This window comes from Cherax quadricarinatus, chromosome 84 (genome assembly GCF_038502225.1).
Source record: "Cherax quadricarinatus isolate ZL_2023a chromosome 84, ASM3850222v1, whole genome shotgun sequence".
In the NCBI taxonomy this organism is placed as follows: domain Eukaryota; kingdom Metazoa; phylum Arthropoda; class Malacostraca; order Decapoda; family Parastacidae; genus Cherax; species Cherax quadricarinatus.
In genome coordinates, this window is record NC_091375.1 from 12,199,242 (window position 1) to 12,263,210 (window position 63,969).

Here is a 63,969-nt window from a genome sequence, read left to right on the forward strand (position 1 = left end):
CTGTTGTTACATCTTGTAAGTGCAACTGTTGTTACATCTTGTAAGTGCAGCTGTTGTTACATCTTGTAAGTGTAGCTGTTGTTACATCTTGTAAGTGCAGCTGTTGTTACATCTTGTAAGTGCAGCTGTTGTTACATCTTGTAAGTGCAGCTGTTGTTACATCTTGTAAGTGCAGCTGTTGTTACATCTTGTAAGTGCAGCTGTTGTTACATCTTGTAAGTGCAGCTGTTGTTACATCTTGTAAGTGCAGCTGTTGTTACATCTTGTTAGTGCAGCTGTTGTTACATCTTGTAAGTGCAGCTGTTGTTACATCTTGTAAGTGCAGCTGTTGTTACATCTTATAAGTGCAGCTGTTGTTACATCTTGTAAGTGCAGCTGTTGTTATTTTTTGGTATTACCAATGGTGATAGAATTTGTTGAGCACGTAGATGACATACACAAATTCCTTAAATAAAATATATGGAACTTCAAGTGTTTTCAACTAATCAGTCGTTCTCATAGTGCAGAAATGGATAAAAGTGGATTAATATATATCTTTAATTACAGTTGCTGTGATATACAAATATATGTATATTGGTCAGTAATAACTAAGATGGAGACAAAAAAGTGTGTTTATGTAGGTTATTACTGAACATTGGCAAGTGTTTATTACACTTTAGTAATTCATAAGACTATTATTAAAAAAAAAGGTACGTTAACCCCCTTCCTTTCCCCGTCTCTCTTCGCAAAAAACGAGAAACAATTGTTCACTGAAGTCAACGCTGCCTTGACAGCAGGGAATGAGATGTACATCATTTTGTCTTGTTGTTATAGCCAGGTGGTGGTGGGTCACTGAGCCAACACCATAAAACATTAAACCAATACGGATGGAAGTATTCAATGGCGAATTAATCAGATCATGACATATTGGTCCACTGTGTTTGCACTGGACGAGGCTTGTGATTTATTCCTGGCGCATGCATACATACACGCACACGCACACATACCAAAAACCTTACATACGACTCTTAAGGAAGACACATAGACCTTTTTTTACATGGGCCTGAGAACTACAACGAGGTATATAAGGGATCCCACGTCCACTCCAGCCTTAGTGTACTTCAGGTTCAGGATACGTCGATCTTGTGTACGAGACGCTGGTGATCACTGTGAACTAACCTGTGGATTTATAAGAAATTAGACAAACGGAATTTTTTGTATATATTACACTAAACATCGGGCATCGTTAATAAATAGTGAAAACAAGCAGCTCTCTTCTGATAACTTATTCCATCGTCTAGACTTAATAGCGAGTGACGAACTCCTGTTACCATAGTCTTTCCTTCACTCTCAGTAAAGCCACAGTGGAACTCTGAGCCGTGGAAAAAATCGCTTTCTACTCTTAGTTCATGCGCCGTATAAGGAAAATCCATAGCTTGACATCAACATCGCTTCTCTGCTCATAATATTCCGCTGTCGTTTCCACTGTTGGGATATTAGGCAGGACAGAGTCCCAACACGGGTCCTGAATTTTCGACGACCCATTTGGAAAGTGTCAGAAAACGGGACACTTGTTCCCTGACGCGGGTCTTAGTCATATGATAACCCCAACACTGGAGATTTTGGTTGTCTAACCGAGACCTTTTGCTGGCTTGCCTGTCCACCCCTTTAAAAATTAATAATAATGCTTAGGTGTGGCTTCAGCTGCTCAGATTGTTTTGTATAACCGACCAATGAGCAAAATATATTAATGACCCAAATGTCGGAAGATAACTTGTTCGGGCTTTTAACTCAGAAAACACCAACAGTAGTAATATAACATAACATTGCCGGAGATACATCATCACAGATCACCCGACTGTTCGTGGCAGAACACGAATCATAGCTGTGTTACCAGCACACAACAGCTACGGCATATAAATATATATCTATTATCAGTTCCTGGATAATGTGAGAAGTCACGAAAGCGCTTGGAAGTTCACTGTTTTTTCACAGTGGTTATTCTGCATTTACATAATTGCTGCATTAACATGTATTATTGCAACAATTACCATAGTATACATTTAGTATGAATTTGCTAATGCGGAATAGCAACAGACTCACGGGACAGATACTCTGAAATGTGTGTATTTCTCTGTATACTGAAAAGATACACTGAAATATGTGTATCTCTCAGTATATATGCTGAAAGATACTCTGAAACGTGTGTGTTTCTGAGTATATATGCTGAAAGATACTTTAAAATGTATCTCTGCGTATATATGCTGAAAGATACTTTGAAATGTGTGTATCTCTCAGCATATATGTTGAAAGATACTCTGAAATGTGTGTATTTCTGAGTATATATGCTGAAAGATACTCGAAAATGTGTGTATCTCTGAGTATATATGCTGAAAGATACTCTGAAATGTGTGTATCTCTAAGTATATATGCTAAAAGATACTTTAAAATGTATCTCTGAGTATATATGCTGAAAGATATTTTGAAATGTGTGTATTTCTGAGTATAAATGCTAAAAGATACTTTAAAATGTATATCTGAGTATATATACCGAAAGATACTTTGAAATGTGTGTATCTCTCTGTATATATGCTGAAAGATACTCTGAAATGTGTGTGTTTCTGAGTATATATGCTGAAAGATACTCTGAAATGTGTGTATTTCTTAGTATATATGCTGAAAGATACTCGGAAATGTGTGTATATCTGAGCATATATGCTGAAAGATACTCTGAAATGTGTGTATCTCTAAGTATGTATGCTAAAAGATACTTTAAAATGTATCTCTGAGTATATATGCTGAAAGATACTTTGAAATGTGTGTATCTCTCAGTATATATGCTGAAAGATACTCTGAAATGTGTGTGTTTCTGAGTATATATGCTGAAAGATACTCTGAAATGTGTGTATTTCTTAGTATATATGCTGAAAGATACTTTGAAATGTGTGCATCTCTCAGTATATATACACTGAAAGATACTCTAAAATGTGTGTATCTCTCAGTATATATATATATATATATATATATATATATATATATATATATATATATATATATATATATATATATATATATATATATATATATATATATATATATATATATATATATATATATATATATATATATATATATATATATATATATATATATATATATATATGCTGAAAAGAAACACTGAAATATGTGTATCTCTCAGTGTATAAATGCTGAACGTGGACTCCATTCACAATTTTAGGATTTAAAGTATCGTTGATTGGTGGTGAAAAAGCTACCTTCAGCCTTAAGGTGTAACGTTTAATAACGTTCTCCAGAAATTGACGAACTGAAGTCAGCGTGACTTTGTGAACTGACAAACTGAAGTCAGCGTGACTTTGTAAACTGACGAACGGAAGTCAGCGTGACTTCGTAAATAGTCCAAGTCGGAGCGAAAGTCGTCTTAAGCTCCTTTCTCATATGTACGGGTTATTTGTCTACTGACAACTCAATTTAGCATGTTGTATCTTAATCTCACTTTCGATTAAAAGAATCCTTTTAGCTAAACACAGATCAGCCAGGCAATTAGTATATAATGGATGCTGCTGCAAATTATTTATCAGAACGAGCTATAAAAGCGATGACGCCATTTGATATGAAGACCTCAAGACGACTCCGATCTGACATAGGCAGTAACACCAAATAGGGAACCCATGAAGATGTTATTGTTGGCATGTGTTCTGTGCTAACATCTTGAGCCATTCTAGAGTGCAAATGATGCGTTCTCGTTTTATGCTAATAACACATAGGTGACTTTTGTTTACGTGACAAGACATATGAAAAGCCCTTTGGCAGATATATACAGAAACAAATCAAGAAGTATCGTGATAGTTTGTCTTCAAAAACGTTAACACATTTACATTTGGGAGAAGAAATGCTGAAGATGCAGTCACAGCATAATTAACCATTTTAGCATCACCTTTATGATGTTTACATCCTCTTAGTATCATATATCAAGCATGTGTCGGTATATTTTCAGTTACCTAAAAATGTTTTCTTGAGTTCTTTCGCAGTCTGATTGTTCTTTCAGTACGGTTATGTTATGAGCGAAGTTCTTGGTGCGTTCAATGCAAATTGACTGATACTCTGTATTCTGAAATATTTTAAGTAATTGAATTAAAAAATACAATGAACATAATGCTTAATGCATTATGTATGTGTATATGTGGCACATTCTTAAAAATGAATGAATCTTTTATCTTTTACAGACATTCTAAACCACCATCATGTGTGACGAAGACGCAAATGCCCTGGTTGTGGACAATGGCTCCGGCATGGTCAAGGCCGGCTTTGCCGGTGACGACGCTCCTCGCGCCGTCTTTCCTTCCATCGTCGGCCGTCCTCGTCACCAGGGTGTGATGGTCGGTATGGGTCAGAAGGACGCCTACGTCGGAGATGAGGCCCAGAGCAAGAGAGGTATCCTGACTCTCAAGTACCCCATCGAGCACGGCATCATCACCAACTGGGACGACATGGAGAAGATCTGGCATCACTCCTTCTACAACGAACTGCGTGTTGCCCCTGAGGAGTCCCCTATCCTTCTCACTGAGGCTCCCCTCAACCCCAAGGCCAACCGTGAAAAGATGACGCAGATCATGTTTGAGACCTTCAACACCCCCGCTATGTACGTGGCCATCCAAGCCGTGCTGTCCCTTTACGCCTCTGGTCGTACCACAGGTATCGTGCTGGACTCTGGTGATGGCGTTACTCACACCGTGCCTATCTATGAAGGTTACTGTCTTCCCCACGCTATCCTTCGTATTGACTTGGCTGGCCGTGACTTGACTGCCTACTTGATGAAGATCATGACTGAGCGTGGTTATTCCTTCACCACCACGGCTGAGCGAGAAATCGTACGCGATATCAAGGAGAAACTTTGCTATGTCGCCCTTGACTTTGAGAGTGAGATGAATGTTTCTGCTGCTTCCACCTCACTTGAGAAGTCCTACGAACTTCCTGATGGTCAGGTCATCACTATTGGTAACGAACGTTTCCGTTGCCCAGAGTCTCTGTTCCAGCCTTCCTTCCTGGGTATGGAATCTGTTGGTATCCACGAGACCGTCTACAACTCCATCATGAGGTGCGACATTGATATCAGGAAAGACCTCTTCGCCAACAATGTAATGTCCGGTGGTACCACCATGTACCCTGGTATTGCTGACCGCATGCAGAAGGAAATCACTGCTCTGGCTCCCTCCACCATCAAAATCAAGATCATTGCTCCTCCCGAGCGTAAGTACTCCGTCTGGATCGGTGGTTCCATCCTGGCCTCACTGTCCACCTTCCAGTGTATGTGGATCACCAAGGAAGAGTACGATGAGTCCGGTCCCGGCATCGTCCACCGCAAGTGCTTCTAAATTCCACCAGTCATATTGTATTCCCGAATTTGCTAATTTGATTTTGTTTACTTATTTTACATATTTGTGTATGAACCGTCATCAATATTAACGAAATATTGTAGCCTCATTTTGACATCAATAAATCATTATTTAATTTAAAGCACGACTATCACCCACATCTAGTTGAGTTTACGAGAGGATTTAATGTCTGGAAGAATAAAAAATATTCCTACTGATGTCAAGTCATGTGATGCAACGCTGACTGGAACTTGTAATTAAATGAATAAGCCTTTTCACTGACTTACCTTTCCACGTTGTAAATAGAATTATGAGCAAAATCAATAACTAAGTTCAGAGAGTATTAACGGTAGAATTGCCGAGAGAATGTTAGGTAAATTTTCACAGATGCAACTAGTGTCACACACTAGTTGCATCTGCGACTATTTAATTAACAAGTTCAGAGAGACAGTCATCACGGGGCTGTTGCTGTCACTGATATACTTTTGCTCTTTATTTTTTCAAAACTAAAAAAAAAAAGATGAGCTTGGCGTGATGCCTGAGAAGACCTTTTTATTCAAGGAACTGGAGCCATTCTCCGATTCCTTGAATCTAAGCTAATCACTTCCCGTTCAACATGTGCTCTATGAACCCTAGGAGTCTGACACTTCCAAATAATAATAATAATAATAATAATAATAATAATAATAATAATAATAATAATAATAATAATAATAATAATAATAATAATAATAATAAAGCAAAATCACGAAGGTAGAATGGGTACCTTATTAATGCAATAATACTGTTCTTGGAGACAAGGTTGTAATTTGCTATTCCGTTTGACCCTTATTTTGCATCTCGGCCAAATAAATGACAGACAGATCCAGTTCATTAATCATAAGATCTTATTTTTTAACCAATGAACTCCGAAAACCCGTGAAAAATAACATTAATCACACTGCGATACAGTTCTAAGATCACCTAATTATACTTGAGAAAATAACGCTTCTCGTCTGGGAACTTGAAACTCAAAGAACGAAGGTAATGACAAAAATTATGGCTCAGTCAAATAGTGATTTTGACGACTGAATTTCATTTAGAGCTGGAGACTGGACTTGTCAGCTAGCATGTTGGCAGGTGTTGCTGCTGGAGTGATGCCTTGTCAGCTAGCACGTTGGCAAGTGTTGCTGCTGGAGTATTGCCGCGTCAGCTAGCATGTTCGCAAGTGTTGCTGCTGGACTGTTGCCTTGTCAGCTAGCATGTTGGCAAGTGTTGCTGCTGGACTGTTGCCTTGTCAGCTAGCATGTTGGCAAGTGTTGCTGCTGGAGTGTTGCCTTGTCAGCTAGCACATTGACAAGTGTTGCTGCTGAAATGTTGTCTTGTCAGGTAGCATATTGGCAAGTGTTGCTACTGAAATGTTGCCTTGTCAGCTAGCACATTGGCAAGTGTTGCTGCTGAAATGTTGTCTTGTCAGGTAGCATACTGGCAAGTGTTGCTACTGAAATGTTGTCTTGTCAGCTAGCATATTGGCAAGTATTGCTGCTGAAGTGTTGCCTAAATGTTCCTCCATTCTTATGTTCTCATACTAATAATAGTCTTTTAAAAATGGTATACAATACCGACAAAGTGATGCTTAAGACATGTGCAAAAGTTGGGTATCTGTATTAATGAATCGTTTCACCTACACAGTGGACTTCTTCAGTCAAATACAGAGGCAGCAGGTGTAGTAGTGAAAGGAAGATGATGCAATCAGTCCATCAAGCTTGGAGAAATAGTATTTAAAATGGTCAGTCCCTCAGCCTGGAGAAGAGTTCATGGAGACCACAGGTCATTTCACTACAACTGCTGCCTCTGTATTTGACTGTAGAGGTCTACTGTGTAGGCGAAACGTTTCATCAGTAAAGATACCCAGCTGTTGCACAAGTGTATAAGTAATATAACCAGAGGTTGGGTAAGTTGGGGAAGGTAGCATGATAGGTAAGGATGGGTGGGTGAGTAGAGGGTGAAGAGAGAGGATAATGAAGGTCAGTGACCCAACCACTTTGGCATGTTCTTATATTGATTCCAGCAGAAAAATTCAGCTATTTAAGAACGTAAGAATGGAGGAACACTGCAGAAGGCCTACTGGCATATACAAGACAGGTCCTCATCAAAACCACCGCTACCCAAAACTAACCAAGAATTTACTCCCGTACCCACGACACTAATCAAACCCAGCCCCTACTACTGCTAATATTTCTGGCGTTTATCAGGAAAGTGTCTGGAGAAAGCATTAAATTCCACTCAGTTGTATCAAGCACATGACGTTATGAATGCCGGACACATCACGCTCGTATTTTTAACAGCGAATGAATCACCGAGTGACTCACGCATCTTCCCGCCCTCTTACCTGTAGGAGACGTCAAAGTCGTTATGAAATACCCAGTAAGAGACAACCTCAGTCAAACAGATGTTCGAGGAGAGTTATATAAAGGTGTCAACATCCCCTGGAGATGTTAGTCCACCTCAAGCCAGTGTCAGGTGACGTTGGAACTCCTAAGTTTATTGTGCAGTGTATGGGGCTTGACCTTGTGACACAGAAATATAAGACAATAGAATGGAAGAACACTTTAGCAGGCCTACTGGCCCAAACTCAGCCGGTCTTTTTCTAAATCAACCATTCCCACCCACCAACTTGTCCAGTTTTTTTCCTAAGCTTCCCAAGACTTAGCTTCAGTACCTCAGATACCAATCTAATCTCAATTATCTCAAATCTAGGAGACAGAGAATTCACTCAGCTGCCGCTGTGCCTCAGATTACGAGCTAGATGTATTTTCTTGCTTGAGAACACGGATGTTGGTGAACTCTCATCTCAGACATTTGATTAAAGCTCTATTTTTTTATTAAGGAGTAGACCTCCGACAAGGGCTATGGTGCCATATTAAGCTTAAAGCTATGTACGAATGTAATGTAACAAGAATTAAGATCATCTAGTGTACATGTTGGTAGACTTACCGACAATATGTAAAGTAAAAGGACGCAAGTGCAATTAATGTGATATTTTATTGTGGCAAAGTTTCGCTCTCCAGGAGCTTTGTCAACAGCTTGATAAAGCTCCTGGAGAGCCAAACTTTGCCACAATAAATTGTCACATTAGTTGCACTTGTGTCCTTTTACTTAACATAAGATCATTTAGATCATCATATAAGTATTAAGATCATTTACAATCGTAATTGAGGATTAAGACATGTGCAACAGTAGAGAATCTTCATTGTTAGAACGTTTTTCTTATAAAGTAGGTTTCTTCAGTCAAATACAGAGGCAGCAGGTGTAGTAGTGAAATAAAGATGATGTAATCAGTCCCTCAGCATTAGAGAAATAGTATTTGAGGTGGTCAGTCCCTCAGCTTAGAGAAGAGTTCTTCTTTGATACAGAGGCAGCAGGTGTATAGTGAAATGAAAATGATGTAATCAGTCTATCAACCTTGGAGAAATAGTATTCAAGGTGAAAGACTGACCATCTCAAATACTATTTCTCCAAGTTTGATGGACTGATTATATCTTCATTTCACTACTACACCTGCTGCCTATGTATTTGACTGAAGAAACCTACTGTGTAGGTGTCTTAATCATCACCTTGTCGGTATTTTATGCCATTTTCAACACAGTCGACATTACACCTAACTTTTATCTTTATCTGCAGCTACGTGATTTAGACCATCACCACCATGTGTGACGACGAAGCTACAGCTCTGGTGTGCGACAATGGTTCCGGCATGGTCAAAGCCGGGTTCGCTGGTGACGATGCTCCCCGCGCCGTCTTTCCCTCCATCGTCGGCCGTCCTCGTCACCAGGGTGTGATGGTCGGTATGGGTCAGAAGGACGCCTACGTCGGTGATGAGGCCCAGAGTAAGAGAGGTATTCTGACTCTCAAGTACCCCATCGAGCACGGCATCATTACCAACTGGGACGACATGGAGAAGATCTGGCATCACTCCTTCTACAACGAACTGCGTGTTGCCCCTGAGGAGTCCCCTGTCCTCCTCACTGAGGCTCCCCTCAACCCCAAGGCCAACCGTGAGAAGATGACACAGATCATGTTCGAAACCTTCAGTACTCCTGCAATGTACGTAGCCATCCAGGCCGTGCTGTCCCTTTACGCCTCTGGTCGTACCACAGGTATCGTGCTGGACTCTGGTGACGGTGTGTCCCACACTGTCCCCATTTACGAGGGTTATGCTCTTCCTCATGCTATCCTTCGTCTCGATCTGGCTGGCCGGGACTTAACCGCCTACTTGATGAAGATCATGACTGAGCGTGGCTACTCCTTCACGACCACGGCAGAGCGTGAGATTGTCCGAGACATCAAGGAAAAACTATGTTATGTCGCTCTAGATTTCGAAAGTGAGATGAATGTTTCTGCTGCATCAACTTCTCTTGAAAAATCTTACGAGCTTCCCGATGGCCAGGTCATCACCATCGGTAACGAACGCTTCCGTTGCCCAGAGTCTCTGTTCCAGCCTTCCTTCCTGGGTATGGAATCTGTTGGTATCCACGAGACTGTCTTCAACTCCATCATGAGGTGCGACATCGATATCAGGAAGGACCTGTTCGCTAACAATGTCTTGTCTGGTGGTACCACCATGTACCCTGGTATTGCTGACCGCATGCAGAAGGAAATCACTAATTTGGCTCCCTCTACCATCAAAATCAAGATCATTGCTCCTCCCGAGCGTAAGTACTCAGTCTGGATTGGTGGCTCCATCCTGGCTTCACTGTCCACCTTCCAGTGTATGTGGATCACCAAAGAAGAGTACGATGAATCTGGTCCAGGCATTGTTCATCGCAAGTGCTTCTAAAGTGTTGTTGTTCAAACTTTATGAAGACAAGCTTCATTATTTATTTTAAAGCCTTACTGAAAATATATTTATTTACATATATGCGTAGAGAATTTTGTTTTCACTTCCATATTAATGAAAATGGTTGCAAATTACGCACGTTAGTTAAAAGCAGATATAAATAATCACAGAACGGATGGAGCGTGAACCCATGGCAGATGAGATCTAAATTTTACTGACTAGTTTAGTGTCTTTAAGCACTGGTCTATGCCGGCCTAAGAACATTCACTTAATTAACCAGATATATTTCTATACTCTATAGGAATGTTAGCATGGGCCCAACTGTGACCACAACTGCATGTTTTTACAAAAGAATCTCACATCACCAAAATACTTGGCGTTAGGATTTTTGTCTGAAACAGAAGCATTAATAACGTTCGTGGGTTTGTAAGAGAGTAATTGTTTTAATAGGAAAACCTTGTACACTTTGATAAGAACTACAGTTCCATAGGAATCTCAGCCATTCGTACTGTAAGGTTCATAATGTGACAGACAAACATTCAATAAATACTTCCCTCCTCACTAGGCTAGAAATGTTACGAAATCATCACGAGAGGAAGTCTACATGAAAAAAAAATTATTACACGCATTATTTATTGGCATGTGTGTAAGGATAAGGATTCAAATAGGTCACAAAATAATGTATTTGTAATGCTAAGGGTTCGCACCCACGAACTCCGGGTCTAGTATCTTAAGCTAGACCATGCGATTCGAAATTATTGATATAAATATGGCAAATCTAATTACAGAGTGACAAAGAAAGGGAAACAGAAGATAATATGCTAATCCGCTATCAGAGAAAACTTAATATTTTGGTGCCTGAATCTAGACCATTAAGAAATATACGAACTTACTCATTCACTAAATAACTCACATGGGTTTAGTGTTTCTTTGTGGATATAATAATAATAATAATAATAATAATAATAATAATAATAATAATAATAATAATAATAATAATAATAATAATAATAATAATAATACGTATTTAATCACTCTTTTGGTACAATATACCAAAAACGAAAAAGCTACAAACTGTGAAGGAAAGGAAGAATTTCAGCCCAGCTTCATGAAATATACTTAAAATTCCAGTTTTTTTTTTGTCATTTGGTGATTATAGTACAGGAAGCAGCCAGTTGACGGGGGTATAGTAGAGGAAGTAGCCAGTTGACGGGGGTATAGTAGAGGAAGTAGCCAGTTGACGGGGGTATAGTAGAGGAAGTAGCCAGTTGACGGGGGTATAGTAGAGGAAGTAGCCAGTTGACGGGGGTATAGTAGAGGAAGTAGCCAGTTGACGGGGGTATAGTAGAGGAAGTAGCCAGTTGACGGGGGTATAGTAGAGGAAGTAGCCAGTTGACGGGGGTATAGTAGAGGAAGCAGCCAGTTGACGGGGGTATAGTAGAGGAAGCAGCCAGTTGACGGGGGTATAGCCTAGGTAATGGTCCGGTAAATATGAAGGTGATGCCTAACCAGACTGTAGGAGAGAAAGTGGGCTCTAGTTGATTTGACAGACATTTGCTCTCTCTCTCTCTCTCTCTCTCTCTCTCTCTCTCTCTCTCTCTCTCTCTCTCTCTCTCTCTCTCTTGTTCTTATCCTTGTGGCACACAAGCTCCAGTGAATTTCACTTACATCCACCTTAAACGAACAGTACTAATAATTCCTTGCCAGCACACAGCAATGAAGTTAACGTTGTCAAGGTGTCAACAGTTACGAGAAAATAACTGTCTCCGAGCACAGCTATAAAAGCAATAAAAGTGAAACGGATTGCATATGAGAGTAAACTTAATCTATGTAATTGACAAAAGTATCCTGAGTGGTTAATGTTGCAACTGATGCTCGAGTCTGTAGCGTCTGTTGATAAACATTATGATAAAAATTAAAATTAGGACATAGTGAGGTGGTGGGTAGGAAGAAAAACTAAGAAGTTGTAGTGTTAATCTTAAATTTTTCTGGTGTCTTTCATCAGAATGATGGGAGACACCAGGCTATGAGGATTATCTAGGGCTCGGTACGGCGCAAGCTGTCAGTAGTCCTATGAACCCTCAACAATAACTACTCACCCCGTACGGTGTAAGCAGTCAATAGCCCTATAAACCCCAAACAAAAGCAACTCATCCTTTATGGCATAAGCCGTCAGTGGCCCTATAAACCCCCAGCAACAACTACTAGCCCGTACGGTGTAAACAGTCAGTAGCCCTATAAACCCCAAACAAAAACAACTCATCCTATACGGCATAAGCCGTCAGTAGCTCTAAAATCCCCCAACAAGAGAAAACTGCTCAGGAAACTCAGATGAAGCCTGCTCCCAGACTCGCCCTTAAGAGGTGAAGCCTCTAATACTATTAGACTTTGCTTCTTCAAGTAGGCATTCCTTTCAGGTCGGTGCCTTGATTCTAGTGAAATCCTCTTGTTCCATTAAACTGGAGCAAATTTCCCCTCTTGTAGATCAAATCTTGTTATATCCTATTTCACAGGTGCTTATGGGTCCAACGGGTTTAGAGCTTACCTCATGAGGGTACTAATAGAAGTACACGCGGTTTTAATAACGGAAATCCAACAGTGGTGCGGCAGTGATTGCTTATTCAACCAGGTTGTTGTGGTTGGCGGCCGGTGAGCCAGTGATTGTTTAGTGAGTGGAACTCTACAGTTCATTTTACAGGGACTCGAGGTCATCTACATTTTTCAGTGAATTGTAAACCCCCCCCCCCCACTGATAAATCACTGGTAAACTCAGCCTCATTGTGCTAGATTGCTAGCGCACTCAGTTCACACACTGAGGTCCGTAGTTCGATCCCGGTACGGGGTGGAAATATTAGGACGTGTTTCTTTAAGACACCTGCTGTCCATGTTCACCTAACCAGTCGACTAACACATAGGTGTTAGTCGACTGGTGTGGGTCGCATCCTGGAGACAAAATTGACCTAATTTGCCCGAAATGCTCTGCATAACCAGCGGCTTTCTGTATAGTAAGTCACTGATGTCAGCTAGGTTAGTAAGTCACTGATGTCAGCTAGGTCTGTATACCTTGTACTTGTAGAAGTAATGTTTGTTGTTATTATTATTATTATTATTATTATTATTATTATTATATTATTATTATTATTATTATTATTATTATTATTATTATTATTATATTATTATTATTATTATTATTATTATTATTATTATTATTATTATTATTATTATTATTACCGACAAGTTAGCGGTTGCGTAATCTATAATCAGACGACACACAGTACCGGTACGCTTGTAGATACTTTGATGCTGATTCCCAGCATCCGGAAGTCAGCTGGTCATCCTTGGGATGAAACACACAGCAGGATGTATTTCCCTTATTGAGAAAATACCACACACCCCTTCACTCTCGATCTACTCAAGATATTCAGGAAGACAGTTCATGAAGATAGTTTAGGAAGACAGTTTAGGAAGATCAGGAAGGTACTTTAAGAAGAGAAGTCTGAAAGATGCTTTAGGGGAAGAGTTCATGAAGATCGTTCGGAAAGTTACCTTTCTGTTACTGTCCTTTTACTGTCAGTATCCCACATGATGAGGGAGCCGAGACAAGGGCTCATGTCTCTTGTCTTTCAACTGTCAGTATCCCACATGATGAGGGTGCCGAGACAAGGGCTCATGTCTCTTGTCTTTCAACTGTCAGTATCCCACATGATGAGGGTGCCGAGACAAGGGCTCATGTCTCTGTCTTTCAACTGTCAGTATCCCACATGATGAGGGTGCCGAGACAAGGGCTCATGTCTCTGTCTTTCATTTGTCAGTATCCCACATGATGAGGGAGCCGAGACAAGGGCTCATGTCTCTTGTCTTTCATTTGTCAGTATCCCACATGATGAGGGAGCCGAGACAAGGGCTCATGTCTCTTGGCTTTCATTTGTCAGTATCCCACATGATGAGGGAGCCGAGACAAGGGCTCATGTCTCTTGGCTTTCATTTGTCAGTATCCCACATGATGAGGGTGCCGAGACAAGGGCTCATGTCTCTTGTCTTTCATTTGTCAGTATCCCACATGATGAGGGAGCCGAGACAAGGGCTCATGTCTCTTGGCTTTCATTTGTCAGTATCCCACATGATGAGGGAGCCGAGACAAGGGCTCATGTCTCTGTCTTTCATTTGTCAGTATCCCACATGATGAGGGTGCCGAGACAAGGGCTCATGTCTCTTGTCTTTCATTTGTCAGTATCCCACATGATGAGGGAGCCGAGACAAGGGCTCATGTCTCTTGGCTTTCATTTGTCAGTATCCCACATGATGAGGGAGCCGAGACAAGGGCTCATGTCTCTGTCTTTCAACTGTCAGTATCCCACATGATGAGGGAGCCGAGACAAGGGCTCATGTCTCTGTCTTTCAACTGTCAGTATCCCACATGATGAGGGAGCCGAGACAAGGGCTTATGTCTCTGTCTTTCATTTGTCAGTATCCCACATGATGAGGGAGCCGAGACAAGGGCTCATGTCTCTGTCTTTCAACTGTCAGTATCCCACATGATGAGGGTGCCGAGACAAGGGCTCATGTCTCTGTCTTTCATTTGTCAGTATCCTACATGATGAGGGAGCCGAGACAAGGGCTCATGTCTCTTTCTTTCAACTGTCAGTATCCCACATGATGAGGGAGCCGAGACAAGGGCTTATGTCTCTGTCTTTCATTTGTCAGTATCCCACATGATGAGGGAGCCGAGACAAGGGCTCATGTCTCTGTCTTTCAACTGTCAGTATCCCACATGATGAGGGAGCCGAGACAAGGGCTCATGTCTCTGTCTTTCAACTGTCAGTATCCCACATGATGAGGGAGCCGAGACGAGAGTTCATGTCTCTGCCCCGCCCAAGAGACGTAGTAACAGCTGGCGCCACACATGTAAACACATGGTTCTAGCCAGTCTGCACAGATGAAATTTATAATATTCCCAGAGCGGCGTCACATAAAGCTAAAAACGCTACAGCAACGAGTACAAACCTACAACAATATTTTTTGTAAACAAAATCGTGTCATCAGAGTAATAATCGTCTCCAGTCTGTGAAGCTTTTTTCTTTTTTTGCATCAAAACTAAACAATGATTCTAGTACGTGCAAGAATAAGCAATACTAAAGAATTATATCCTTTAGCATTTGTCTCAAAAACTGTCATTTGTCTTGGAGTTACCAGTTCCTGTGTAAGGTGGCAACCAGCTATAAGGAACTTCCGTGATGCACCATAGGCGTTATTCCCCTCTCTTGGTGTTGTTTCAGTCTCTTTTGCTAACTCGTTTTTGAAGGGACACTTAAAAAATATATCTTGAATTGCATTTACACTTGAACTGGTTGTTTTGTTGATCTGTGGGGGGGATACCTCGGTGAAGAAAAACATATCGCAACGACTGCAGCTTTTTCTTAAGTGGCGGAAGTGAAAGGTGGGTATAAAAGGAGGTCTTTGCTCAGACCAGCCTTTAGTGTACTTCAGACTCAGGATACGGCGGTCTGTGTAGGTTGCTCTGTGTGTGTGGGTGTGTGTAAGTGACGAGGGTGGGGCCGTGATTGTTCATAGAGAACGGGAAGCCAGCCGACAGAGATAGAAAACAGGGAGGTTGTCCGTGTCAACTTGTCAAATTAAGAAAGGACAGATAGATATACGGACACTGTTAATGAACATTGATCAGTACGAGTAAAGGACATTGTTAGGTTATACGTCAATTATGTTATTTTCACTGTTATTATATACGGACACTGTTAATGAACCTTGATCAGTACAAGTCAAGGACATTGTTGGGTCACAGCTGTCACTTGTGTTACTCTGTAGTTTAAGATCAAAAAAACACAATATAACATTCTTAACAAAACCAAATATTTCTGGAAATTTTAATAAGTACGACAACCACAATAAAAAAGGCAAATTAAGGCAATGTTTTTAATCACTACGACTCAAGAAATCGCAATGACACGATTGCAAACAAACCATACTCCCGGCAGGGATTGAACCCGCGGTTGAGACTCTATGACCGCGGGTTCAATCCCGGCCGGGGGTATGGTGTTTTTAATCACTAAATAAGTACTATAGCAACATACAACTTACGTAGAATTTCAGTATATCACTAAAAGAAGAGAATCTCACTTATGTTTTACACACCTTCAAAACGTTTCGCGCTTTCAACAAGTTTTAATCAACTGCTGTATGACCCTTGTGGGTTTAGCACTTAATTATGATTATCATAATAATGATCATGCGAGTATTAAACTGAAAAAAACATTACTTATACTAATTCCTCATTATTATTATTATTATTATTATTATTATTATTATTATTATTATTATTATTATTATAAACTGAAACTAAAGATGCTAAATGGATTTTGCTTATATAGTAGATGCCACTAAAAAAAAATGTGATATAATATTTTAAGGTCAAGGTTTTACGTGCGTAATTTTGAAAATAAAAACCCAAGAATATATATAAGGGTTGTTTATAGTGATTAAAAATACCATTTAAATTTAAAAGCGAACATAAGTGTTTTTAAGAGTCAATAATGGCTGAAGAAGACAGCTGATGTCTGGTGTCTCTGAGGATCTGGAATCTTACTGAACGTAAATGAGCACCGCTTCATGCATGCTCAGAAATCTGTTATCTTAATATTTATGTCCTCTCAAGGAAGGTTCCTTGATGTTGGTGAGGGGCTCTTGATTTAGGGAATTGGATCTGTGCTCCAGTTCCCCGAATTAAGCCTGAATGCCTTCCACATCTCCACCCCCCCAGGCGCTGTATAATCCTCCGGGTTTAGCGCTTCCCCCTTGATTATAATAATAATAATTAATATTTATATAAAATGAAAAAGCTGTATTCAATAAAGTCAATAGTGAAAAGCACCAGTAGTTGCTTTATAGAGAAAACATTTGCTTATTTAATTTTTTTGGTGAGATAAGACTAAGTTTATAACTTCTTGCTATACATTAGTCACAGGAAACTAATTGTATTTTATTGTATTTTTCGTTTTAATAATGATAGTGCATTCGTTTGCGTTTCATTTTAAAATGTGTCTAGTAATAATTACTTTATTCCAGACCTAGCACCACTCCGCCATGTGTGACGACGACGTCAGCCCTTTGGTTGTGGACAATGGCTCCGGCATGGTTAAGGCCGGCTTCGCTGGTGACGACGCTCCCCGAGCCGTCTTTCCCTCCATCGTCGGCCGTCCTCGTCACCAGGGTGTGATGGTTGGTATGGGTCAGAAGGACGCCTACGTCGGTGATGAGGCTCAGAGCAAGAGAGGTATCCTGACTCTCAAGTACCCCATCGAGCACGGCATCATCACCAACTGGGACGACATGGAGAAGATCTGGCATCACTCTTTCTACAACGAGCTGCGTGTTGCCCCTGAGGAGTCTCCTGTCCTCCTCACTGAGGCTCCCCTCAACCCCAAGGCCAACCGTGAGAAGATGACACAGATCATGTTTGAGACATTTGCCACACCAGCCATGTACGTGGCCATCCAGGCCGTGCTGTCCCTGTACGCTTCTGGTCGTACCACAGGTATCGTGCTGGACTCTGGTGACGGTGTGTCCCACACTGTCCCCATCTACGAGGGTTATGCTCTTCCTCACGCTATTCTTCGTCTTGATCTGGCTGGCCGGGACTTGACTGCTTACCTGATGAAGATCATGACAGAGAGAGGTTATTCCTTCACCACCACGGCTGAACGAGAAATTGTACGTGATATTAAAGAAAAACTTTGTTATGTGGCCTTAGACTTCGAAAGCGAAATGAATGTAGCAGCTGCCTCTTCTTCTCTTGAAAAGTCCTATGAACTTCCTGATGGACAAGTTATTACAATTGGCAATGAGCGTTTCCGTGCTCCTGAATCTCTTTTCCAACCTTCTTTCCTGGGTATGGAATCTGTTGGCATCCACGAGACTGTTTTCAACTCCATCATGAGGTGCGACATTGACATCAGGAAGGACCTGTTCGCTAACAACGTTCTTTCTGGTGGTACCACCATGTACCCTGGTATTGCTGACCGCATGCAGAAGGAAATCACTGCTCTGGCTCCTTCCACCATCAAAATCAAGATCATTGCTCCTCCCGAGCGTAAGTACTCCGTCTGGATCGGTGGTTCCATCCTGGCTTCACTGTCCACCTTCCAGTCCATGTGGATCACCAAGGAGGAGTACGACGAGTCCGGCCCCGGCATCGTCCACCGCAAATGTTTCTAACATCCCAAATGTATCAATATTTTTTTGTTATATGGCTTGCGAATTTGTTTTTATACTTTGTGTACTTAAGAACAAACGTAACGTATAACAATGCTGGAATTAAAGTTAATAAATATTTTGTCACCCAGTTAGTATATTTGTGATCCCTTGCTATCAACTCTTCTTTTGAATGACACATCTATCGGCCCTCTATGTGTCATATATTCCACAAAATTTACAAATATTTTTATAATATAACAGAATGCATTAAATAATGTATGGGCAATTAATTTTTGATAATTATGAATGTTAATTGAATCTATGGAACGGGATTTAAGATCCAGAAAATATAATTATTTCTAAAAGTTCTCTTAACTATATTAAAGTACTCTGAAAAATTTTGATGCGTGTGAAGAACATATTCCCAAGTCAATGGTTATATTTCACAAAATGCTTGGCAATAGAGTTGCTTGTGGAAGTGAAATAAATATCTAATTTTTGCTGTGAAATCAATGGAGGTCAAGTGATACATCTTTGTATTGAAGGTTAACTCATTCTATACTCGTTTGAGCCGAAGAAGTCAAGCCAAGTCATGTGTCATGGCGTAACGATACAGTGTGTAAACCTGCCTACAACAACATGCCCATATACCTTAAACCTTCAGATTATCTCTTCCATCTCACACTGTAGTGTACATTTTTTGGTGCATATATTCTGAAAACTTTACAATTGTTATATCGAGGTGAATGGCCAGTTTATTGACCCAGTATATGCGACAATCTTGAAACCCAACACTCGCCTCCTACAACCCCTTCGGAAAATATAACATAGCGACTAATAGTTGTTAAACGTATGTTAATAAGAATAAAATAACAAACACTTATTAACAAAACGTTTCGCCGTAAATGACTTCTCTAGCTCTATTGGACTGGCGAAACGCTTCTGCTAATGAACGTTCAAAACTGAACATAAATGTCTAACTATATAGCGGCTATTGCAATACACAGAACTCACACTGTGAAGAACCACTGAAGCGCCAGTTATCAACTGAACACCTCCAGAGGGCCGCCCCCATCCCAGGAAGAATAAGTTCACGCTAAACAGGGATGCTGCTAGTTAAGATTCATCTGCAGATGGTTCGTGTTTTAAAGCATCACCATTGTACTGCGTGAAAACTGCTCTTGGGGTTCGTGAACTTTGTTCCAGGTTCATTTTCGCTTGTGACTTCCGAAATCAAACAGTATGAACCGTAATAATTGCACAGTAGTCTGTCATTTCAAATTATATTCATTATACATAAAGTAACAAGTAATTAATACGAAATAAGCCGAGTCAGTGAGCGTAATGTAACGTGCCTAGCTTCTTGGGAATGACATGCGGGGTACATCTGTGATGTGGGCATTGGAGGTAATGAGTGCCCAGGGTGGAAATAGCTGCCTGTGAGTGCAGGCATCAGTGGTGCCACACCCGTTAGTGTCAACAGTGCCGGGAGGCACTACTCTGTTCTTTCTCTCACTTCCTCCCTACCACGCTCATCCTGCCCACCAGCCTGCCTTCCTGCCTACCACGCTCATCCTGCACACCAACCTTCCTGCCACGCTCTTCAAGCCCACCAGCCTGCCTTCCTGCCTACCACGTTCATCCTGCACACCAGCCTGCCTTCCTGCCTACCTCGCTCATCCTGCACGCCAACCTGCCTACCACGCTCATCCTGCCCACCAGCCTGCCTTCCTGCCTACCACACTCATCCTGCGCGCCAACCTGCCTACCATGCTCATCCTGCCCGTCAACCTGCCTACCATGCTCATCCTGCCTGCCAACCTGCCTACCACGCTCATCCTGCCGGCCAGCCTGCCTACCACGCTCATTCCGCCCGCCAACCTGCCTACCACGCTCATCCTGCCGGCCAGCCTGCCTACCACGCTCATCCTGCCGGCCAGCCTGCCTACCATGCTCATCCTGCACGCCAACCTGCCTACCACGCTCATCCTGCCGGCCAGCCTGCCTACCATGCTCATCCTGCACGCCAACCTGCCTACCATGTTCATCCTGCACGCCAGCCTGCCTACCATGCTCATCCTGCACGCCAACCTGCCTACCACGCTCATCCTGCCGGCCAGCCTGCCTACCATGCTCATCCTGCCCGCCAGCCTGCCTACCATGCTCATCCTGCACGCCAACCTGCCTACCACGCTCATCCTGCCCGCCAGCCTGCCTACCATGCTCATCCTGCACGCCAACCTGCGTACCATGCTCATCCTGCACGCCAACCTGCCTACCATGCTCATCCTGCCCGCCAGCCTGCCTACCATGCTCATCCTGCACGCCAGCCTGCCTACCACGCTCATCCTGCCCTCCAACCTGCCTACCATGCTCATTCTGCACGCCAGTCTGCCTACCATACTCATTCTGCACGCCAGCCTGCCTACCATGCTCATCCTGCACGCCAACCTGCCTACCACGCACATCCTGCACGCCAACCTGCCTACCATGCTCATCCTGCACGTCAACCTGCCTACCACGCTCATCCTGCACGCCAACCTGCCTACCATGCTCATCCTGCACGCCAACCTGCCTACCATGCTCATCCTGCACGCCATCCTGCCTACCATGCTCATCCTGCACGCCAACCTGCCTACCATGCTCATCCTGCACGCCAACCTGCCTACCACGCTCATCCTGCACGCCAACCTGCCTACCATGCTCATCCTGCACGCCAACCTGCCTACCATGCTCATCCTGCACGCCAACCTGCCTACCATGCTCATCCTACACGCCAACCTGCCTACCATGCTCATCCTGCACGCCATCCTGCCTACCATGCTCATCCTGCACGCCAACCTGCCTACCATGCTCATCCTGCACGCCAACCTGCCTACCATGCTCATCCTGCACGAAAACCTGCCTACCATGCTCATCCTGCACGCCAACCTGCCTACCATGCTCATTTTGCACGCCAACCTGCCTACCATGCTCATCCTGCACGAAAACCTGCCTACCATGCTCATCCTGCACGCCAACCTGCCTACCATGCTCATCCTGCACGCCATCCTGCCTACCATGCTCATCCTGCACGCCAACCTGCCTACCATGCTCATCCTGCACGCCAGCCTGCCTACCATGCTCATCCTGCACGCCAACCTGCCTACCATGCTCATCCTGCACGCCAACCTGCATACCATGCTCATCCTGCACGCCAACCTGCCTACCATGCTCATCCTGCACGAAAACCTGCCTACCATGCTCATCCTGCACGCCAACCTGCCTACCATGCTCATCCTGCACGCCAACCTGCCTACCATGCTCATCCTGCACGCCAACCTGCCTACCATGCTCATCCTGCACGCCAACCTGCCTACCATGCTCATCCTGCACGCCAGCCTGCCTACCATGCTCATCCTGCACGCCAGCCTGCCTACCATGCTCATCCTGCACGCCAGCCTGCCTACCATGCTCATCCTGCACGCCAACCTGCCTACCATGCTCATCCTGCACGCCATCCTGCCTACCATGCTCATCCTGCACGCCAGCCTGCCTACCATGCTCATCCTGCACGCCAGCCTGCCTACCATGCTCATCCTGCACGCCATCCTGCCTACCATGCTCATCCTGCACGCCAACCTGCCTACCATGCTCATCCTGCACGCCATCCTGCCTACCATGCTCATCCTGCACGCCAGCCTGCCTACCATGCTCATCCTGCACGCCAACCTGCCTACCATGCTCATCCTGCACGCCAGCCTGCCTACCATGCTCATCCTGTACGCCAGCCTGCCTACCATGCTCATCCTGCACGCCAGCCTGCCTACCATGCTCATCCTGCACGCCAACCTGCCTACCATGATCATCCTGCACGCCAACCTGCCTACCATGCTCATCCTGCACGCCAGCCTGCCTACCATGCTCATCCTGCACGCCAGCCTGCCTACCCTGCTCATCCTGCACGCCAGCCTGCCTACCATGCTCATCCTGCACGCCAGCCTGCCTACCATGCTCATCCTGCACGCCAACCTGCCTACCATGCTCATCCTGCACGCCAGCCTACCTACCATGCTCATCCTGCACGCCAGCCTGCCTACCATGCTCATCCTGCACGCCAGCCTGCCTACCATGCTCATCCTGCACGCCAGCCTGCCTACCATGCTCATCCTGCACGCCAGCCTGCCTACCATGCTCATCCTGCACGCCAGCCTGCCTACCATGCTCATCCTGCACGCCAGCCTGCCTACCATGCTCATCCTGCACGCCAGCCTGCCTACCATGCTCATCCTGCACGCCAGCCTGCCTACCATGCTCATCCTGCACGCCAGCCTGCCTACCATGCTCATCCTGCACGCCAACCTGCCTACCATGCTCATCCTGCACGCCAACCTGCCTACCATGCTCATCCTGCACGCCAGCCTGCCTACCATGCTCATCCTGCACGCCAGCCTGCCTACCATGCTCATCCTGCACGCCATCCTGCCTACCATGCTCATCCTGCACGCCAACCTGCCTACCATGCTCATCCTGCACGCCAACCTGCCTACCATGCTCATCCTGCACGCCAGCCTGCCTACCATGCTCATCCTGCACGCCAGCCTGCCTACCATGCTCATCCTGCACGCTATCCTGCCTACCATGCTCATCCTGCACGCCAACCTGCCTACCATGCTCATCCTGCACGCCATCCTGCCTACCATGCTCATCTTGCACGCCAACCTGCCTACCATGCTCATCCTGCACGCCAACCTGCCTACCATGCTCATCCTGCACGCCAGCCTGCCTACCATGCTCATCCTGCACGCCAGCCTGCCTACCATGCTCATCCTGCACGCCATCCTGCCTACCATGCTCATCCTGCACGCCAACCTGCCTACCATGCTCATCCTGCACGCCATCCTGCCTACCATGCTCATCCTGCACGCCAGCCTGCCTACCATGCTCATCCTGCACGCCAGCCTGCCTACCATGCTCATCCTGCACGCCATCCTGCCTACCATGCTCATCCTGCACGCCAGCCTGCCTACCATGCTCATCCTGCACGCCAGCCTCCCTACCATGCTCATTCTGCACGCCATCCTGCCTACCATGCTCATCCTGCACGCCAGCCTCCCTACCATGCTCATCCTGCACGCCAGCCTCCCTACCATGCTCATCCTGCACGCCATCCTGCCTACCATGCTCATCCTGCACGCCATCCTGCCTACCATGCTCATCCTGCACGCCAGCCTCCCTACCATGCTCATCCTGCACGCCATCCTGCCTACCATGATCATCCTGCACGCCAGCCTGCCTACCATGCTCATCCTGCACGCCAGCCTGCCTACCATGCTCATCCTGCACGCCATCTTGCCTACCATGATCATCCTGCACGCCAGCCTGCCTACCATGCTCATCCTGCACGCCAGCCTGCCTACCATGCTCATCCTGCACGCCAGCCTGCCTACCATGCTCATCCTGCACGCCAGCCTCCCTACCATGCTCATCCTGCACGCCAGCCTCCCTACCATGCTCATCCTGCACGCCATCCTGCCTACCATGCTCATCCTGCACGCCATCCTGCCTACCATGCTCATCCTGCACGCCAGCCTCCCTACCATGCTCATCCTGCCCGCCATCCTGCCTACCATGATCATCCTGCACGCCAGCCTGCCTACCATGCTCATCCTGCACGCCAGCCTGCCTACCATGCTCATCCTGCACGCCATCCTGCCTACCATGATCATCCTGCACGCCAGCCTGCCTACCATGCTCATCCTGCACGCCAGCCTGCCTACCATGCTCATCCTGCACGCCATCCTGCCTACCATGCTCATCCTGCACGCCAGCCTGCCTACCATGCTCATCCTGCACGCCAGTCTGCCTACCATGCTCATCCTGCACGCCATCCTGCCTACCATGCTCATCCTGCACGCCATCCTGCCTGCCATGCTCATCCTGCACGCCAGCCTCCCTACCATGCTCATCCTGCACGCCAGCCTCCCTACCATGCTCATCCTGCACGCCAACCTGCCTACCATGCTCATCCTGCACGCCATCCTGCCTACCATGCTCATCCTGCACGCCAGCCTCCCTACCATGCTCATCCTGCACGCCATCCTGCCTACCATGATCATCCTGCACGCCAGCCTGCCTACCATGCTCATCCTGCACGCCAGCCTGCCTACCATGCTCATCCTGCACGCCATCCTGCCTACCATGATCATCCTGCACGCCAGCCTGCCTACCATGCTCATCCTGCACGCCAGCCTGCCTACCATGCTCATCCTGCACGCCAGCCTGCCTACCATGCTCATCCTGCACGCCAGCCTCCCTACCATGCTCATCCTGCACGCCAGCCTCCCTACCATGCTCATCCTGCACGCCATCCTGCCTACCATGCTCATCCTGCACGCCATCCTGCCTACCATGCTCATCCTGCACGCCAGCCTCCCTACCATGCTCATCTTGCACGCCATCCTGCCTACCATGATCATCCTGCACGCCAGCCTGCCTACCATGCTCATCCTGCACGCCATCCTGCCTACCATGATCATCCTGCACGCCAGCCTGCCTACCATGCTCATCCTGCACGCCATCCTGCCTACCATGCTCATCCTGCACGCCAGCCTGCCTACCATGCTCATCCTGCACGCCAGCCTGCCTACCATGCTCATCCTGCACGCCATCCTGCCTACCATGCTCATCCTGCACGCCATCCTGCCTACCATGCTCATCCTGCACGCCAGCCTGCCTACCATGCTCATCCTGCACGCCAGCCTCCCTACCATGCTCATCCTGCACGCCATCCTGCCTACCATGATCATCCTGCACGCCAGCCTGCCTACCATGCTCATCCTGCACGTCAGCCTGCCTACCATGCTCATCCTGCACGCCATCCTGCCTACCATGATCATCCTGCACGCCAGCCTGCCTACCATGCTCATCCTGCACGCCATCCTGCCTACCATGCTCATCCTGCACGCCAACCTGCCTACAATGCTCATCCTGCACGCCAGCCTGCCTACCATGCTCATCCTGCACGCCATCCTGCCTACCATGCTCATCCTGCACGCCATCCTGCCTACCATGCTCATCCTGCACGCCAGCCTCCCTACCATGCTCATCCTGCACGCCAGCCTGCCTACCATGCTCATCCTGCACGCCATCCTGCCTACCATGATCATCCTGCACGCCAGCCTGCCTACCATGCTCATCCTGCACGCCAGCCTGCCTACCATGCTCATCCTGCACGCCATCCTGCCTACCATGATCATCCTGCACGCCAGCCTGCCTACCATGCTCATCCTGCACGCCAGCCTGCCTACCATGCTCATCCTGCACGCCAGCCTGCCTACCATGCTCATCCTGCACGCCAGCCTCCCTACCATGCTCATCCTGCACGCCAGCCTCCCTACCATGCTCATCCTGCACGCCATCCTGCCTACAATGCTCATCCTGCACGCCATCCTGCCTACCATGCTCATCCTGCACGCCAGCCTCCCTACCATGCTCATCTTGCACGCCATCCTGCCTACCATGATCATCCTGCACGCCAGCCTGCCTACCATGCTCATCCTGCACGCCAGCCTGCCTACCATGCTCATCCTGCACGTCATCCTGCCTACCATGATCATCCTGCACGCCAGCCTGCCTACCATGCTCATCCTGCACGCCATCCTGCCTACCATGCTCATCCTGCACGCCAGCCTGCCTACCATGCTCATCCTGCACGCCAGCCTGCCTACCATGCTCATCCTGCACGCCATCCTGCCTACCATGCTCATCCTGCACGCCATCCTGCCTACCATGCTCATCCTGCACGCCAGCCTGCCTACCATGCTCATCCTGCACGCCAGCCTCCCTACCATGCTCATCCTGCACGCCATCCTGCCTACCATGATCATCCTGCACGCCAGCCTGCCTACCATGCTCATCCTGCACGCCAGCCTGCCTACCATGCTCATCCTGCACGCCATCCTGCCTACCATGATCATCCTGCACGCCAGCCTGCCTACCATGCTCATCCTGCACGCCATCCTGCCTACCATGCTCATCCTGCACGCCAGCCTGCCTACCATGCTCATCCTGCACGCCAGCCTGCCTACCATGCTCATCCTGCACGCCATCCTGCCTACCATGCTCATCCTGCACGCCATCCTGCCTACCATGCTCATCCTGCACGCCAGCCTGCCTACCATGCTCATCATGCACGCCAGCCTGCCTACCATGCTCATCCTGCACGCCATCCTGCCTACCATGCTCATCCTGCACGCCATCCTGCCTACCATGCTCATCCTGCACGCCAGCCTGCCTACCATGCTCATCCTGCACGCCATCCTGCCTACCATGCTCATCCTGCACGCCAGCCTGCCTACCATGCTCATCCTGCACGCCAGCCTGCCTACCATGCTCATCCTGCACGCCAGCCTGCCTACCATGCTCATCCTGCACGCCAGCCTGCCTACCATGCTCATCCTGCACGCCAGCCTGCCTACCATGCTCATCCTGCACGCCAGCCTGCCTACCTTGCTCATCCTGCACGCCAGCCTGCCTACCATGCTCATCCTGCACGCCAACCTGCCTACCATGCTCATCCTGCACGCCAACCTGCCTACCATGCTCATCCTGCACGCCAGCCTGCCTACCATGGTCATCCTGCACGCCAACCTGCCTACCATGCTCATCCTGCACGCCAGCCTGCCTACCATGCTCATCCTGCACGCCAGCCTGCCTACCATGCTCATCCTGCACGCCAGCCTGCCTACCATGCTCATCCTGCACGCCAGCCTGCCTACCATGCTCATCCTGCACGCCAGCCTGCCTACCATGCTCATCCTGCACGCCAGCCTGCCTACCATGCTCATCCTGCACGCCAGCCTGCCTACCATGCTCATCCTGCACGCCAGCCTGCCTACCATGCTCATCCTGCACGCCAACCTGCCTACCATGCTCATCCTGCACGCCATCCTGCCTACCATGCTCATCCTGCACGCCAACCTGCCTACCATGCTCATCCTGCACGCCATCCTGCCTACCATGCTCATCCTGCACGCCAGCCTGCCTACCATGCTCATCCTGCACGCCAACCTGCCTACCATGCTCATCCTGCACGCCATCCTGCCTACCATGCTCATCCTGCACGCCAGCCTGCCTACCATGCTCATCCTGCACGCCAGCCTGCCTACCATGCTCATCCTGCACGCCAGCCTGCCTACCATGCTCATCCTGCACGCCAACCTGCCTACCATGCTCATCCTGCACGCCAACCTGCCTACCATGCTCATCCTGCACGCCAGCCTGCCTACCATGCTCATCCTGCACGCCAGCCTGCCTACCATGCTCATCCTGCACGCCAGCCTGCCTACCATGCTCATCCTGCACGCCAGCCTGCCTACCATGCTCATCCTGCACGCCAGCCTGCCTACCATGCTCATCCTGCACGCCAGCCTGCCTACCATGCTCATCCTGCACGCCAGCCTGCCTACCATGCTCATCCTGCACGCCAGCCTGCCTACCATGCTCATCCTGCACGCCAGCCTGCCTACCATGCTCATCCTGCACGCCAGCCTGCCTACCATGCTCATCCTGCACGCCAGCCTCCCTACCATGCTCATCCTGCACGCCAGCCTGCCTACCATGCTCATCCTGCACGCCAGCCTGCCTACCATGCTCATCCTGCACGCCAGCCTGCCTACCATGCTCATCCTGCACGCCAGCATGCCTACCATGGTCATCCTGCACGCCAGCCTGCCTACCATGCTCATCCTGCACGCCAGCCTGCCTACCATGCTCATCCTGCACGCCAGCCTGCCTACCATGCTCATCCTGCACGCCAGCCTGCCTACCATGCTCATCCTGCACGCCAGCCTGCCTACCATGCTCATCCTGCACGCCAGCCTGCCTACCATGCTCATCCTGCACGCCATCCTGCCTACCATGCTCATCCTGCACGCCAGCCTGCCTACCATGCTCATCCTGCACGCCAGCCTGCCTACCATGCTCATCCTGCACGCCAGCCTGCCTACCATGCTCATCCTGCACGCCAGCCTGCCTACCATGCTCATCCTGCACGCCAGCCTGCCTACCATGCTCATCCTGCACGCCAGCCTGCCTACCATGCTCATCCTGCACGCCAGCCTGCCTACCATGCTCATCCTGCACGCCAGCCTGCCTACCATGCTCATCCTGCACGCCAGCCTGCCTACCATGCTCATCCTGCACGCCAGCCTGCCTACCATGCTCATCCTGCACGCCAGCCTGCCTACCATGCTCATCCTGCACGCCAGCCTGCCTACCATGCTCATCCTGCACGCCAGCCTGCCTACCATGCTCATCCTGCACGCCAGCCTGCCTACCATGCTCATCCTGCACGCCAGCCTGCCTACCATGCTCATCCTGCACGCCAGCCTGCCTACCATGCTCATCCTGCACGCCAGCCTGCCTACCATGCTCATCCTGCACGCCAGCCTGCCTACCATGCTCATCCTGCACGCCAGCCTGCCTACCATGCTCATCCTGCACGCCAGCCTGCCTACCATGCTCATCCTGCACGCCAGCCTGCCTACCATGCTCATCCTGCACGCCAGCCTGCCTACCATGCTCATCCTGCACGCCAGCCTGCCTACCATGCTCATCCTGCACGCCATCCTGCCTACCATGCTCATCCTGCACGCCAGCCTGCCTACCATGCTCATCCTGCACGCCAACCTGCCTACCATGCTCATCCTGCACGCCAGCCTGCCTACCATGCTCATCCTGCACGCCAGCCTGCCTACCATGCTCATCCTGCACGCCAGCCTGCCTACCATGATCATCCTGCACGCCAGCCTGCCTACCAGGCTCATCCTGCACGCCAGCCTGCCTACCATGCTCATCCTGCACGCCAGCCTGCCTACCATGCTCATCCTGCACGCCAGCCTGCCTACCATGATCATCCTGCACGCCAGCCTGCCTACCATGCTCATCCTGCACGCCAGCCTGCCTACCATGCTCATCCTGCACGCCAGCCTGCCTACCATGCTCATCCTGCACGCCAGCCTGCCTACCATGCTCATCCTGCACGCCAGCCTGCCTACCATGCTCATCCTGCACGCCAGCCTGCCTACCATGCTCATCCTGCACGCCAGCCTGCCTACCATGCTCATCCTGCACGCCATCCTGCCTACCATGCTCATCCTGCACGCCAACCTGCCTACCATGCTCATCCTGCACGCCATCCTGCCTACCATGCTCATCCTGCACGCCAGCCTGCCTACCATGCTCATCCTGCACGCCAACCTGCCTACCATGCTCATCCTGCACGCCATCCTGCCTACCATGCTCATCCTGCACGCCAGCCTGCCTACCATGCTCATCCTGCACGCCAGCCTGCCTACCATGCTCATCCTGCACGCCAGCCTGCCTACCATGCTCATCCTGCACGCCATCCTGCCTACCATGCTCATCCTGCACGCCAGCCTGCCTACCATGCTCATCCTGCACGCCATCCTGCCTACCATGCTCATCCTGCACGCCATCCTGCCTACCATGCTCATCCTGCACGCCAGCCTGCCTACCATGCTCATCCTGCACGCCAGCCTGCCTACCATGCTCATCCTGCACGCCAGCCTGCCTACCATGCTCATCCTGCACGCCATCCTGCCTACCATGCTCATCCTGCACGCCAGCCTGCCTACCATGCTCATCCTGCACGCCATCCTGCCTACCATGCTCATCCTGCACGCCATCCTGCCTACCATGCTCATCCTGCACGCCAGCCTGCCTACCATGCTCATCCTGCACGCCAGCCTGCCTACCATGCTCATCCTGCACGCCAGCCTGCCTACCATGCTCATCCTGCACGCCAGCCTGCCTACCATGCTCATCCTGCACGCCAGCCTGCCTACCATGCTCATCCTGCACGCCAGCCTGCCTACCATGCTCATCCTGCACGCCAGCCTGCCTACCATGCTCATCCTGCACGCCAGCCTGCCTACCATGCTCATCCTGCACGCCAGCCTGCCTACCATGCTCATCCTGCACGCCAGCCTGCCTACCATGCTCATCCTGCACGCCAGCCTGCCTACCATGCTCATCCTGCACGCCATCCTGCCTACCATGCTCATCCTGCACGCCAGCCTGCCTACCATGCTCATCCTGCACGCCAGCCTGCCTACCATGCTCATCCTGCACGCCAGCCTGCCTACCATGCTCATCCTGCACGCCATCCTGCCTACCATGCTCATCCTGCACGCCAGCCTGCCTACCATGCTCATCCTGCACGCCAGCCTGCCTACCATGCTCATCCTGCACGCCAGCCTGCCTACCATGCTCATCCTGCACGCCAGCCTGCCTACCATGCTCATCCTGCACGCCAGCCTGCCTACCATGCTCATCCTGCACGCCAGCCTGCCTACCATGCTCATCCTGCACGCCAGCCTGCCTACCATGCTCATCCTGCACGCCAGCCTGCCTACCATGCTCATCCTGCACGCCAGCCTGCCTACCATGCTCATCCTGCACGCCAACCTGCCTACCATGCTCATCCTGCACGCCAGCCTGCCTACCATGCTCATCCTGCACGCCATCCTGCCTACCATGCTCATCCTGTACGCCAGCCTGCCTACCATGCTCATCCTGCACGCCAGCCTGCCTACCATGCTCATCCTGCACGCCAGCCTGCCTACCATGCTCATCCTGCACGCCAACCTGCCTACCATGCTCATCCTGCACGCCAGCCTGCCTACCATGCTCATCCTGCACGCCAGCCTGCCTACCATGCTCATCCTGTACGCCAGCCTGCCTACCATGCTCATCCTGCACGCCAGCCTGCCTACCATGCTCATCCTGCACGCCAGCCTGCCTACCATGCTCATCCTGCACGCCAACCTGCCTACCATGCTCATCCTGCACGCCAGCCTGCCTACCATGCTCATCCTGCACGCCAACCTGCCTACCATGCTCATCCTGCACGCCAGCCTGCCTACCATGCCATCATATGATTATGACGAATCTCAGATAATATTTCCTCTTCCATATTCACTAACAACTAACTACAAGCTGGTATTAACAACTACAAGCTGGTATTAACAACTACAAGCTGGTATTAACAACTACAAGCTGGTATTAACAACTACAAGCTGGTATTAACAACTATAAGCTGGTATTAACATCTACAAGCTGGTATTAGTAACTACAAGCTGGTATTAACAACTACAAGCTGGTATTAACAACTACAAGCTGGTATTAACAACTACAAGCTGGTATTAACAACTACAAGCTGGTATTAACAACTACAAGCTGGTATTAACAACTATAAGCTGGTATTAACATCTACAAGCTGGTATTAGTAACTACAAGCTGGTATTAACAACTACAAGCTGGTATTAACAACTACAAGCTGGTATTAACAACTACAAGCTGGTATTAACAACTACAAGCTGGTATTAACAACTACAAGCTGGTATTAACAACTACAAGCTGGTATTAACAACTACAAGCTGGTATTAACAACTACAAGCTGGTATTAACAACTACAAGCTGGTATTAACAACTACAAGCTGGTATTAACAACTACAAGCTGGTATTAACAACTACAAGCTGGTATTAACAACTACAAGCTGGTATTAACAACTACAAGCTGGTATTAACAACTACAAGCTGGTATTAACAACTACAAGCTGGTATTAACAACTACAAGCTGGTATTAACAACTACAAGCTGGTATTAACAACTACAAGCTGGTATTAACAACTACAAGCTGGTATTAACAACTACAAGCTGGTATTAACAACTACAAGCTGGTATTAACAACTGCAAGCTGGTATTAACAACTACAAGCTGGTATTAACAACTACAAGCTGGTATTAACAACTACAAGCTGGTATTAACAACTACAAGCTGGTATTAACAACTACAAGCTGGTATTAACAACTACAAGCTGGTATTAACAACTGCAAGCTGGTATTAACAACTACAAGCTGGTATTAACAACTGCAAGCTGGTATTAACAACTGCAAGCTGGTATTAACAACTACAAGCTGGTATTAACAACTACAAGCTGGTATTAACAACTATAAGCTGGTATTAACAACTACAAGCTGGTATTAACAACTACAAGCTGGTATTAACAACTACAAGCTGGTATTAACAACTACAAGCTGGTATTAACAACTACAAGCTGGTATTAACAACTACAAGCTGGTATTAACAACTACAAGCTGGTATTAACAACTACAAGCTGGTATTAACAACTGCAAGCTGGTATTAACAACTATAAGCTGGTATTAACAACTGCAAGCTGGTATTAACAACTACAAGCTGGTATTAACAACTGCAAGCTGGTATTAACAACTGCAAGCTGGTATTAACAACTATAAGCTGGTATTAACAACTGCAAGCTGGTATTAACAACTGCAAGCTGGTATTAACAACTACAAGCTGGTATTAACAACTGCAAGCTGGTATTAACAACTGCAAGCTGGTATTAACAACTATAAGCTGGTATTAACAACTGCAAGCTGGTATTAACAACTGCAAGCTGGTATTAACAACTATAAGCTGGTATTAACAACTGCAAGCTGGTATTAACAACTACAAGCTGGTATTAACAACTACAAGCTGGTATTAACAACTGCAAGCTGGTATTAACAACTATAAGCTGGTATTAACAACTGCAAGCTGGTATTAACAACTACAAGCTGGTATTAACAACTGCAAGCTGGTATTAACAACTATAAGCTGGTATTAACAACTGCAAGCTGGTATTAACAACTACAAGCTGGTATTAACAACTACAAGCTGGTATTAACAACTGCAAGCTGGTATTAACAACTATAAGCTGGTATTAACAACTGCAAGCTGGTATTAACAACTACAAGCTGGTATTAACATAAAACACACAGAAATGTGCTTATCATTTGCCAATCTAATCTATAACCTTGTGAAAAAATGTCTATACCAGGGAAACCAGGAGAACCATCCTGTGTGATGGGTTATGACAGGAGAACCATCCTGTGTGATGGGTTATGACAGGAGAACCGTCCTGAGTGATTGGTTATGACAGGAGAACCATCCTGTGTGATGGATTATGACAGGAGAACCATCCTGTGTGGTGGATTATGACAGGAGAACCATCCTGTGTGATGGGTTATGACAGGAGAACCATCCTGTGTGATGGGTTATGACAGGAGAACCATCCTGTGTGATGGGTTATGACAGGAGAACCATCCTGTGTGATGGGTTATGACAGGAGAATCATCCTGTGTGATGGGTTATGACAGGAGAACCATCCTGTGTGAGGGATTATGACAGGAGAACCATCCTGTGTGATGGGTTATGACAGGAGAACCATCCTGTGTGATGGATTATGACAAGAGAACCATCCTGTGTGATGGGTTATGACAGGAGAACCATCCTGTGTGATGGGTTATGGCAGAAGAACCATCCTGTGTGATGGGTTATGACAGAAGAACCATCCTGTGTGATGGGTTATGACAGGAGAACCATCCTGTGTGATGGGTTATGACAGAAGAACCATCCTGTGTGATGGGTTATGACAGGAGAACCATCCTGTGTGATGGGTTATGACAGGAGAACCATCCTGTGTGATGGGTTATGACAGGAGAACAATCCTGTGTGATGGGTTATGACAGGAGAACCATCCTGTGTGATGGGTGTGTTGAGTAAATAGTTCTTGTTCTAGGCTTGGTAAATTGACACATTAATCAGTGTATTCACACATTTTGGTGTATAACCTTTTTAAACTGAGAGACTGATTTTTTTTACTGTTCTGTACACCTTGTCATATGCAGATTAATAAAGAAATGAGGAATGAATAAGGTAAATATGTCTAGTTCCGTCAGGTCTGAGGGACTGACCGCCTCTAGTTTCTTCAAGTCTGAGGGTCTGAACGCCTTTCGTTTCTTCAAGTCTGAGGGATTGAAGACTTCAAACTTATCTTTCCGCTTCGACTTAAAAAGCCTGCCTACTACGCAGGAGAAACCTTTCGGCAATAAAGATATCTATGTGTTGGACAGGTATCTCATTCATCAAACATAGCCTAGCATCCTTTCCTGTATTCGTTGAAACCACAAATATTAACACTATACATATATACTGTTATTTTAACCTCTGTATGTTAGAAGTTATCAAGGTCCCAGGAGCGAAACGTTTCCTTTGTTCTAGTTCTTCTTGATTCGCCGGTACTCTCCCGGTCCGGGTCTTTTCCAGACGGTGACCCGGTCTTGGCTCCCTGTCTTTGGAGTGTCTGAGGCCTGTCTCGCATGGGAGGAGGTACAAGTACCTCCTCATCTTTTGGGACCAACTGTCCTCAGGCCTAGCCACATTCCTCGCCCCCACGGGGCTCGTAGGGAGAAGCTAGGCCTCTGGAGTGCTATCTTTCCCGCCCCAGTTTGGCTGTTGGGAATGGCAGGTGGGAGCTGCAGGTGGTTGCAAGTTCTGGCCATGAATGTCCTAGTCTTTGCTTACGTATCTTTCTAAACCAATTTGTCAGTATCTAGTACCAAGGTTTACACGACTAAGTTGTTTACTTCCTTCTTCAGTTCTCACTTCGGCAGCTAAACTCCGGTGTTGACATTATATGACGAGGCATTATCACTTTGTTTACATATCACATTTTTATACATTCGACTGGACGCCTTAGCGACGAAGCGTCCTGCCAACAGTACTGAAAACAGTACACAGGTATGAGTGAACTTTTCACGTGATAACATTTCGCTTACTGCAGATTTCTACACTGAGACGAGAATGGTCATAATTAAAGTTTACTTTGCACGTGTATTTCCTTCAGTATTTGTACCTTGCTCTTCGTGACAATGTGTCTTGTCTTCCCCTTTTTCTTATCTACCTTCTCTCCCCATGTCCCCCCCCCCTCAAGGAAGGTTCCTTGATGTTGGTGAGGGGCTCTTGATTTAGGGAATTGGATCTGTGCTCCAGTTCCCCAAATTAAGCCTGAATGCCTTCCACATCCCCCCCCCACAGGCGCTGTATAATCCTCCAGGTTTAGCGCTTCCCCCTTGATTATAATAATAATAATCTCCCCATGTCCCCAAAATATATAATACCACAAGGAAGTAAATCTTTCTAACTTAAATTTATCCCTTATTTTTCCCCTGGTAGTTTTACTGAGCATCACAACTCTGTGAAGTTTCAGTCCCCCCCCTCCTTTTTTTTAACTCCTTTCTCGTACTTCCTATAAAAAGATCGCATAAAGAAGAAAGACTGCTAGGGAGATAATTTAGGAAACCCAAACATTAAACGAAGGGTGGAGACCAGAGGGCCGGGTGACCCCTTCTAACTCAGGCTACCGACCACAAGGCTGCCTTTTTTTTTTTTGGCTCATACTGTAAACATGAGGCAAGTTGGGGGGGAGGGATGCCAAAGAGGGGTTTCAACATTGAATTTGGTTGTGAGGTGATATTTCTCAGAACTCCGGCCATGTATATAAGGATGGATGGACGGACATGCGCCTTAGTCTAGGGCAGACTCAGGATACCACTCGCACCGTAGGTGGAATAGTCTGTTTGGGTAATATATTGCGTCTTGGTGTAGCCATGGCCATGGTTAAGTGAATTTAAAAGTGGCGTAATATGTAATTATGAAAAGTGAATTACATTTTCTCCATTCCTACTTAAAAATGGCCTGAAAATACGTCTGAAATTACTATCAGTGAACGTTAATTCAACGAGGCTTACTAATAACACAGTGCAACTCAACATACGTCAAGGATAATTTACATCTAAACACAAGACTCAGAATAAATCCCCATACGCTAAGAGACACCTGTCTATACATAAATACCCTTTTGTTCCAAGCTTAATATCGCTAATTATAAAACACGATAACACAGAAACTTATGAGTAAAATAATAACTGTTTCAGATAACAATAGGAACTAAAATATAGATAGAAGAGAACGACAACAACGAGTCACTGAACGCTATATGAAAGAATATTCACTTTTAAAACTATCATTGTTTACAGAAGAGTTTCCAGTTGTAAACATCGTATACAAAATTAAGAGTGTACCATCGTTCGATGTTTGTGTACATATGCTAAATAATTACGAAGTGATAAGTGCAGAATGCTTTCTTTGCTGAGCAACTGGTGCAGTTGTTTATTATATTTCACCAGTATGGCTTCTACCATACACTGATACAAGGTTTATATACAGTGTACTCTCTTAGAGTGTATACAATATTTACTTTATTCGGTATTAATCGTTAATAACCCATTTGCAATAAAGAAGCTTTATTCCAGCCAAGTTTACATTATGCCATGCAATTGGCGCAAGAAAATAATATCGTTTTTAAAATATCACTAATTGTGATAAAAAACAGTATAATGTATATAGCTATTTGAATGGGTTAAAAGTGATATATTGCAAATATTAAATTTATCTATAAATGGGGTGAGATGTTAATGTTATTGCGAGAGTTACTTTGTCACATTTCTACGAGTATTTACTTAAGTTTAGGGGAGTCACAACGTTGTTTAACACTATTTTCTTGCAGATCTGGACATCACCATCATGTGTGACGACGACGCTTGTGCTTTGGTTGTGGACAATGGCTCCGGCATGGTCAAGGCCGGCTTCGCTGGTGACGACGCTCCCCGAGCCGTCTTTCCCTCCATCGTCGGCCGTCCTCGTCACCAGGGTGTGATGGTCGGTATGGGTCAGAAGGACGCCTACGTCGGTGATGAGGCCCAGAGCAAGAGAGGTATCCTGACTCTCAAGTATCCCATCGAGCACGGCATCATCACCAATTGGGACGACATGGAGAAGATCTGGCATCACTCCTTCTACAACGAACTGCGTGTTGCCCCTGAGGAGTCCCCTGTCCTTCTCACTGAGGCTCCCCTCAACCCCAAGGCCAACCGTGAGAAGATGACACAGATCATGTTTGAAACCTTCAGTACTCCTGCCATGTACGTGGCCATCCAGGCCGTGCTGTCCCTGTACGCTTCTGGTCGTACCACAGGTATCGTGCTGGACTCTGGTGACGGTGTGTCCCACACTGTTCCCATCTACGAGGGCTATGCTCTTCCTCACGCTATTCTTCGTCTTGATCTGGCTGGCCGGGACTTGACTGCTTACCTGATGAAGATCATGACAGAGAGAGGTTATTCCTTCACCACCACGGCTGAACGAGAAATTGTACGTGATATTAAAGAAAAACTTTGTTATGTGGCCTTAGACTTCGAAAGCGAAATGAATGTAGCAGCTGCCTCTTCTTCTCTTGAAAAGTCCTATGAACTTCCTGATGGACAAGTTATTACAATTGGCAATGAGCGTTTCCGTGCTCCTGAATCTCTTTTCCAACCTTCTTTCCTGGGTATGGAATCTGTTGGCATCCACGAGACCGTCTACAACTCCATTATGAGGTGCGACATTGATATCAGAAAAGACCTCTTCGCCAACAATGTCATGTCTGGTGGTACCACCATGTACCCTGGTATTGCTGACCGCATGCAGAAGGAAATCACTGTTCTGGCTCCTTCCACCATCAAGATTAAGATTATTGCTCCTCCCGAGCGTAAGTACTCAGTATGGATCGGTGGCTCCATCCTGGCTTCACTCTCTACTTTCCAAGCCATGTGGATCACCAAAGAAGAATACGATGAATCTGGTCCTGGTATCGTTCACCGTAAATGCTTCTAAAGTTCAGCTGATACTCAAACGTGCTGACTGGCAGTTTTGCTGACACTCAGACGTGCTGACTGGCAGTTTTGCTGACACTCAGACGTGCTGACTGGCAATTTTACTGACACTCAGATGTGCTGACTGGCAGTTTTGCAGACACTCAGACGTGCTGACTGGCAGTTTTGCTGACACTCAGACGTGCTGACTGGCAACTGACGACAACAAGAATGCATTTCAATTTATATTTATTACTATATTTTCAATAAACGATTATACTTCACATGACTTTGAATGCTTCAACTCCAATTTAGCTTAACAGCACAATGCAAAATGTGATTAAAAAAAAATCAGCTACATGCACAAAGAATACAAATTCATTTATATAAATCCAGTCATTTCTTAATCCCAATCTACAATGTTTATAACAGAGGTAATTAGATGACACTTGTACTAGTGCTCAATGTTAATGTTTATATTATTTGAAAAACCTCCATTTATATGATAAACGAATTTAATCATATGAAATTTGTATTGTATTAGAAAATAGTTCAATCATTGTAAGGCAGTTAGGTATATATATATATATATATATATATATATATATATATATATATATATATATATATATATATATATATACATATATACATAATATATATTTCCTCTACAGGTATAGCCTTGACGCTATTTTCCCTCACTTCCGTTTTCCCTATAATTATTACTTTCCTCTCACTTTCCCCTTAAGTTCCTTCCTCTTTGTTCACTTCCCCTCACTAATAACTTCCCCTTGTCAGATGACTCCCGCCGCTACACGCTCGCGCCCTCACCACCCAGACAAGGTTTAACTATTTTCGCTCGAACCTCATCGCCCTCAGTTCCCTTTGCTGTCTGCTCTTTGCACCCTGTTTTCTTTTACGCATTCCTGTGGGTGTAGTGGCAGATGAAATGGGAATTTCGAGAAGTTGTTACTGATTGATACCAACAGCAGTTAGGGCATACCGTTTAATCCCTGGTTTAATCCCTGGAGGAGCGGGCATGTAATGTCAAGTCAGAGACGACACAGTGTGAGCACCTCGTAGCTACTCTACATGACCTCAAGTCAACCCTCGTCTTATTTCTTGTAAAAAACTTGGGTATATTTATCTTTTCGCCGACCAGTGGCTTTTCTCGGTTGAATATAAACCGTATTGGAGACAGTACGTGAGAAGATGAGATAGTAAGTCCCTCAGTCTTGAAAGACGGTGTTTAATCGTCTTTTAACGCCCAGGCGTTGCTTATGTCTTGTCCCTAAATGGTCTACAATACCGACAAGGTAAAGAATTAGACACATGCAGCATCTGGGTATCTTTATTTGTAGACGTTTCGACAACCAGCGACTTTATCAACACAAGGACGTAGAATTATATACAAAATATGAAGTAATGAGTCCCACATCTTTAGTATCTAGCCACAAACGTCATCAGACTTTAGCGTTTTATGTTACCATTACGTTTATCACATGAAAAAACGTCTCCAGATGTTGTTCTTAGTCATGTGATGACTCATTACAATCGTAAAACCACGGATCGGGTGGAATTTAAACCCATGGCGAGTCGTAAAACCCCAGGCCATGGGTTCAACCCTCACTCGTTCCGTGGTTTGTTTACAATTTCTGAGTCATGATTATAATCGTAACTAAGCGCTAACCCTACGAGGGTCATACAGGCCCATCAAACATTACAGATTAATTTGATTTCTAAGTTGCTCTAAATTATTTAGAAAAAGTACGCATTGAAATTAATCTTAGCTGCTCAATTAATGTTCAAAGGAAGTTATTCCGAACACGCTTAGTAAGGCTGACTGACGGTCCTGTCATAACTTTAAACAGTAAACAGATGACTGTCACTCAGGATATATACGCTGAGAGGTGTATCTCTCCCAGTGTATATACACTGAGAGGTGTATTTCTCTCAGTGTATATACACTGAGAGGTGTATTTATCTCAGTGTATATACACTGAGAGGTGTATTTCTCTCAGTGTATATACACTGAGAGGTGTATCTCTCTCAGTGTATATACACTGAGAGGTGTATTTCTCTCAGTGTATATACACTGAGAGGTGTATTTCTCCCAGTGTATATACACTGAGAGGTGTATTTCTCCCAGTGTATATACACTGAGAGGTGTATTTCTCCCTTTAATCTCTATTTTAGGGATTAAAGTATTTGTGTCTAGTGGTGTAAAGGTCACTTACAGCCTTAATGACCTTAGTGTAATGGATGGATGGCCTTTAAACCCCATTAACCAACCAAAGATGATAATCAAAATGACGTGTTTAGAGTTTTCAGTTAATTTATGGAAGACTATCACTAGGCAATTGGCTATTGCATAATTTTTTTGACTTTTGAGATTTTTTAAATGTTAACCTAATAATCTTTTTTTAGAGATGGAGAGAATAAAAGTGGATATATATGATTTAATTTAGTACAAGAAACCCAATGTAAATAATCCACTAGGTCAGATAATAGGTAATTTACATTATGTATAATTATTTTTATGTGTACCTGTACCTATTTTTGTTATTTTATGTTATTTATATATGAAAGTTTATCTTTTAAATGGATTTCGGACATTTATATATAAAAAAAAGATGGTGTGAACTACCCCAGCTAAGTTTATATTAGAATGGGAAGCGTCATGGCCATGTATGGTAAAAGTTGAGAGTGTGGGTGGGTGATGACACAACCCGAAAAAAACAGTCTAGACCCCGCCTCCAACGCCTGTAATTACGCCTCTCCAGCTCTCAGACCCCGCCCATCTAACCCGCCCACAACCTCTTCCTCGTTATTACGTCTCCCCGCATACGCTCCGCCTCTATAACCCGCCCACACCCTTCTTCCCTTACCTCATGGGAAATGTGTGGTGAGTCCCTCCCTGCCTGTCTGTCTGCTGGTGGTAAACATGTACATATAGTTGCCATTTGCCATTTTTGCCTAAGGTGAGCCTGGTGTCCCTTCACCTCCTCCTTCAGTACGAGGTTCGACTCAGCTCTACACGGGGTCAAGTGTCTCTCTTCCTTCGTAAAGTGACAGCCTCTAGTTCCTCTTTGAGGCCAAACACGCAAGTTTCCCCAACAATCTTACGTACACGGTAAGTTTATATCATAATAATTATCTCTATTTCTTCAAGTACATGTACAAGGTATGCAGGCCTAGCTAACATCAATGATATACTACTACATGTATATAGTGATCTAGCAGCTGAGTCATGGACTTATCCACGAGATTATCTATGTTATGTTAACTAAGAATTACATAGTCACTATGAAGCAAACAAGTCAGTTTCTGTTCTGAACTATGCACGACTTCACTGCCAAATTCTCAGGACGCCAGAGTGACACGTGTAAGTACTGCATATGTATGCACAGGATATATACACCGACACGTGTATTTCTCAGTGTATTTTTGTTGCAGTCATGAGGAGCGCTAAATTCGTAAGGGTTATAGAGTCTAGGGAAATGGAAGGAGTTCAGGTTCATTCCAAAGGGATCACAAGTCCAATTCCTTAGATCATGAGCCCCTTCAGGGAATTTCTCGCTGTAAATATACTAATTTTAATCAAATTCTTATTCATGGTAAAACCTCTATAGTGAAAGGCTCTTAATATAACGAAGTATCTATTGTGTTTCTTAACCGTCATGTACTGAACCTAACAAACTTTCATGTTCTTATACTAAAAACACTATACAATTTGGAATGATGAAGTCATGTCAATGTTAGAATGTTTGGTTAACGATCGCCATGCAGGTTGCTGCTGCTGTAAGTAAACTGCTGTGGGTCTCATCGTGAAAGCTGTAGTATAACTGAGAAAGGTATGAGTGCTGGAAAATCTTCAGAATGATTACAAATCTTGCCCTGTAAGTTAAAATTTGTAAAGAAAACAGATTAGTTCAGTAACTGCCTTATATTTAGCAATGATTTTAGACATAATTAGGGGAAATCTGATTGTTTTCTTTAAAATTACAGAATAGCGACCAAAACTGTTTAACAACCATTATGTGTGACGATGACACTTGTGCCCTGGTTGTGGACAATGGCTCCGGCATGGTTAAGGCCGGCTTCGCTGGTGACGACGCTCCCCGAGCCGTCTTTCCTTCCATCGTCGGCCGTCCTCGTCACCAGGGTGTGATGGTCGGTATGGGTCAGAAGGACGCCTACGTCGGTGATGAGGCCCAGAGCAAGAGAGGTATCCTGACTCTCAAGTACCCCATCGAGCACGGCATCATCACCAACTGGGACGACATGGAGAAGATCTGGCATCATTCTTTCTACAACGAGCTGCGTGTTGCCCCTGAGGAGTCCCCTGTCCTCCTCACTGAGGCTCCTCTCAACCCCAAGGCCAACCGTGAGAAGATGACACAGATCATGTTCGAAACCTTCAGTACTCCAGCCATGTACGTGGCCATCCAGGCCGTGCTGTCCCTCTATGCCTCTGGTCGTACCACAGGTATCGTGCTGGACTCTGGTGACGGTGTGTCCCACACTGTTCCCATCTACGAGGGTTATGCTCTTCCACACGCTATCCTTCGCCTTGACCTGGCTGGCCGGGACTTGACTGCTTACCTGATGAAGATCATGACAGAGCGAGGGTATTCCTTCACCACCACGGCTGAACGAGAAATCGTTCGAGATATCAAGGAAAAACTTTGTTATGTGGCCTTAGACTTCGAAAGCGAAATGAATGTAGCTGCTGCTTCATCCTCACTCGAGAAGTCCTACGAACTTCCCGATGGTCAGGTCATCACCATTGGTAATGAGCGTTTCCGTGCCCCTGAGTCTCTCTTCCAGCCTTCCTTCCTGGGTATGGAATCCGTTGGTATCCACGAGACCGTCTTTAATTCCATCATGAGGTGCGACATTGATATCAGAAAGGATCTGTTCGCTAACAATGTCTTATCTGGTGGTACCACCATGTACCCTGGTATTGCTGACCGCATGCAGAAGGAAATCACTGTTCTGGCTCCCTCCACCATCAAGATCAAGATCATTGCTCCTCCCGAGCGTAAGTACTCAGTATGGATCGGTGGTTCCATCCTCTCCTCTCTCTCTACCTTCCAGGCTATGTGGATCACCAAGGAGGAGTACGATGAATCTGGTCCTGGTATTGTGCACCGCAAGTGCTTCTAAATATATTTGGGATACATTTTAATATAATTTTGTACTCGTTATTATCCAATTGTTCGTTTAACCTTCTGATGTTTAATATTATTTTCTTTTATTAGATATTTTGATGCTTTCGTATTGCTTATGAAGATTTTGTTGGACTTTTTTCAATAAAAAAGATAACTTATTGAGAAAGGATTCAATTGAATTTCATTGTAATCATCCCTGTAAATAATAATTTTAAGCATTTATTTGCAGAAAGTGTATAACCTGACTAAGGTTAGATTAGGTTAAAGGGGTTTAAACTCTATCGACTACACCATGGCCTACATACAAGAATACTTTAATCCCTCAAATATATATTAAAGTAAGTTCTCTGTGTATATACAATTAATTGTATATATCCTGTGTCGCCACACAGGAAAACTGACCTTTCCATGCTTTTCACTGTGTACTTAAAGGTCAGAGGTATCTTGGTGTGATGAATGTAAAAAGGTGTTGTGTCTGACAATACTATCTTGGTATTGTCGAAGGTCTATCGATCTATGCGACCTCCCTTCCTTTGGATCTCACCTGTTTGCTTCTATTTTCCATATCTTGTATTGCTTTAAAAGGTCATGTATGTGATAATAATGTACATCATACCCACAATGTTTTTATTGTTCCACACAAAGCAGTTTATTGTTCCATAAAACCTCTGTTGTTCCACAGAGACTCCTTTCCATTAACGGAGTCTGTCTGTTGAAACAGTGCAATCTATTAATTCCATTAACGGAGAAACTGTCTATTGAAGCACTACAGACCATCAGTTACATTAATAGTGTCTGTTGAAACACCTCAGTCCATTAAATTCCGTTAACGGAGTGCCTGTCTGCAGTCCATTAGTTCCATTAAGGGAGCTCGTCAGCTGCAACACTCTCTTACACTACTTAGTTTGAAAAAAAGGTCTTAAAACAAGAACTAGCAGGTGAATCACTTGAGAAATACTCTCCTATTTGTACTCTCCTACTTGTACTCTCCTAATTGTACTCGCCTAATTGATAAGTAAAAGGATACAGGTGCAAGTAATGTGACATTTCACTGTGGTAACGCCACATTAGTTGCATCTGTGTCCTCTTGCCAGACATTTTGTCAGTAACTCTTCTATTATTATCACTTTGACTCACGAAATTCTGAACGATTGTAAACAAACCACGGAACGGGTGGGGATTGAACCCATGGTGAGTCTTAGGATTCACTTGCTATTGGCTCATTCTTCGCCCGTTCCACATGATTGTTGTTACTCAGGGGGTCGAGTCTGAGCTACTGCCCAGAGCTGTGGACCAGAAGGCCCACTGAATCTCGTACTACCAGTACGAGATTCCTGATATACCTGATTGGTATATTTTAAGTCTGTCGACTGGACGAGGGTCTAGAGAGAATACTTATCCCCGAAACAGTGAATAAGTTAAACTTTCAACGTACATAAATATTGGGATATACACTCCATGCATATACGGTACCGATCTCAACCATCGAGAAGAAATATACCCATCAGAATATATCCAATAATAATATTTACAATTATCTTAACACCATTATTATGATTATTTAAGTAATTTTGATCCTCTCTAATGCTGTTATTTGTTATCATTACAATTGTATTTACGAAACGAATTACCAGCTTGAAATTAAACTATAAAAAAAGCACTGGTTATTGCACTGTTATTTTATTATATGGCAAAATACTTCACATTTTTACAAGAGTGTTGTTCAAGGAAGCTTCGTTAAATGATGAACTAAAATTCAAACGTTTTAGTGTCAGAGTGTGTGGAATCCAAGCGTCTGATGCGAGCCACAAGTCTCACCGCTAACCAGTCTCCCTCGATATCCCTGGATCAAGAGCCCTTCACCAGCATCAACGCATTGCGTTGGGTAAATGGACAAAGACGCAACTAATGTGGCATTATATTAGCAGCATCTGTGTCCACTTACTTAACACTGCGTCGGTAAATTCTACCAGCATCAGCGCACTGCTTCCCTGATGGGATCAGAAGATTTAGCCACGAGAGTATTTACAGCATCATGTCAGCATCATGGCCCCGCAGTAATGCTGTCAAAATCTTTACAGAAGTGCAGTAGTGAACAACACGAGTGTATTGATGTGACGCGCATGTCAAATCTGCTTTCTATTTAAGCTGCTGGGTAAATGAGTTGTCGAAAATATATATTGCATAAACAAACAGCTTATTATTATTAGTGTTTGTGTAAGCAGAGATATGTTTGCAAGACGCTAGTCCTCCTGTCAGGCTCCTAAGTTGTCATAATTATTAAAGGGGACGAGTTTCTGATGCAGTCTGTGTTATATACTGTCAAAGTATAATAATTATATTATTATTATTATTATTATTTCATTATTACCAGTGGCATTATCTTAATCTTCAGGACTCTGGTGCTCTACACCAGCTCCATGACTGAGGGACTAATTACCTCATCTTTTGCATAGAGTTCTACTGTCTTTCCATTATGTCTTTGAATTCGTATTGACAAAGCCACTGGATGGCGAAACGTCTACAATAAAGGTACCTAGATGTTGCACATGTGTCTAATTATTCATCTTGTCGGTATTATATGCCTACCTGAGCCTACATATTTATTGCAGAAGCCAAATTTAGATATCCAAAAATCACAGAGAAAGGATTTAATGTAAATTATTGTTTAGTGCACCACACACTGAATTATTCCTGTATGATAAATCTGAATAATTAGCCAATGACTGTTGCCTTAATCTGCCTGTGTTAAACTCTCCCACACGACTGATGACTACCAGCAGCGTCAGGGGTCCACTGGTGGTCCCCAGAGTAGCAGATCGGGGAATTAAAAATAGTTTAATTCTCTTAAATTAAACAATATTGAAATGCTGTTAAATCTTTCATGGTATTTAATCCTATGCTAATGTAATCACATCCTGAGACGATATTAACCTTCTGAATGATCGTCAAAAATCCCGTGGTTTTCGTAACGCTTATCTGGCCAATGAGAACACTGCAAGAACAAGATTTTTCTGTGACTACGTCTGATAAACGGCACAGTTATATATATATAATGTATTAATATGACAGTAATTATATGCAGTTGATACTAAACAGTGCTAGATTCAGTCTTTTGTATAGAAATATTGAAATATTACAGAACAATGAAGGGAGCGGATACTCATTACGACAGCTGTTTGTTAAAAGATTTAGTTATTAGGTATATGTAGTGACTTGGAAAAATAATATTTAATATACTGATTCACTGACTTAAGAAATCGTAATGACACGGTTGCAAACAAACCATACCCCCGGCCGGGATTGAACCCGCGGTCATAGAGTCTCAAAACTCCTTATTGTGGCTAGCTGGTCTAGTGGCTAACGCGACGGGCTGGAGTTTTGAGACTCTATGACCGCGGGTTCAATCCCGGCCGGGGGTATGGTTTACTGATTCACTGGTTGGTAAACGGAGGCGGCAGGTGTAAGGAAGCTTGTCCACACGTCCTGCGTTGCCCTGATCGATCCCGGGACATTTTGGTTGCATCTACACTACTAACCTCTGTGTTAGTGGTGTAAAAGCACAAATGTAGATACAGGAATAGCACTTGTGTAATATCAGTTAGTGTTAAGTTCCAGATTTAGGCAACACGTCTATGTGAATATTATATTATTAATTAATATTAACCCTGGTTTAGGCCTACCCTAAATGTTATGTATACTATTGGTTTTTTGAATTATCATTCTGTGTATATATGTATTTATTCTTTTATTAGATTCTCGTAGTGTTTGTGTGTGTGTGTGTGTGTGTGTGTGTGTGTGTGTGTGTGTGTGTGTGTGTGTACTCACCTAGTTACTCACCTAGTTGTGGTTGCGGGGGTCGAGTCACAACTCCTAGCCCCGCCTCTTCACCTGGCCGCTACCCGGTCACACTTCCTGCTCCGTGAGCTTTATCATACCTCTTCTTAAAGCTATGTATGGATCCTGCCTGTGTGTGTGTGTGTGTACGTGTATCTATGTATGTATCTGTCTGTGTTCTGTCTGACTGTCCGTCTGTCTGTGTTGTGTTTAAGCCAAAATATCTTTTTTCCCAACTTCAAGAAGCGTAAACATTTATTGTTTACCGCTTGTGTTAGTGTCATATCTAAGGAAATACTTGGACAGAAGTCAAAGCCATTTATGACCATATATAAGAATTTATTGGTCATAACTTACAATCTTATGTAAATGTACCATGACTCGGAAGCCTCGTGAATAGCCACATATATATAAATTCTGCAGTGCTATCATAGGCTTAAAGTTAGCAACCGTTTTCTTCCAACAGAGTTGCAGAGAGGTTGCAAATTTATATTGCAACAGATACAAATACACCTGGTCAAGAGTAGGAATGGTGTGGGCGTTGCTATGTATTCACCCTATGATGTCACACACCAGACTTTTGTGAATTTTTACGTACCTTTGTTTACAGAAAATAGTGTTTGATCACATAGTGTTAGCGGTAGGAAATCAGTGGCTAGCCTAATCATCGGTAAATCGTTGTGAGAATGACTCAACCTGCTTCCAAAACAGACTCTACTGAGTTGGCATTTTAGCGGATTTGGGCATCTCAGCCGGATTCTCCTTGGTGCCCAGGTTAGGCTTCGTCAGATATCGGTGAGACTTGGTGGAGGGACGAGAGAAACATTACTGCTGGTGAGGGGTGAGTGTGCGAGGTGTTCCTTGGAACACTGTAATGAGCAGTTCCATGGGAAGAAAGGGGGGATAGTTATTTTTGTGACATTGTTATTCAGCTAGAACATGTCCTTCAGTGTTTTGTTGTGGTTAGCGTGTATAAATAACCAAATAGGAAGCCTGAGTGTGGTGCCGTTAGTACGGAGGAAATGTTCACACCTTGGTATTACACAGGCTTGCTATTGTAACCGTTTTTATATTCTTATATTCCAGGTATAACCATATACCGTAAACATTAGCCTAAATGACTTGGGGTCTCCGCCCAGTACAGTCGTGACAGAAGTGCTTCACATTCCATGTTGTGCTGTCGATCTTGGTAATTTTGGAAGACTGCTCCGAGTAATGTAATTACTTGGAACATGTCTTACCTTGGATGAAGGAAGCCTGAGGAATGAAATGTAATGGTGAGAGATAACTTCATGTGTACTATATGGCTGACAGTGTAGACGTATAGTTTCTTTCAGTGAAATTTTAAGCTTTGGTTTAAAGCTGATAACTGCTACCAGAGTTAAAACGGTTCTTGAGAATTTTTGAGTTTAATGATATAAGACCCCCGTAAAGTATTTTTTTCTACTGGAAGAATTTAATCGAAATATGTGACCAATTATCACCAGAGGCTGGTAAACTGCATAATTTTCTCGCACATATGATTCAATGTAAATAAAAATAATATAATTTAGGCTTGTATTATTTAATTTGCAATTCAACTATGAGCTACCATCAAGAATGATGAACTGCACACTTGTGCAGCAACACCTGGGTATCTTTATTGTGGAAACGTTTCGCCAATCAGTGGCTTCCTCAGTCAAATACACAGAAGAATGGTTGAAGATAAGGAGTTCGGGGTAATCAGCCCCTTAGCCTAAAGTCGATGTAATCAGTCCATCAATCTTGATAAGTGTACATGAAGTGAGATTTCAGTATATACACACGGAGACATGCACACCTCTGGATGCAGCTACCATGCCCAGAATTAATTGGGTTAACATGAGAACGAATGTCACTTTAATTAGCGTGAGTTGCAGCTGTGGGAAGTCATCAGGAGAGGCGGCAAATCATGCTGAGAATTTACATATAAACGAATTACAAACTGAAGGTCAGAACTAAACGAGACAAAAATATAGACATCAGAACAACGTAGAAAGCACATAGACAGTAATAAACGGTAATAATGTAAAGAAAAGATAAACGATGGGGGTAAATCGTCGTAAGTAAGGAAGACAAGCGAAGCAGCAACAAAGAGAGTGGCAACTTGTGGCATGTACCTGGTTTGCCACTGATCACGGGGAGAGGAAGGAACGCAGGTACTACCAAACTGTGGTCCCAGTGTTCTTTACACAATGGTCACCTGCGCCAAGTTTCTCGGCGGTTTGTATTTGTATCTTGGGCATGTTCTTACGTCTGCCTGTCGTTATGCCCACACTTCTGCTATTTTGACAAGTGCATTTATGTTTTAAGGTTTTCAGTCTGTTTTGTTCTTTCTGGTCTGGGTATATAAGAGTGATTTTTTTAGTGATTTAGTGTGTCATACTGTCTTTATACATTTCTTCTTTTCAGATGACCCACACGGATATTGTTTCGGCTCAGTGATTCGCTGTTGGAAATCTATACACTATTGCAGCTTTGCCTGTGATAGTATAAAGAACTTTGCTTAGAAATGAAAATAGTAACGACAAATTAGACTATAATTTGTACACCAGCATTATTCCTTGCATTGAGTAGTTATAACGTACTCATGCATTACTATCCCAACTTTGACAATCAAGTCACCCCTTGCTTCTGTACAAGCAGGCTGAGAAAATGCTGAGAGCGTTCTAGCGGCAAACCGCGATGCAGCCTACAATCTTATGATAGGAAATTTGCCGTCGGTGCTTTGTGACCCAGTTGATGAGAGAAATTAAATGATTTCTGCTTCTAAAATCCACTGGTTGCCTGATGATTTCTGCTTCTAAAGCCACTGTTTGCCTGATGATTTCTGCTTCTAAAGCCACTGTTTGCCTGATGATTTCTGCTTCTAAAGCCACTGATTGCCTGGAAATGTAAGATTGCTGTGTTCTCTCTGAAGATATCACTTTAGGAGCGTGTGGTTGTGAATTACCCTCGGCCAAACGATGATCTGGTCTTGACTCGCTGCCAAACTTTTGACCTTGTGTGGGTGACGTCGTAAGAGTTTGCTGAAGGTGGAGGAATGTAGGGTGCAGAGAGCCACCTACGTGTTTCTGACTTACACCCAACTACCTTCAGCTGTCAGCCTTATAGCAAAGTTAAAATAGGGAAGCTGCGAATGCCTTCACTTTCCTCGTAGCTATGGCTTCGCCCGCGCATGAAGGTTACGAGATTAATGTTGTTTTTTTCTCCGGTTCACCCTGACCCTGGTTTGAATTGCAATAAATCTGTAGTGGAATGTTTCACTCGGGGAGAAGCAAAGCCCCCCGCATGATCTGATGTTGGGTAAATTTTTACCAACTTACGCCCGGGTGGTACTGGGTTTTGGCTGGGGGAAGGTATAAAAGAAGCAAGAGCTGAGAAAATCCTCTAGTCTGCTGCAGGCTCAGGTTGCTAGCTATCCGGAGTGGGCAGGTATCCACGAGTGTGGGTGCAGGTGAGTGTGCGGGGGTGTAAGGGGAAGCACTCTGTACGGTGAGTAGTGCATTTGGGGATTAAAAGGCGTCTAATATCCCCACTTGTGGGTGCGTTTTTTGCTAGCTGTTATCCAGACAACACCGGCCTTCCAAATTCCCTGATTACACTGAAGTTATTACAAATAAATAACCCTGGTTGTCTTAAGAAGGAGCTGGGAAGATAGCTGAAGTCAGTACCTGACCAGCCGGGCTGTGGTTCGTAGGTTGGACTACGCGTGGCCAGCAGTAACATCCTGTTTGATCAGCTCCTTGACCGGGAGGCCTGGTCAAGGACCGAGCCGCGGGGGCGTTGACCCCAGAAACACCCTCCAGGCGGACTCCAGGTATCAGTTTCGCCACACGAGGATATGGTGCCTGTTTGCAATGTGTTACGATCACTTATTGTTAAAGGTGTTGATAGTGAGTGAAGGTGACTTAGCAGTAATGGATGGTGAAGGTGACTTAGCAGTAATGGATGGTGAAGGTGACTTAGCAGTAATGGATGGTGAAGGTGACTTAGCAGTAATGGATGGTGAAGGTGACTTAGCAGTAATGGATGGTGAAGGTGACTTAGCAGTAATGGATGGTGAAGGTGACTTAGCAGTAATGGATGGTGAAGGTGACTTAGCAGTAATGGATGGTGAAGGTGACTTAGCAGTAATGGATGGTGAAGGTGACTTAGCAGTAATGGATGGTGAAGGTGACTTAGCAGTAATGGATGGTGAAGGTGACTTAGCAGTAATGGATGGTGAAGGTGACTTAGCAGTAATGGATGGTGAAGGTGACTTAGCAGTAATGGATGGTGAAGGTGACTTAGCAGTAATGGATGGTGAAGGTGACTTAGCAGTAATGGATGGTGAAGGTGACTTAGCAGTAATGGATGGTGAAGGTGACTTAGCAGTAATGGATGGTGAAGGTGACTTAGCAGTAATGGATGGTGAAGGTGACTTAGCAGTAATGGATGGTGAAGGTGACTTAGCAGTAATGGATGGTGAAGGTGACTTAGCAGTAATGGATGGTGAAGGTGACTTAGCAGTAATGGATGGTGAAGGTGACTTAGCAGTAATGGATGGTGAAGGTGACTTAGCAGTAATGGATGGTGAAGGTGACTTAGCAGTAATGGATGGTGAAGGTGACTTAGCAGTAATGGATGGTGAAGGTGACTTAGCAGTAATGGATGGTGAAGGTGACTTAGCAGTAATGGATGGTGAAGGTGACTTAGCAGTAATGGATGGTGAAGGTGACTTAGCAGTAATGGATGGTGAAGGTGACTTAGCAGTAATGGATGGTGCTGGAGATGGTGTGCTGGCGAGTGCTATAATCAATTATACGACATTTTCGTTAAATTATAGACCCGGTTCATTGTTCTTGTGGGAAGTTAATACGTGATTTTTTAGTCTAAAACTGAAAGAAGCCGAATCCTGACGACCTTTTTTGATGACTCACCTGTGTGGTCTTGACCTTCACTGATGACCCACCTGTGTGGTCTTGACCTTCACTGATGACCCACCTGTGTGGTCTTGACCTTCACTGATGACCCACCTGTGTGGTCTTGACCTTCACTGATGACCCACCTGTGTGGTCTTGACCTTCACTGATGACCCACCTGTGTGGTCTTGACCTTCACTGATGACCCACCTGTGTGGTCTTGACCTTCACTGATGACCCACCTGTGTGGGTCATCAGTGAAGGTCATCAGTGTGCATATATATAGTATATATATATATATATATATATATATATATATATATATATATATATATATATATATATATATATATATATATATATATATATATATATGCAAGACAAGCCACGGGGGGGGAAAATCTTTAGTTCAAGAACTTTCACACTTCTCAGAGCTTCATCAGGAGCTATGCAATGTTGCAAGGCAGCAACTGAGAGACTGAGAGAGAGTTATTTCACAGCGGGCGGGTTGACACCTGACACAGACTCTCTGAACATTCAGATTATTCTTGTTTTAATCTAGGGGAAATCGCTAAACCCGTTGGATTATACGGCGCCTGTTGGGGGAGATGTGGAAGGTATTCAGTTTTAATTCAGGGAACTGGATCATAGATTCAATTCCCTAGATCAAGAGCCCCTCATCAGCATCAACGAACCTTCCTGGAGAGCTGAACATACAGAGACACTCTAGCTGGTGTTGACCAGTGTTGTGCTATTACGACACGCAATACAGTCGTTAAACAGGCGATTTTAACAATGCAGAACAAACCACTTCCTTGCATCATCAGGAGCCATGCAATGCTGGAATGTTATCAACAGATAGGAGGATAAATTTTTTGAGGTGAGGCTGGAGCGTGTCAGTGGCGGCCCCGTCACCATAAAGCAGAACAGGATGACAGTGGGTATAAATCCAAGGTGAAGGGAAGGAGGGGTATGGATCGTCCAGGAAGAGTATGGAGGGTTGAGGTAGTTTATAAGTGGTTTAGGCTTCAGCATCCAGCAGGCATGTGTGAGTGTTTTATATCGAAGTGGAGGGAGATAAAGTGTGTTTAGGGTTTGACGTGCTGTTGCAGTATGGGCAAGGCAAAGATTTTTAAGAAATTCTGGGAAACCGGTTACCAGGACTTGAATCATGGAGGTGAGAATTGCAGTACCTGCGTTCTGAAAAATATTGTCGTACGAAGCGTCATCGGAATTGTGACGTACACACACTTCTGGAAAGACAGCTACTGAATAAATGATGGTGAATGTGTTTCTTTTTGAGTCATCATATTTTGGTAAGACAGCTGATGTGCAATAAGGCATTTTCTCAATCCCTCTTCCTTTCTCAGTATAATGTCTTCGTGTGGTTTCTCATCTTCGTGTGATCTCTCCAGAAGTCTGTTTTCTCAGGTCCACTTAAATTAATCTGTATCTCATGTCTGATGTATTAAGGTGAAAAAACCAGTCTTCCTGGTGTGTGTGTGTGTGTGTGTGTGTGTGTGTGTGTGTGTGTGTGTGTGTGTGTGTGTGTGTGTGTGTGTGTGTGTGTGTGTGTGTGTGTGTGTAGCTTTCAGTTCATTGACTAACATTTTCAAATCTCCTTTCAGGATAGCACTCAATCATGTGTGACGAAGAAACGTGCCCACTAGTCGTGGACAATGGCTCCGGCATGGTCAAGGCCGGCTTCGCTGGTGACGACGCTCCCCGATCTGTCTTTCCCTCCATAGTCGGCCGTCCTCGTCACCAGGGTGTGATGGTCGGTATGGGTCAGAAGGATGCCTACGTCGGTGATGAGGCCCAGAGCAAGAGAGGTATCCTCAGTTTGAAATATCCTGTTGAGCACGGCATCATCACCAACTGGGACGACATGGAGAAGATCTGGCATCACACCTTCTACAATGAACTGCGTGTTGCCCCTGAGGAGTCCCCTGTCCTCCTCACTGAGGCTCCAATGAACCCCAAGGTTAACAGGGAAAAGATGACACAGATCATGTTTGAGACCTTCGGTGTTCCCACAACATACGTTGCCATCCAAGCCGTATTGTCCTTATACGCTTCAGGTCGTACTACAGGTATTGTACTTGACTCAGGCGACGGTGTCACTCACTGTGTTCCTATCTTTGAAGGTTTCGCTCTTCCCCACGCTATCTCGCGTCTAGACATTGCTGGTCGCGACCTCACGAATTATCTAATGAAAATTCTTACCGAGCGTGGGTACTCCTTTACCACAAGTGCAGAACGAGAGATTGTACGAGACGTTAAGGAAAAATTGTGTTACGTTGCTCTTGATTTTGACGATGAAATGAAACAAGCTGCAGTCTCATCATCTTTAGAAAAATCTTACGAACTTCCCGACGGACAAATTATTACCATCGGCAACGAACGTTTCCGCGCTCCAGAGGCACTTTTTGTTCCCTCGCTCATCGGAATGGAAGCCATTGGAATCCACGAGTTTGTTTACAATTCCATCATGAAATGCGACATCGACATCAGGAAGGACCTTTACTCCAATGAAGTTCTCTCTGGCGGCAGTACTATGTACCCTGGCATTGCTGACCGCATGCAAAAGGAGCTCACAAATCTTGCTCCATCTAGCATAAAGATTAAAATTATTGCTCCACCTGAGCGCAAGTACTCTGTCTGGATCGGTGGTTCCATCCTTGGCTCACTGTCCACCTTCCAGTCCATGTGGATCACCAAGGAGGAGTACGACGAGTCTGGTCCTGGAATCGTTCACCGCAAATGTTTCTAAGTTCCATTATCTGTAATTATCATTGTATCCTGTGGGTATGTCTGTATCACAGCCTACTGTGTACGGTACAGCCTAGTCTATGGAACCTTGCTGCACAGGCTCTCAGGGCAGAGTGTGTAGGTGGCTCTGCCTGTACACTCTCTTATCAACCCGTACCTCATAAAACATGTTGTTATTAAACTTTTTCAGGCGCCACCCTTCTGCCTAACGTTTCCCCGTTTACCTATCGTACATATATAGGTTAGATGTTCTATACACACGTAAAGCAACCTAGCCTATCTTAAGAGTTAAGAAACATAGAGGGTGAAAAAGTTTAAAACGTTTTGTTTTGGTGTGACAGTGGGTTGATAAAAGGCACATGGAGACAACTACGTCATTAGAGTAGCCATGTGTAATATAATTAAAGGCACATGGAGACAACTACGTCATTAGAGTAGCCATGTGTAAAATAATTATCGTGATAGAGGCTGCCAGGATGCTTCTCTATACTTCGAGAGAGTTGTATAGACTGGAGTCTATACAACTCTGGAGTGTATGTATGCTAAGAGTTATAACTCTCTCATATATACTGAGATAAGTTTCTCTCTGTGTAGATACGCTGAGAATTAGTTGGCTCTCATTGTATGTACGCTGAAAGATGTTTTATGTATGTCAGTCTCTCAATTTCTTCAGGGATTTAAATATTCCTGACTGATAGTATCTAATCTACACAAACACCGGTGCTAATGACTCGTCGAAAAACCTAGAGCAAGAAAGACATATAGTCTGAGCTTTGACATAAAGGCCAAGGTTTAATGTAAAGGCTTGAGAGTTTATATTAAAACTGAGGGCATTTATAAAGGCCCAGGGTTGATAAAAAGGCCCAGGATTGATATAAAGGCTGAGATTCGAAGGCTAGAGTAGACAGCCTCGTCCAGTGTACTAGGCTACGTCGCCTAACAATGCAACTGGAGATTTATTGATATTCCTTATTGATATTCCTTATTGATATTCTTTATTGATATTCTTTATTGATATTCTTTATTTCATGTGCCCCAAAAGAAGGTTATTCCAAAATATAATAAATAAAAATGGCAGAGTAGTGCTTCCGAGTCCTCATATTTTTATTTTCTGTGATTCATTTGTTATTTTAGAGTTACATAAGGTACAATAAATGGGGAGCGCTCCCAATTATAATTTTTCCTTGCGGCTCTAGAGCTCACTTAATAAAACGCTATTTTCGTGACATTTGGCTTGTTTTATTCGAGGTCAACCTAACACCTGTACTCAAGGTCAGTCTTAGAATTGTGCTCGAGGTCAACCTAACACCTGTACTCAAGGTCAATCTTAGACTTGTACTCGAGGTCAACCTAACACCTGTACTCAAGGTCAATCTTAGACTTGTACTCGAAATCAACCTAACACCTGTACTGAAGGTCAATCTTACACTTGTACTCGAGGTCACTCTAACACCTGTACTGAAGGTCAATCTTACACTTGTACTCGAGGTCACTCTAACACCTGTACTGAAGGTAAATCTTAGACTTGTACTCGAGGTCAACCTAAAACTTGTACTGAAGGTCAACCTTACACTTGTACTCAAGGTTAACCTTACACTTGTCCTCAAGATCAACCTAACACTTGTACTCAAGGTCAGCCTTACACTTGACTTAAGAAAATTAACACTTACCTGTGGAAGCTTAAACAGGAAACAGAACAAGTGTTTCCTTACGTTGGTTTTAAATCATATAACGACCCGCCACTGGAGCTTTTCGTCATCTGACCGAGGCCTTCCGCTGGCTTACCCCTTATAACCATTTTTTACCTGTGGAAATAATAGCAGTGAATTGACCGATTTTTACTGAGTACTTTGCAAGTCACAACGTAGACAAGGACAACATTAACAGATAATTAACTACTGTACCAGGTTAAAATAATTAACAGTAATTAACGACCTTCCCGTTTTAAGATAATAATAATTTTAATAATAATCAGTTTTAATAGCGGACTTAATAACACCAGGTTATCATTGGTCAACTTATATATCGCCAGAAGTATGAATATTTGTTCCCACTAATCATACACTTAATTTAACCCACTTTTAACCTGGAGTTTTAATTACGGAAATTTTCCTTAGCTGGTTACAGAGGACATTATTTCAAGGTTTAACCAAAAATGAAATTATATGCATAATGAATAATACAAATATAAAAGAAATGTTTTGTGAAACACACACACACACACACACACACACACACACACACACATACACACACACACACACACACACACACACATTGGTTACTATACGCAGTGCAAAACACAAAACTGACGCTACAATACAGGATATAGCAAGGTGTAACAGTGAAGATATGTGAATCACTGTGAGGAAAGAGACATTAGATAGGAGGAGGAGAGGAGATATGACCACGACATTCAAGATCGAGCAATTGGGTTTTAAACTTATCTACTACACGAGGGTCATCAGTATACCTAACCTAACATAACCAAACCTAACCTAACCTGAGGTACCCAGCCGTACCTTCCGCACACTCCTGGGTCCCAGAGTTCTTGGAGGGTAAGACACGTACGCAGCAGTTAGGTATCTTGTTTCGCCTACACAGTAGGCTTCTCCAGTCGAAGACAGAGGCACCAGAAACAATACAGATGTATATATGATCTGTGATGGCAGTGGTCTGATCGTCAGGAGAACATGGCAACCATCGCCTGACACGAGTCTTTGTCAGGTAATAAGAATAAGATAATATATTTCTACATGTACAAGGTATACAGACCATAGCTGACATCAGTGACATCCTACTATATAGAAAGCCCCTTGTTATGCTGAGCATTTCAGGCAAATTAGGTCATTGACCCAGGATGCGACCCACACCAGTCGACTAACACCCAGGTACACATTTTATACTGATGGGTGAACATGGAGAGCAGGTGTCTAATTGAAACACGTCCCTAATATTTTCCAGCCGTACCGGAGATTCGAACTCCGGACCTCTGTGTGCGAGTTGAGTGCGCTAGCTACCCAGCTACGGGACACCCAATAACCTACCAACCATTCGCTGGCAAATCCCAGCAAAAGCTTTGAACTCCATTTCGAAAACAGTCGACCACTCCTGGTAATGAGGATCATTACTACGTAAACGATCCAATGTTAGAATGTTAGCAAGAGTAATGAGGAGAATACGATCCTCTTAACTCATTATGAAAATGATATGCAACACCGACAGGCGAAACGTTTCGCCTTCACAGCAGGTTTCTTCAGTCGAGTACAGAGGAGGCAGCAGAAACAGTAGAGATGTGAAGACAATGTAATTAGTCCATCACCCTTTAAGACGCAGTTTTAAGATGGTAAGTGACCACCTCATAAGATTATATATGTCGTGCCGAATAAGTAAAACAACGCCCTTCTTGCCGAATAAGGCAAGCGAAAATTTGTGTATGTAATAATTTCGTAAAAATCATTCTGAACCTAACGAAAAAATATATATATATATTTCATTGTGTTTGTTTATTATTATATTATTGCAAACTTATCTAAAATATATTTAGTTGGATTAGGCAAATTAAATTGCGCTTGTTATAATGTCAGGTAAGTTTTCTAAATTTCTTTTGGTAAAAAAATGATTAAATTTAACATTAACATAACGAAAAAAATCTGTCTTTAAACTTCTAAGAGAAAATTTTAGTAAGGACTTAATTTTAAATGAGTTTTGCTAATGACCAGTTTTACCTATTTGGCACGATATATATATATATATATATATATATATATATATATATATATATATATATATCTCTATATATATATATATATATATAGATATATATATATATATATATATATATATATATATATATATATATATATATATATATATATATGATGTATGTATTTATACACATCTACGAAACCTGGTTGGTCTGATCGACACACTGACCTTGGAAAGACCCCAGTCGGGTCTAACGGACGTCGCCTCCTGTGGTATATCCTATATTTTGCTTGTGTATCGCATGCCACCTCGGCATCCAACTGGCGTTCTGCCACCCCCACTACCTTACCAAACACCATTTCTAACGCCCACACTTCCCCCCTCCGACTTCAGCATTTCAGCCAACCTCTGCAAATATTCTTGTCACCTGCCGCCACCCACCTGTGTTGTCTATGTGGCGAGTCTGTCACTGTCCATCAGTCAAATACACGATATTTTGTTATTGGTTTATAGGGGCCAATGACAGCTTGCATCGTATGTTCATGTTGTTGGGGGTTTATTGGGGTTACTGACAGCTTAAGGCGTAATGAGCCTTATCTACACCCTATCGAGTCCATGGAAAGTATTGCCAGCGTGTGACTCGGCCAGAGTCATCAACACCACAACACAGCTCTTTCAAAATGTTATTTCTTCCCGTAACTGGATGTAATACGGCCGCTGCGCGACCAGCACATAGATCAGATAAATATAATGAGAAGGAATGGAACTGAGAATGATCTGCCAGTACTGGCCAGTAGACCTGATGCTGTACTCCTCCGCTCTGATTCTCATGGTCTTACCCTAGTATCGGCGATGAAGGTTCGAAGCCGATCGGATGAAGCATTAACAAATTATCACATGGCTTAGATTCCATTAGGTTAGAACAGGTTTACGTTAATTATTGTAAATACACATGATAACCGCAAATAAAACTGCATAAAAATGCTTAAATGGAGAGAATGTTATCTAGAAGTAACTAGATAAATTAGACACATGCGCAACACTTAGATACGTTTATTATGGAAATATTTCGCCACATATTGGCTACATCAGTCCAATACAAAGAATGGTGAAAATCAAAAGGAATGTGAGGTAATCAGTCCCTCAGCCTAATTTATCAACTTGTCGGTTCTCTGAGCCATTTATCAACACTCCAGAAGGAACGGAAGCAGGACTTACACTCCGGAAGAAACGGAAGCAGGACTTACACTCCGGAAGAAACGGAAGCAGAACTTACACTCCGGAAGGAACGGAAGCAGGACTTACACTCCGGAAGGAACGGAAGCAGGACTTACACTCCGGAAGGAACGGAAGCAGGACTTACACTCCGGAAGAAACGGAAGCAGGACTTACACATAGTCGTCCACACCTGGCGGGGTATAGTCACTGACCTTAATGACACTGACCTTGGTAATGTTATCGTTGCCAGCGCTCAAGGTGTTGCACGGTGTACAGCACTGCCTAACATATCCAGTATTATTACACTAAGAATATATTCTGAAGTCAAGATAAGGACTTGAACATATGTGAAACGCCCGGGTACCTTAGAACGCTGAGGCTTTTAGGCTGGTTTCTTTGTGCAACCAAAATATCACCTTATATCACACAACACATAGCATGTAATAACATCCCATGACACAGCAACACCACATATCACACAACACATACCATGTAATAACATCCCATGACACAGCAACACCACATATCACACAACACATAGCATGTAATAACATCCCATGACACAGCAACACCACATATCACACACCACAAAAACACACAGTAACAATACATGACACACAACATATACACAGTAACACCACATGACACAATAACACCATACACCATACCACGGGTGGGGATAGAACCCGCGATCAGAGAGTCTCAAAAATCCAGACCGTCGCGTTAGCCACTGGGTGGGCTCTGTCCCCGCCCGTGGTATGGTTTGTTTGCTATCGTGTCATTACGATTTCGTGAGTCATAATAACACCATACATCACACACAGCATAAGACACAATAACACCTCATAACACACAATAACATCTCATAACACACAATAACACCTCATAACACACAATAAAACCTCATAACACACAATAACACATAATAACACCCCATAGCACACAATAACATCTCATAACACACAATAACACCTCATAACACACAATAACACTTCATAACACACAATAACACCTCATAACACACAATAACACCTCATAACACACAATAACATCTCATAACACACAATAACACCCTATAACACACAATAACACATCATAACACACAATAACACATCATAACACACAATAACACCTCATAACACACAACACCTCATAACACACAATAACACCTCATAACACACAATAACACCTCATAACACACAATAACACCTCATAACACACAATAACACCTCATAACACACAATAACGCCCTATAACACACAATAGCACCTCATAACACACAATAACACCCTATAACACACAATAACACCTCATAACACACAATAACACCTCATAACACACAATAACATCTCATAACACACAATAACACCTCATAACACACAATAACACGCTATAACACACAATAACACCTCATAACACACAATAACACCTCATAACACACAATAACACCTCATAACACACAATAACACCCTATAACACACAATAACACCTCATAACACACAATAACACCTCATAACACACAATAACACCCTATAACACACAATAACATCTCATAACACACAATAACACCTCATAACACACAATAACACCTCATAACACACAATAACACCCTATAACACACAATAACACCTCATAACACACAATAACACCCTATAACACACAATAACACCCTATAACACACAATAACACCTCATAACACACAATAACACCTCATAACACACAATAACACCTCATAACACACAATAACACCTCATAACACACAATAACACCTCATAACACAATAACACCTCATAACACACAATAACATCTCATAACACACAATAACATCTCATAACACACAATAACACCTCATAACACACAATAACACCCTATAACACACAATAACACCTCATAACACACAATAACACCCTATAACACACAATAACACCTCATAATACACAATAACACCTCATAACACACAATAACACCCTATAACACACAATAACATCTCATAACACACAATAACACCTCATAACACACAATAACACCTCATAACACATAATAACACCCTATAACACACAATAACACCTCATAACACACAATAACACCCTATAACACACAATAACACCTCATAGCGCACAATAACACCTCATAACACACAATAACACCTCATAACAAACAATAACACCCTATAACACACAATAACACCTCATAACACACAATAACACTTCATAACACACAATAACACCTCATAACACACAATAACACCCTATAATACAATAACACCTCATAACACACAATAACACCTCATAACACACAATAATACCTCATAACACAATAACACCTCATAACACACAATAACACCCAATAACACACAATAACACCTCATAACACACAATAACACCTCATAACACACAATAACACCTCATAACACACAATAACACTTCGTAACACACAATAACACCCTATAACACACAATAACACCTCATAACACACAACACCTCATAACACAATAACACCTCATAACACACAATAACACCTCATAACACACAATAACACCTCATAACACACAATAACACCTCATAACACACAATAACACCTCATAACACAATAACACCTCATAACACAATAACACCTCATAACACAATAACACCTCATAACACACAATAACACCTCATAACACACAATAACACCTCATAACACACAATAACACCTCATAACACAATAAACCACAACAACTACTAAAAAATACATGAACACCAGTCAGCAACAGAGTTTAAAGGGCCTTTTAAATAGAAATTTAAATGCCACGGAGTAAATAAAAATATTGGACTTTAAACTCTTAAGTTTCAGAAAGCAACGTTCATGGCGTTTATATTACTGACTTTCAATAACCGGATAAAAGGTTCAGTTTTAGGCATTAAGATAAATGGATAACGTTATATAAAAGGCCTATATATCATTGTGTAATGGTAGAAGTTAAAGGCGGAGAGATACACAAAATCTTGATATATTTAAAAATATGATATAAAAATGTTTTGAAAAATACTCAAAAGTGTGTGAAAAAATCTCATAAGACTCGCCTGTGTGTGTGTGTGTAAATTATAGTTGCTAGGTACTTTCTTTACGTTAATTCTAAGTGATTTTATAAACAATTTTAAATATTTATTGGTGACGTAATTGCTGTCATCACATCGGCAAAAGTATATAGGCAATAAATAGCGTTTGTAAAAACATTTTGTTATTCATTAATATGAATAGAAAGTAATGAAATATGGACGTCGGCAACATCGGGTTGTCGTGATGAATGAAATAACAATAACAGTCAGTGCCCCGTCAACCACGGCAGGAGAAGTGGGTGGGGTTAATGTCTTCGACACTTAAATTACTTTCGGACCATATTCTGGCGTTTTTTTATATAGATATCATTTTCAGTTTTAAATATGTTATGAGCAATGGTTGATTGTACACATCGACATTGAAATATTCCATATACTGTTTATGCTTTTTATAGGAATTCATAAAAGCAAGATTTTTTTCTATATTCTTTGGAATTTGTTCTATGAGGATATCCCACAATTATTTAAAAATGGAGACAGTCAGGTTTGATGCGAGGAAGGAGAAGAGTAGGTCTAGTTCCCCGGATCAACAGCATCATCACCAGCCTCCTCAAGGAGGGGGATATGGCTGTTTTAATAGATTCACGGGAAGGTGCTAAACCCGCAGGGAGCGTTGTAGGGGGCGCCCTCTGACGGGTTTAGTGCATTTTTCGATAATGAATCGATAGGTTTTTAAACGAGTTGGTAAGACACATAGGCAACATTTAGGCATCGTAAAGATGCATCTTGAAAATGCCTAAATGTTGCCTATATGCCTTACTAGCTTGTCACTATAGTATACCATTTTGATATTCACTCTGTCAGACACTGCAACACAATGGCATATTGGTAAAGAAAACACCTTGGACAACTTTTTCAAGAGAGAATGGTTGGATCTGAGAAGGACGTGACCTCTCAGTGTTCACATTCGTTCTTCTACTATTCTACACCTCATCTCCCGACAGTATATAAGTCTCCGCACTGTCGCTTGTTCTTCACATTGTTTCAGACTATGGAACAGAACTCTTCTCCAGGCTGAGGGACTGACAACCTAAAATCTACATCTTCAAGGGTGATGGACTGATTACATCGTCTTCACATCTCTACTGCTCCTGCCTACTTTCTGTACTCGGAGAATGTGTAACTGTTGCCTATGTATCTTACCAACTTGTCGGTATTGTATTCCATTTTAATATTCACCCTATACATCTCTACAATATCTATCATCTTCACTACTTAACCCTGAATTACTCGGCGTCAG

The 63,969-nt window shown here is 44.4% G+C and overlaps 6 protein-coding genes across 10 annotated transcripts; all 6 read left to right on the top strand.

Annotated features, from left to right (window-relative positions):
* The first annotated feature begins 1,049 nt into the window (after window positions 1–1,049).
* LOC128704366 (actin, muscle-type A2-like) lies at window positions 1,050–5,514 on the top strand. Its single transcript, XM_053799523.2, has 2 exons — window positions 1,050–1,126; window positions 4,224–5,514. The coding sequence occupies exon 2, from the start codon at window positions 4,242–4,244 to the stop codon at window positions 5,370–5,372; it is 1,131 nt and encodes a 376-aa protein (XP_053655498.1). The 5' UTR covers window positions 1,050–1,126; window positions 4,224–4,241; the 3' UTR covers window positions 5,373–5,514.
* Window positions 5,515–7,857: 2,343 nt separating this feature from the next.
* LOC128704375 (actin-57B-like) lies at window positions 7,858–10,251 on the top strand. Its single transcript, XM_053799527.2, has 2 exons — window positions 7,858–7,874; window positions 9,036–10,251. Exon 2 carries the CDS (start codon window positions 9,061–9,063, stop codon window positions 10,189–10,191), a length of 1,131 nt encoding a protein of 376 aa, XP_053655502.1. The 5' UTR covers window positions 7,858–7,874; window positions 9,036–9,060; the 3' UTR covers window positions 10,192–10,251.
* Window positions 10,252–15,662: 5,411 nt separating this feature from the next.
* Window positions 15,663–18,547, top strand: LOC128704370 (actin, muscle-like). The gene is made up of 2 exons (XM_053799524.1): window positions 15,663–15,699; window positions 17,272–18,547. Exon 2 carries the CDS (start codon window positions 17,290–17,292, stop codon window positions 18,418–18,420), a length of 1,131 nt encoding a protein of 376 aa, XP_053655499.1. The 5' UTR covers window positions 15,663–15,699; window positions 17,272–17,289; the 3' UTR covers window positions 18,421–18,547.
* A 17,203-nt stretch (window positions 18,548–35,750) lies between these two features.
* Window positions 35,751–38,284, top strand: LOC128704360 (actin, muscle-like). 2 transcript variants are annotated; one of them, XM_070103108.1, is made up of 2 exons: window positions 35,751–35,867; window positions 36,875–38,284. In XM_070103108.1, the coding sequence occupies exon 2, from the start codon at window positions 36,892–36,894 to the stop codon at window positions 38,020–38,022; it is 1,131 nt and encodes a 376-aa protein (XP_069959209.1). In that variant the 5' UTR covers window positions 35,751–35,867; window positions 36,875–36,891; the 3' UTR covers window positions 38,023–38,284. The 2 variants fall into 2 exon arrangements, with proteins under 2 accessions (XP_069959209.1, XP_069959207.1); XM_070103106.1 differs by having other exon boundaries at window positions 35,811–35,889.
* A 2,642-nt stretch (window positions 38,285–40,926) lies between these two features.
* LOC128704369 (actin, muscle-like) lies at window positions 40,927–43,348 on the top strand. Its single transcript, XM_070103109.1, has 2 exons — window positions 40,927–41,133; window positions 42,009–43,348. Exon 2 carries the CDS (start codon window positions 42,039–42,041, stop codon window positions 43,167–43,169), a length of 1,131 nt encoding a protein of 376 aa, XP_069959210.1. The 5' UTR covers window positions 40,927–41,133; window positions 42,009–42,038; the 3' UTR covers window positions 43,170–43,348.
* A 4,354-nt stretch (window positions 43,349–47,702) lies between these two features.
* Window positions 47,703–55,933, top strand: LOC128704367 (actin-2-like). 4 transcript variants are annotated; one of them, XM_070103111.1, is made up of 2 exons: window positions 47,703–47,852; window positions 53,562–55,933. In XM_070103111.1, exon 2 carries the CDS (start codon window positions 53,576–53,578, stop codon window positions 54,704–54,706), a length of 1,131 nt encoding a protein of 376 aa, XP_069959212.1. In that variant the 5' UTR covers window positions 47,703–47,852; window positions 53,562–53,575; the 3' UTR covers window positions 54,707–55,933. The 4 variants fall into 4 exon arrangements, with proteins under 4 accessions (XP_069959212.1, XP_069959213.1, XP_069959211.1 ...); XM_070103112.1 differs by having other exon boundaries at window positions 47,823–47,845; XM_070103110.1 differs by lacking the exon at window positions 47,703–47,852 and adding an exon at window positions 50,336–50,486.
* Window positions 55,934–63,969: the final 8,036 nt, after the last annotated feature.

Coding starts and splice junctions, on each gene's coding strand:
- LOC128704375 (XM_053799527.2), top strand. CDS start 9,061: ATGTGTGACGACGAAGCTACAGCTCTGGTGTGCGACAATGGTTCCGGC.
- LOC128704370 (XM_053799524.1), top strand. CDS start 17,290: ATGTGTGACGACGACGTCAGCCCTTTGGTTGTGGACAATGGCTCCGGC.
- LOC128704369 (XM_070103109.1), top strand. CDS start 42,039: ATGTGTGACGATGACACTTGTGCCCTGGTTGTGGACAATGGCTCCGGC.
- LOC128704367 (XM_070103111.1), top strand. CDS start 53,576: ATGTGTGACGAAGAAACGTGCCCACTAGTCGTGGACAATGGCTCCGGC.
- LOC128704366 (XM_053799523.2), top strand. CDS start 4,242: ATGTGTGACGAAGACGCAAATGCCCTGGTTGTGGACAATGGCTCCGGC.
- LOC128704360 (XM_070103106.1), top strand. CDS start 35,826: ATGCGCCTTAGTCTAGGGCAGACTCAGGATACCACTCGCACCGTAGGT. Junction 35,890..36,874: donor AGGTGGAATAGTCTGTTTGG/GTAATATATTGC, acceptor ATTTTCTTGCAG/ATCTGGACATCACCATCATG.